General features: G+C 38.8%; 1 protein-coding gene across 1 annotated transcript; it reads right to left on the bottom strand.

The window, feature by feature from the left end:
- Nucleotides 1–28,233: 28,233 nt before the first annotated feature.
- On the bottom strand, nucleotides 28,234–64,510 carry LOC145802271 (uncharacterized). The gene is made up of 9 exons (XM_082894951.1): nucleotides 64,327–64,510; nucleotides 44,308–44,452; nucleotides 36,231–36,329; nucleotides 36,143–36,173; nucleotides 34,960–35,774; nucleotides 34,515–34,587; nucleotides 29,143–29,408; nucleotides 28,661–28,828; nucleotides 28,234–28,488 (listed from the first exon to the last, which is right to left on the bottom strand). The coding sequence occupies exons 1-5, from the start codon at nucleotides 64,508–64,510 to the stop codon at nucleotides 35,079–35,081; spliced, it is 1,155 nt and encodes a 384-aa protein (XP_082751077.1). The 3' UTR covers nucleotides 28,234–28,488; nucleotides 28,661–28,828; nucleotides 29,143–29,408; nucleotides 34,515–34,587; nucleotides 34,960–35,078.
- Between the last annotated feature and the right edge of the window lie 7,579 nt (nucleotides 64,511–72,089).

Below are 72,089 nucleotides of genomic sequence, written 5' to 3'. Positions count from 1 at the left end.
AACTCCCACATACATTCGAGTGCAAACACACAACAACAAAAGCAATTAACAATTGCCGAAACCAAATACTTAAATTCAATATATTTTTTGTTTTATAAAATGAATCTATTTCTTTCTCATGGATTAAAACCATATATATGGACCATTAAACTTGATATCAGTTTCAATGCTGTGCTGGGAAATTAGTTATGGTAGACTTCTTGCCTAACCATTGATAAGCATGAAAGAACCCAAATTACATAGATAAACTGCAATCGATAGCACAAATCCACACTTAGTGAGGGATTAGCCTTAGAATCATAGATCACTACTTGGGGTACAAAATAATATAGAACTTTAACTTGCCTAGTGATATATCTCTGTCCAAAAAAAGGGGACAAGAAGCGTGTAAGTTGAGAAAAAGAGAAGTCCAGGCAGATCCAATAGTACCAAAATTGGTACCTGGTCCAAGACACAACCAGCCAATGTCAGCAAAAAGTGTTTTAGAAAAGGTAAAAAGGTTTTAAAAAGTTTTGAAAACCATGAAAAGTGTTTTGAAAAAAGTGAAAAATGCCTTGTATTCTTCACATTTTTTTTTTTTGTTGTGTGTGTCTATTTCTTGCCTTAGATTAGATGCACTTGTTAGCAAGAAGGTATGTATGTGTAAATTCAAAACATGTAGTACACACAGAAGGTATGTATGTCTAAATCCAAAATAAACAAATTTTGGAACAACAAAAAAACTACCTTGGGATTCAAACAAAACACTTGCTTGTGAGACAAAAATTCATAAAGTAAAGGAAAACTAAGAGATAGAAACTGCCTTTATGCAAAAAGCAGAACACCTTAGGTGAATAACTAGTGAAGCAAGTCCAAATAAACATTCTCCAGATTTGTGCTTCACTGCATGTGAATAACTAGTGAACAAGTCCTTAAATATACCACAACAAACATATATTAACGCAATTGAAGCCAATTCAATTAAGAATCATTCCACCATTTTCTTTTTTCTTTTTCTTTTTTTGTGAAATTGTTGAAGTTCCAGCACCCTAAAATCTCCACTTCACCTGTTCTTCTTGATTTCCGAGCCATTACGTAATTTTTTGCATTGAAAAGACTACTAGTAATAGACTAATATAGTGCAGAAATAATTATTTGAAAGTGAAGGAACTCCAAAAGAAACCATCACTTTGCTCAAGAATCCAGCATTCGAAAAGCTCTAATTCAACGAACATAGCAGTTCAATTAATCCAGTTAAAATTATAGTAGCTTGTAACACTGATTAATAATGTTTGTTATCATCAATTCAAAAAGTTCAAATAAAACCTTCCTTGCTTCAAAACTTTAATCTCCTAACCCCTAGAATGTAAAACAGTCACTCATTAAGACTAACTACCAATATGTCGTTAGTAGCTTGTCACATTCTTGTTTATAAGGACAATACATGTATGTTTTTATTTTATTTGTTTTGTATTTAGATGGGTAGTTCAGGTATTATAACTTTTTTATAAAGAGTAATTTTGGAGTTATTCTATTTCTACACACTATTTATTCCTTGTGCACACAATTTTAATGAATTAAATTTTTATTATAATTTTACCATTAAACAAAATGATCACTATAGACATCAATGCATACCAACTCTTAAAACTAAGCTTTCTCTACACACATCATTTAGAAAAAAAATTCTCAATACATATCTTAAAAATAAAAAAATAAAAAATAAATAAAAACTTAGAATACATCACGCTACGACCCGAGTGATTTTTGTATGCATATAGGGTATATGCCATGTGGTACCTTCTACTATTGTGATTGGTTTTGACAGTAAGGTCCACTACATTTATGTTGGATGTTTGGGAAATAATAGGGGACATATACATTTGTGATTAGTGGAAGTACTCTATTGGCATACAAAAATTTCTCCTAAGACCTACATTGTTCTTGGCATTGTTTTTCACTCCCCCCATTGTTGTACTCTATTACTCCTTCTGTCATTCTTAATTTATGTGATGAAAGATTTACAAAATAATGAAAGTTCAGATTTGAAGAAGAATATATGTGTTTACAAACAATGCATCAATGAAAATGTGCTTTTTTATGTGTAAAAGTTGCTATTTTTTTATTTTTTTATTTTTTTACGATCCTCATTTGGCAAACCAGTGCTGGATAGGTGCAACCTTTTCAAAAATCAACAACCAAAATTATTTCATTCATTCGAAAGTTAACTTCTAAAATATAAAACTTTATTTGATTTTTACCTTTCAGATATATAGAATTGAATGGGTTCAAATTGTTTGGTAGTTGTGTGTCGAACGAATTATTTGGTTCGAATGTTGATCATCATTAATTACTCACTGTTAGGGAAAATATGTGATTCCCCACAAGTAAATCAATCAATGGGAATAAAAACTAATGCGGAAAAATTAAATAAAAAACAACACAAGAATTTTTACGTGTTCCCTCAATGTGAGGTACGTCCACAGGATCGAAATCCGATTCCACTATCAACCAAATAAGTTCCAAACGATTACAAACGAGACACTAATGGTCTCACAAAATAATCACAAATAAATAAGAGGAAAGACCTCACCAAATAGATAAACAAAAATCTTCAGAACCAAAGTTGAAGAAGATCCAAAATAATTAACCCAAATCACCTTCTTCAATGCGGAAGTTGTTAACAAAAACTTCAAACAATGCTCCAGGAACAAAAGCCCACCGAACCAACACAGCAACAAGGCATTGAATTTGACCAAGTCAACTTGCACAATCAACACCAATTGACAAACCCACCAAATTTGTTTTCAATGTTGTTCTGTATCTACGGCACAGCACACTAAAACAATATATATATTGTTAATCTAGGGTTTTGTAATCAAGTCCTAATTGTACCCGAATTGAATTGGGCCTCCATAAATATAATATATAAAAATATATTATACCTAAACCAAGCCAAATTAAAATTCTTTAACAAACCAATTGGGTCCCACACTCCAATAAGGAGGTATACCCAACAATTCTCCCCCTACCGACTTAGGTGGAGATATCAACCATACCCGCCAAAGTTCGACACTTCAAATGTTTGTCCCTAGACAAAGTCTTTGTCAACATATCCGAAATATTATCATCCGTGTGAACCTTTTCGAGTTGCAACAATTTCGAATCTAACACATCATGAATCCAATGTTATCTCACATCAATGTGTTTCGATCTCGAATGAAAAATAGAATTTTTGCTCAAGTGAAAAGCACTTTGACTATCACAATAAAGCACATACTTTTCTTGCTTCAAACCCAACTCTTGCAAAAATTTCTTCAACCATAACTCTTCTTTGCAAGCTTCTGTAATGGCAATAAATTCAGCTTCGGTAGTTGAGAGAGCAACACATTTTTGTAATTTAGATTGCCATGCCACAACTCCCCCTGCAAAAGTCATCAAATACCCCGAAGTAGATTTCCTAAAATCAACATCATCGGCCATGTCAGAATCAGTGAACCCATCAAGCATCGGCTTACCATCTCCAAAACACAAACACACATTCGAAGTCCCTCGAAGATACCTTAGAATCCATTTTACCGCTGCCCAATGTTCTTTACCCGGATTAGAGAGAAAACGACTCACCACACCAACGGCGTGAGCAATATCCGGCCTTGTACAAACCATGGCGTACATCAAAGAACCAACTGCTGAAGCATAAGGAACTTTCAGCATCTCTTCCTTGTCTTTCTCACTTGTAGGACATTGATTCGAACTAAGTTTGAAGTGACCTGCAAGTGGACAACCAACGGGCTTTGCTTTATTCATGTTGAACCTCTCAAGAACTTTCTCAATGTAGCTTTCTTGAGACAACCAAATCAACCCCTTTTTGCGATCACGAACAATTTTCATACCAAGTATTTGCTTTGCCTGTCCCAAATCTTTCATAGCAAAAGATTTACTCAACTCTAACTTCAACTTGTTAATCATGGTAGAATCTTGACCCACAATTAACATGTCATCAACATAGAGCAAAAGAATAATAAATTTACCATCCGAAAAATTTTTCACAAACACACAATGGTCCGAAGTGGTTTTAAAAAAACCATTATTCATCATGAAAGAGTCAAATTTTTTGTACCATTGCCGCGGGGCTTGCTTGAGACCATACAAACTTTTCTTCAATTTGCAAACAAATTTCTCTTTCCCTTTCTCTACAAAACCTTCTGGTTGCTCCATGTAGATTTCTTCTTCAAGATCACCGTGAAGAAATGCGGTCTTCACATCAAGTTGTTCAACTTCAAGGTTTATACTTGCAGCCATGCCAAGTACAACCCGAATAGAAGACATCTTCACAACTGGCGAGAAAATTTCATCAAAATCAATACCTTTCTTTTGCCCAAAGCCTTTTACAACAAGACGTGCTTTGTACCTTAGATTCTTTCCATCATTCTTCAATTTGAAAACCCACTTATTTTTCAGAATTTTCCTCCCTTTAGGCAACTTCACTAAATCATAAGTCTGGTTTTCAAGCAAGGAATTCATCTCCTCGTCCATGGCCTTTTTCCAATCACCTTTCTTTGCATGCTCAATTGCTTCTTGGTAGCTCTCAGGCTCCCCTTGATCAGAAATCACACACAAATTCATTGGGAGGATACTTTCTTGAAGGTTGTCGGTCCCTTGTAGATTTCCTCAACTCAAGTTGTAGTGGTGGTTCTTGAGTTGGATGCTCTTCCTCAATTTCGGGCTCAACTTCATTTTGAATAGCATCATCCTCCACTTCTTCAATAGGTGGTTGCACATCTCCCCCATTTTCATCATCAACTGAAGATGAAGGAGATGGATCCATGTCAATGAGATCACTAGTGTTTGGCTCCGGTTGGTCACCTTTGCCAAAGTCTTCAATTGTTTGGTCTTCAAGAAACACAACATCACGGCTTCGAATGACTTTCTTGTCGACCGGATCCCACAATCTATACCCAAATTCATCACGCCCATAGCCAAGAAAAATACATTGTCTTGACTTACTATCAAGCTTGGACCTCTCATCTTTTGGAATGTGAACAAAAGCTCGGCAACCAAACACTTTCAAGTGCTCATAAGACACATCTTTGCCTGTCCAAACTCTTTCTGGAACATCACCATTCAATGGATAGGAAGGAGACAAATTGATCACGTCAACCGCTGTCTTCAATACCTCACCCCAAAAGGATCTTGGCAATTTAGCTTGTGAAAGCAAACACCTTGTTCTTTCCACAATGGTGCGGTTCATCCTCTCGGCAACTCCATTTTGTTGAGGAGTCTTCTTAACTGTCTTTTGGTGCCGAATACCTTGGCTTCGACAATACTCATCAAATGGCCCAATGTATTCACCACCATTGTCTGATCGGATGCACTTCAATTTCTGCCCTGTTTCTCTTTCAACCATGGCCTGAAAAAGCTTAAATACTTCTAGAACTTGATATTTAGTTTTTAGTAGAAAGGCCCAAACTTTCCTTGAATAATCATCAATGAAAGTAACAAAATAAAGTGCACCACTATGTGTTCTAACTTTTAAAGGACCATAAACATCCGAATGAATCAACTCCAAAACATTTTCTTTTCTAGAGGCAACATTTTTATGAAAAAAAACTCTATGTTGTTTACCCGCCAAACAATGAACACAAGTTTTGAGATGTGTACCTTTCAAACCGGGTAGAAGGTCTTTCTTGAACAAAACTTGCAGCCCCTTTTCACTCATGTGGCTAAGCCGCTTGTGCCACAATTCGGTAGAAGTATCATCTTCAAGTGCATTGACAACACCTTTACAAATTTTTCCTTGCATCGAATAAAGTGTATGAGTCTTCTTGCACTTAGCCACCACTAAAGAACCCTTTGTGAGCTTCCATATTCCATCACCAAATTTGTTGTTGAAGCCTTCATCATCTAGCTTCCCAATAGAGATCAAATTGAGGCGAATGTCGGGAACATGCCTCACATCTTTAAGCAACAACTTGCAGCCCAAATTTGTTTCCAAGCAAACATCACCCATACCAATAATCTTGGACAAACCTTCATTACCCATTCGAACAAAACCATAATCTCCTTCAGTGTAGGTAGTGAAGAAATCAACTCGAGAAGTCAAATGAAAAGAAGCACCGGAATCAATCACCCAATTGCTCTCTTGGCCCACAAAATTGATACAATCATCTTCACAAACGACCATGAGATCACCATTGGTAGTAACTGCTGTTGTGTCTTCTTGCTTCTTATCCACACTTTTGTCACGCCTTTTCTCCTTGTTCTTGAGCTTTCGACATTCTCGCTTCATGTGCCCTTTCTCATGGCAATAATAGCACTCAATGTCTTTCTTTGAAAAAGAACCATCTTTTGATTTGTCATGGCTTTGATCACGACCATGAGGAGTCTTACTCCTCCCCCTTGTTTTGCTTCGGCCTCTCACAACAAATGCTTCTGAATGAGAGGAACTCGCTGATTTTCTTCTAGTTTCTTCATTCAACAAGCTACTAGTGACTTGGCCCATTGTGACAACTCCATCAGGTGCCGAATTACTAACCGTCACAACCAAAGTCTCCCAACTTTCGGGTAAAGAACTAAGTAGCATCAAAGCCTGCAACTCATCATCAAAAACAATTTTCATAGAAGCAAGTTGGTTAACAATACTCTTTATTTCATTCAGATGTTCCGGAATAGGGCTGCCCTCTTTATATTTTAAATTAACCAACTTACGAAATAGAAAAGCTTTATTTGTGGCTGATTTCCTATCATAAAGGCTCTCTAATTTTTTCCATAAATCATGTGCTGAAGTTTCAGTAGCAACATGATGAAACACACTGTCATCAATCCATTGACGGATAACACCAACGGCTTTTCGATTAAGCCTATTCCATTCATCATCTTTCATACCCTCGGGTTTACCAGAATCACCCTCAATGGGTCCATACAAATCTTTACAAAATAATAGGTCCTCCATTTTAGTTTTCCAAGTTACCCAATTACTTCCATTGAAGCTAGACGTACGATCCATATTCCCCTCCATTGATTTACACAAATAAATAGACCCAAATAAACCGTAAACTCTGATACCAGTTGTTAGGGAAAATATGTGATTCCCCACAAGTAAATCAATCAATGGGAATAAAAACTAATGCGAAAAAATTAAATCAAAAGCAACACAAGAATTTTTACGTGGTTCCCTCAATGTGAGGTACGTCCACAGGATCGAAATCCGATTCCACTATCAACCAAATAAGTTCCAAATGATTACAAACGAGACACTAATGGTCTCACAAAATAATCACAAATAAACAAGAGGAAAGACCTCACCAAATAGATAAACAAAAATCTTCAAAACCAAAGTTGAAGAAGATTCAAAATAATTAACCCAAATCACCTTCTTCAATGCGGAAGTTGTTAACAAAAACTTCAAACAATGCTCCATGAACAAAAGCCCACCGAACCAACACAGCAACAAGGCATTGAATTTGACCAAGTCAACTTGCACAATCAACACCAATTGACAAACCCACCAAATTTGTTTTCAATGTTGTTCTGTATCTACGGCACAGCACACTAAAACAATATATATATATATTGTTAATCTAGGGTTTTGTAATCAAGCCCTAATTGTACCCAAATTGAATTGGGCCTCCACAAATATAATATATAAAAATATATTATACCTAAACTAAGCCAAATTAAAATTCTTTAACAAACCAATTGAGTCTCACACTCCAATAAGGAGGTATACCCAACACTCACCTCATTAATATAAAATTTTTATTCGATTTGTTTTTGTTTCTCACCATTACTCACCTCATTAATCATCTAAATAAGTAATGAGAAACATTATTATCTCAATTTCGTTTCTTTTCTTTTCTCACTAAACCCTTCAATCCAAACAGAATTCCTTCTACTATAACCCGTTTTCGAGTTACCCTAATGTTTTAAACTTCAAACTAAACTCCAAAATTTATGAATTTTAAATGTTACTAACACCTGGTTAATGGAGAATACCAATTTACTTTTTGGACCTAGTTCCTCTCAAGTAATTGAAAGGGGCTTTTCGACGCTAGTGGGCCCTGATTTGGGTTAATATCGATAATGCATACCGTTCAATATGTAGAACCCATTAAGTATATCATCCCTGTAAAAAATTACGTTGAACAGATCATGTTTTCAAAATAAATTTCAAAATAAATTGTGACAAAAATGTGATTTGATTAAGTGATTATTGATATCTGATCAATGTGATTTTTTGCAAGAATAATATAGTTGACAAGTTCTTTGAATAATCATCGACGTGGGCCCAAATTAAGGCCCACTAGTGCAGAGCAACTCCCTCCAGTTACTGGAGAAGAACTGGGTTCTTACTTTTAATCCTTTAATCATAACTTACCATTATCTCGTAAACCCATCAATTCTCTGTTTAGCAGGGGCCCAAAAAATAATAATAATAAATAATTGAATAAACCCACCACCTGCCAACTCCAACTCCACTCCCCTTTTGCCCTCCCCATCCGCATTACCATAGGTTTACTATATTTATCATGTAGCGATTTTGAAAGATGAAAGCTGGCCAAGAATGATGGTTAAAAATGTAGAATTTGCTTGAAGTTTTATAAAAACTTCTTTTATGCCTTAATTTTTTATTTTACATATAATTTGGCAAGTTTAATCATTGAATGTATAAAATTCAAATATATAACACGGAAGTTGATTTTGAAAGATTGTGTAACTAAATATTTTTGGGTTAATTATACAACCTCTCGTCAAGTATTTGACAAATACACTATTCTTATCTGTGCTTTTTTGAAATTATACTGTCATCCCGCCAGATTTGTCAAGCAACATGGTTCACAAAAGATTTGATTTTGCTTATTTACCTTTCTACTCTTACCATTTTCTAAAGCCAAACAATATTTCAAAAAATCACATCCCACTTCTTAATATCTGTAACCAAACATGCCGATCGATTTTCTGTTTGCTCTTCCCTTCTGTCTGTAAAACCTACCAAAGACATCATCTTGCAGCGTACCCGATACACCAACACCACCATCAAGCTTCTTTAGGGCTGACGACCCACATTCAAACAGGCTTAATTATTAGGCTACTTTAGGCTGTCGTTTAAGACTCATGAGAAAATTTTGAAAATTTCTTATTGTTCAAGGCCTAAATTTTCAACCCTTAGTTATATATGGCTTTATTTTCATATTTAGTCTAAGATTTTCAAAACTCTTAAGTATGTTTGGTACGATAGAATGAAATGAAGTAGAAATGGAATGAGAGTAAGAATGGAATACAAGGTTGAATAGAATGGAATGTCGATTCTCATTCCATTGTCTGGTTGTCAACATGGAATGACATAGAAATATGATGATAATTCTCATTCTCATATTTGGTTATCCTTATTAAACTTATGGAATGGAATAAATTTTTATTATTATTTTTTTTTTTGACAAGCTAGTAACAAATAAATTAAAACTTATATAGGTCATTATAATATTAATAATTCTGAAAGTGATGGTGTGAGTCATAATAGTGGTGATGATGGTGGTGGCGGCGGCGGTGGCATCGATGGTGGTGATAGCAATGATAGTAGGATGATGGTAGTAGATTGTTGTGGCCTTAGTGGTGGTGGTAAGGTGGTGTTGTGGTTGCAATAGTGGTGGCGGCGATGGTTGTGGCAGTAGTGGTGGTGGTAGTAGTGGCGACATCGATAGTATGGTGGTGTGGTGGTTGTGGTGGCAATAGGGTGGAGGTGGCGGTACGGTGGTAGGAGAACAGAATGGTGATAGTAGTTAAATAATAATATATATTTTTTAGTCAACAAAAATAATAATAATAAAATTTTATGGTAATTATGATGGAATGTGACATGGGTAAACCCATAAAACCTATAACCCACTATGAACAACCCAAGCCCCCACTTAGGGCCTAATACATAATTCAACTAATGAAGCACAGCGTTACTGGAGCTCAACATGGCATCAAAGAACCAATGACACCTAGACACGTGGCAGGTGAAGGACAGGCCACATAAGCAGACAAAGATCCTGCAAAGTTATTGCACTGCACATCGGCCATTAATGAAGGCCCTTACAACATTTATTGCGACAAGCCCTCCCCGTCGAAACGGAACGGCCTCACCATGAACAAGGCAAGCTAGAGCATAGACTTTCGGCCACGGCGACAGGTCGGAAGAGACACCGAAATGAGGATATAAGTAGACGTCGAAGACAAGAAGAAGGTTAAGCTTTCTATCTCTAATCTATCTCTACATTCCACCTCTCTTCCTAACTTGCTCGTCGGAGGGTTCGCTGGGGGACTCCCCGTTCCCCGTTGAACTCTTGTGCAGGTTCCACTATGGGCTTGGTCATTCAGACACAGGTTTGAGGAGTGTGGATTAGTCCGACCCGTTCCACCTGGAACGAATTGTATCATCAGTTGGCGTCATCTGTGGGAAATCTCTTACTCTGCGCGCCAGTTGTGCTCATTGTCACCAGAGGCCCTTTCCCAATAACCCCTTTCCCAATAACCCCTTCCTACCACCTGCGAAGGTAGATGGTCACAACTAGATCCATGGCTTCCCACCCCAATGTTCCCGACCACCAAGCCGACCCTCCCAATCCAAACAACCCACCGCAGTATTTTACCGAGCTCACCAACAGCATTAACCGCCTGGCCGAGCAAAACCAAGCATTGATTAATGCTCTACTCCAAAGAAACCTTCCCATGCCTCCTCCACCACCTCCAAATATTCCCCCCAACCAAGAACGAGCCCTGAGCCATACTATCCAGCAGCCCCATCTACCCAACTTTGAAGGCTTGCGACCCCCTCCCCCAGATGTAAACCCTCCACCTCGGGCCCTACATCCATCGGTCCCGACACCAACCCCCGAAGGAGAGGCTAGTAGCGTCCAACCTCCGCTGCCTTCCGGTGGTGACAACATACCTCTCTGGGATGCAAAACTCCGAGCCATGAAGCTCCAGCTCCAAGGAGTCATGCAGAACATACCGAATAAACCATCCACCAGAGACAACTCACCATTCGTTGCCTCCATCCGGGACAAACCTCTACCACCTAAGTTTAAAATGCCCACCATCGACTCTTTTGACAGTACAACGGACCCCGTCGATCACTTGGAGACCTATAAAACCCTCATGATCCTCCATGCATTTCCTGATAAAATCATGTGTCGGGCTTTCCCCGTAACACTCAAGGGGTCGGCTCGACTCTGGCTTAGTCAACTGCCAGCAGTCTCTATTTTCACTTTCCAGCACCTCAATGACTCCTTTCTCAGCCATTTTATTGGGGCCCAGCACCAGTGCCAGCGACGTCCGACAACCTAACTCCTAAACATCCGTCAGACCGAGGCGGAGTCGCTGCGCAGCTTTGTCACCCGCTTCAACACCGAAGCCCTGCAGGCAGTGAAAAACGATGACAAGGTCATCCTCACGGCGTTCATGGCCGGCCTACGATCATCTGATTTCCTTTTCTCCCTCTCCAAAAACCCCCCAACCTCTATGGAAACCCTACTCTCCAAAGCTCAAAAATACATGAACGCCTAGGATTCCCTAGCCGCTCGCCAAGAGCCTACAGCCAAAAACTCGACCCCCAGAGAGAAGAGAAAGGACTCAGAAACCAGAAACATACAGTACAATAACCAAACGCCTCAGTATACCGACCGACCACCCCGAGCCGACCGGTCGGCACCAACCCGACTGCCTGGCCTGTTCGAACGATACACACCCCTCAACTCCCCCATGGAACAAGTCTTGAACCAGATTCAGCGAGATTATCCCCTAAAATGGCCCCAACCATCACGGTCTCCTTCCAACCGGTGAAACCAGTCCAAGTACTGCCGCTTTCATCAGGACCATGGCCACAATACTGAGGAGTGTGTTAACCTCAAAGATCAGGTCGAGGGCTTGATACGTCAAGGATGCCTCAGTCGGTTCATGGAAACTTGCCCTCAGCAGAGGTAAAGGGCTAAACCCATCAGAAACAACCGCCGGGGCACCCCTCCCCGGCAACCAGCACAACCTAACCCAGGTCATGATCGCCCTCCACAGCAACCCCGGGCACAAGGTAACCCCGCCCCACCTGTTGGAGAAATCCGAGTTATTGCTGGCGGGCTTGCTTGTAGAGGACCATCCCGCTCAGCTTAGCGGGCAAAACTTAGGAAAATAAAGCAAGGCTCAAACAAAGAGGTTGCCACATTGGACCGACCCTCCAAACAGCCCAAGCAATGGGCGATGCCTATCACCTTTACGGACACCAACTGCACAGGCATCTGTTCCCCCCATGACGACCCTCTCGTCATTTCTGCCCTCCTCTCCAATTACAAGGTCAGATGGGTTCTCGTCGACAACGGCAGTTCTTTAGACATCATTTTCCTAAATGCCTTCCGCCAACTCAAGATCGGGGAAGAAAGTATGTCCCCTCTCCAAACCCCATTAGTCGGTTTTACTGGAAACCGGGTGACCTCCATCGGCTCCATCGATCTTTCCATCACAATCGGGGAATACCCCCGGTAGACCACAAAGTTACTCACCTTTCTCGTCGTCGACTGTCTCTCTACTTACAACATCATCCTCGGCCGCACCGCCCTAAATGCTTTCCAAGCTATCACATCCACTTTCCATCTTGCCGTCAAGTTCCCCACCGACCTGGGAGCCGGCACAGTAAGAGGAGAGCAGACCGTGGCCAGGGAATGTTACGTCGCCTCACTTAAAGAGGTCAAGCTAAAGGAGGCTATGATCATTAAAGGGCTGGTCAGAGGGGAACCAGTGGAAGAGCTTGTTAAGGTCCCCATCGACCCCACAAACCCAACAAAAACTGACAAAATCGGCAGCCAACTATCCCCCCAAGCAAAGGCCGACCTTACTGCCCTCCTGATTGAGCACAACGACGTATTTGCCTGGACCCACTCCAACATGTCAGGTATTGACCCCTCCTTCATAACCCATCGTCTCAGCATTGAGCCCCACTTCCGACCCTTCTGCCAGAAGCAACGCATCTTTCACCCGGGGCGCAACACTCTTATCGCCTCCGAAGTAGATAAGCTCCTTGAGGCGCAGTTTATCAAAAATGTGGACTACCCCAGATGGCTGTCAAAGGTGGTCTTGGTTTGTAAAAACAATGGTAAATGGTGACTCTGTGTCGACTACTCCGACCTTAACCGAGCTTGCCCCAAAGACAGTTATCCCCTTCCTCGCATAGATCTGCTCATTGACGCCACAGTCGGCCATCAAATGCTCAGCTTCATGGACGCCTTCTCTGGATACAACCAAATTCTGATGCACCCGTCTGACCGGGAGCACACCTCCTTCATCACCGACCAGGGAACCTACCATTATCGTGTCATACCATTTGGGTTGAAAAATGTTGGGTCACTTACCAACGGTTGGTCAACGCTGTCTTTCATCACCAGATAGGCCAGAACGTGGAAGTATATGTCGACGACATGCTAGTCAAGAGCAAGCTCTCCACTGATCATCTGACCAATCTACGAGAGACCTTCGGCACCCTCCATAAGTATCAAATGAAACTCAATCCGGAGAAATGCGCCTTCGACATAGGATCTGGGAAATTCTTGGGTTTTATGGTCAGTCAGCGAGGCATCGAAGCTAACCCCGAAAAGATCAAGGCCTTGATAGAAATGCAGTCGCCCAGAACGGTTAAGGAGGTTCAGAGGCTTACTGGCAGAGTCGCTGCCCTCAACCACTTCATTTTCTGCGCAACGGACAAGTGCCTCCCCTTCTTCAAAGTTCTTCGGCAAACTTTTGAGTGGACGACAGAATCCGAAGAGGCCTTTCAGCAATTGAAGCAGTGCATGACCAACCTCCCCAACTCTCTCAGGCAATCACGGGTGAACCTCTTTTCCTCTACTTAGTCGTGTCAAACACTGCAGTCAGTGCAACACTCATTAGGGAAGACAACTCTGTCCAACGACCGGTCTACTACATCAGTCGGGCTCTCAAGGGAGCAGAACATAACTACCCATTGCTTGAAAAAATGTCTTTAGCCTTAGTCATAGCCTCAAGACGCCTCTAGGCGCCTCCGACCTTACTTCCAAGCCCAACCCATTGTTGTCCTCATTGACCAACCGTTGAAAAAAATAATGCAACAACTAGAGTTGTTCGGCCGACTTATGCAATGGTCAGTCGAGCTCAGCCAATTTGACATCTCCTACCGACCTCGAATGGCGATCAAGGGGCAAGCTGTCGCTGACTTCATCCTGGAGTTCACTAACCCCACTCCAATCACGACTCCCTCGCCCCCGCCATACCATACTGAGGCAGAAGACCCCACTCTTGGACCCTCGACGTCGACGGATCATCCCGCAAAGAAAGCAGTGGGGCTGGTCTCATCCTCACCGCTCCTGAGGGTGGTTATTTCAAGTGTGCTCTCTGTTTCTTGTTCGACGCAAGCAATAATGAGGTTGAATATGAGGCACTCATCGCAGGTCTCCGCCTCGCCAGAGACATTAGTGTCAACCATATCGAAGTGTTCAGTGATTCCCAACTCATTGTCGGACAAATCACGGGAGAATTCGATACCAAGGAAGACACAATGCGGGCATACAGGGATATTGCACTCCCCCTTACTCGCATCTTCAATAATTTCCACATCAAGCACATTCCTCGGACGGAAAATGCCAAGGTAGATGAAATGGCTAGTTAGCTTCTGCCGACCAGTCAGACCTCAGCCATGGTGTCCGCCTCGAATATCTAGCTCACCTTGTCATTTTCCCGAACCAACAGCAAGTCCACTTCCTCCAAAACGAATCTATTCCATGGGCTACTGACATGGGTAAACCCATAAAGGCTATAACCCACTATGAACAACCCAAGCCCACCACTTAGGGCCCAATACATAATTCAATTAATGAAGCCCAGCGTTACTGGAGCTCAACATGGTATCAAAGAACCAATGACACCTAGACACGTGGCAGGTGAAGGATAGGCCACATAAGTAGACAAAGATCCTGCAAAGTTATTGCACTGTACATCATCCATTAATGAAGGTCCTTATAGCATTTATTGCGACAAGCCCTCCCCGTCGAGACGGAACAGCCTCACCATGAACAAGGCAAGCTAGAGCATAGACTTTCGGCCATGGCGACAGGTCGGAAGGGACACCGAAATGATTATCAGAGGATATAAGCAGATGTCAAAGACAAGAAGAAGGTTAAGCTTTCTATGTCTAATCTATCTCTACATTCCACCTCTCTTCCTAACTTGCTCGTCGGAGGGTTCGCTGGGGGACTCCCCGTTCACCGTTGAACTCTTGTGCAGGTTTCATTGTGGGCTTGGTCATTCGGACACAAGTTTGAGGAGCGTGAATCAGTCCAACCCGTTCCACCTAGAACGAACTGTATCATTAGAATGGAATGGCCATTCCTTCGATTGGAAGAAGGAATGGGCATTCTCATATTTTGTTGGAATAGTCTTTCCACACTTAAATAAGACGTAGCAAACAAGAGAAAAGGAATGCAAAGCTAGAATAGACATTCCATTCCAGCCCATTTCACCCTACCAAACTCTTAAGCCGCTACTGCACTCAATGAGATTTATAGCTTAAATTTGAAGGGAGCTAATCACATACTTGTTTGTGCAGTTAGCAATTGTAGCAGCTATCTCTTCTTGATCACATTTTCTTTTAGTGTGTTAAATTTTCATAAACATTTACTTGAACACTTCTTTTGTCTCGGCACATGAAACTCATATGTTTGTAAATACAATACCTCTAGAGCTCTTACTCTTTGACTACATATGTATACACGCACATATACACACCAATCCCATAGGTTGATTACCATCACAAATTATATAAGTTTTGGTACGTAAGTGAGGGGGTTTTGTAGCATGACCTCAAGATTTGATTGACCCGCATCAATCTAAGTTGAGAAGTGGTGGTGGAGACTCAACCTAAATAGAGAAGTGCTCTAGCTCCCGAGCACCGTTCCAATGGATAGCGAAAAAGGATTAGAGAGAAAGGAGAAAAACACATCCATTACCAGAATTTCACTAAAAATTCAAAAAAATAAAATAAACATATCCATTATAATTCGATTCCATGTATCACAGTCGAATTTCACTATCACACACAACAGCAAAAAAATAAACTATTCAAATACATTTAACAGATAAACTTCTCTATTCACATATACCCACTGATTGGCACCCAATTTTTCCATATATATATAGAGAGATTTTTCAAAATGTAGTGGCAGTAATTGACACGTACAATGTATGTGGTGAGAAGGTAATTTGTGAATAAATTGGGCCGAGCTAGGACGAGTCTTCTTTGGAAGTTGGACCATGCAATGGGCCAAGGAGATATTTTATATTTCGGCTTTGGGCCGAGGTAGGTACCAGGACGGTTGGATGTGTTGTTGGAATTAGGATCTATCTACTTTTTGACCGAGATGATAGCAGGGCAATGGGCCGAGCTGGGTGTAGCTCGGCAGGATGCCAACCTATGGCAGGGTCATCACGGCTCGCCCATGTTGAGCACAGAGCCGAAGTAACTTGGTTGACCGCAATGTCAGCCGAGGTAAATGTGTCAGCCGAGGTAAAGGTGTTAGCCGAGGTAAAGGGTTCAACCATCTCACTTGGCTTGCAGTGATGAAGGTGTTATAGAATATGCATTATCCTTGGGAATGTAATTCCTTGGAGGACTCTGCTAAGGAGAATAGAGTCCTACTAGGATTGTGCAAACCATCTCACTTGGTTGGTAGTAAGTAGGGTGTGTGATTCCTAGGAGGATTCTTATAAGGAGAGTTGGAATCCTACTAGGATTATGCCAGGCAGAATCTATAAAAGCTCATAGCAAAACCTATGTACAGGTATCACAATTCTTACTTTAGAATATACAGAGCTTTTATCTATTGGCTATTGCTGACTTAGGCATCAGAGAGGTTTCCGGCACACACCCGCCGGCTAGCTCACGTTTGTGTTTTCAGGTAGTGAAGCGACGACGTTTGGAGGAGTGTAAACTTGATCAACAGGATTATACGAGAAGATTATTTCGTGCCCGTACAATTGGTGTCGGCTGTGGGTAACGCAATCACAAAGAACGAACCTCTTGATTAAGTTTTTTTCAATTGATTTCAATGGCGCACAATGAAGACTTGCCACACTTTGCCATTGATGGGCAAACCCCAGAGGGGGACGGAAGGCGCGATGGCTTACCTTTTATCCCGCCCATGGCAGAGTTAGATCCCCAGCGACGGAACCCGCGGAGGGATACCGTAAAAGACGGGGCTCCATTCCTTGTCGCTCCTAAAGCCCTGAAAGGCAGAGGCGAAGGTTGGATCCTCAGGTTATAGAAGAATGGGTAAGAGAGCAAGACGAATTGATACAGAGAGTGACGACAGACATGAAGACGATGAAGTGCCAGATAAAAGGCAAAGGGGTGGCAACAAAAGAGGAGCGCAAAGGCAACACACGCTCTTGCCACTCAGAAGATCGTGACAGACAAGTCACACCATCACAAGCTGAAAGTAGAAGCCTCAGGTCGGGTGATACACAATCAAGGACTTCTAGGACGTGCTACTCTAGGTCTGAGAGAACGAGGACTGAAAGGTCTTACAAGGAGGGAAGCAGTTATCGGCTCTCACATTCGCACCAAATGACATCTAGGCACACGAAATTGCCTAGGTCGGTGGACTTGCAGACAGTGCATAAGGAAAGGGCTCGAAGGAGAGAAGACACTCAGGCTCGCGACCCCCGCAGAGTCTCCACACTACAATGATTGGTTCCTAGAACACATGGGAGTGTCAAGGTAGGAATGCCAAAGCCGCGCCTTGCCTATGAACCAGCGGACAAAGTGTTAGCAAGGTTGTAGAGCTCGCCGTTCATTTCGGCAATTGAGAACGCACCATTACCCTTAGGCTTCCATCAGCCTAAATTCACAACTTACGAGGGGAAGTCGGACCCCTACATACACTTGAGCCACTTCTGCCAGGTCATGGCAGTGTATCGGTGAAACAAGGCTCTAATGTGTATCTTATTCCCTTCCAGCCTTGGTGACCTAGGTCTAATATGGTTTGAAAGGTTGCTAGAAGGTAACATAGCTTCATAGGCTCAACTAGCAGAAGCATTTGTAACTAGATTCAGAACAAACACCAAGACACCGGTGGAGATTGACCAGCTACTCTCCATAGATATGGGCAAGAAGGAAACATTGAAGTCTTACAACAATTGGTATTGGGAGACTTTTAATCAGGTTGGAGATTGTCCCATAAACCTAGCTATCGCACAGTACAAACAAGGTTTGCCAGTAAGCAGTAGGTTGAGGGGTTCAATGACAATGACGCCACCCCTTACTATGGAAGCCCTGATGGAGAGAGTGCACCAACATATCTGGGTAGAGGAAGATGGGGCGCACACCAAGGCAAAGCCTGGCACAAGAGCGATACCAGACAAAAAGCTTTTGGCGAGAGTTAACACGGTTGACAAGTAGGACCGACCGCGCAAAAGTCTTTGCTCAACTGGGGGCAAAGTGGATTGGCAGGTTTGACCAACTCTTTCTAACAAATCTTTGCCCGACCAGCTAGGGGCAATAGAAGAAGGTTGGCAGGAATAACCAACATTTAGCTCTTCTTCAACCGAGATAAGGATCTAGGCTGAAGAAAGGTTGGCAGGAATAACCAACATTTAGCTCTTCTTCAGCCGAGATAAGGATCTAGGCTGAAGAAAGTTGGCAGGAATAACCAACATTGAGCTCTTCTTCAGCCGAGATAAGGATCTAGGCTGAAGAAAGGTTAGCAGGAATAACCAACATTATGTTCTCTTCAGCCGAGATAAGGATCTAGGCAGAAGAAAGATCGGTAGGAATAACCAACATTTAGCTCTTCTTCAGCCGAGATAAGGATCTAGGTTGAAGAAAGTTGGCGGGAATAACCAACATTGAGTTCTCTTCAGCCGAGATAAGGATCTAGGCTGAAGAAAGTTGGCAGAAATAACCAACATTGAGTTCTCTCCAGCTGTGATAAGGATCTAGGCTGAAGAAGGTTGGCAGGAATAACCAACATTTAACTCTTTTTCAGCCGAGATAAGGATCTAGGTTAAAGAAAGTTGACAGGTATGACCAACATTTAGTTCTCTTCAGCCGAGATAAGGATCTAGGCTGAAGAAGGTTGGCAGGTATGACCAATATTTAGCTCTTCTTCAGCCGAGATAAGGATTTAGACTGAAAAACGTTGGCAAGTATGACCAACATTTAGCTCTCTTTGACCGGGATGATAGTTACATCGACCAAAGAAGGTTGGCAGGTTTAACCAACAAATTTTTGAACGATTTGATCGGGATGATAGTTAGCTCGGCCAAAGTTGGTTGGCAGGTTTGATTAACAAAATTTTTTGAACTCTTAGAACTAAGATGCTTATCTTGGCCAATGAAGGTTGGCAGGTTTGACCAGTTTTTTGGATTCTTCAGCCAAGATACGTATCTTGACCAAAGAAGGTTCGCAGGATCAGGTAAGGCCAAGCTAATTAGTTCGGCTAAACATGCAGTCAAAATGATGTAAAACATTGAAAAAGAAACACAGTAACCGAGCAAAGAGATCGAAATTTTTCAAAACACATAACGGTTATAATAGGAGAACGAGGATAATGGGGGCATGCCACATATCCTAGGAATGATGTCGTGGAAGGATATGTTGGACCGCGCAATGGGCCAAGGAGATATTTTGTATTTCGGCTTTGGCCCGAGGTAGGTACCAGGACGGTTAGATGTGTTGCTGGAATTGGGACCTATCTACCTTTTGACCGAGATGATAGTAGGGCAATGGGCCGAGCTGGGTGTAGCTCAGCAGGATGCCAACCTATAGCAAGGTCATCACGACTCGCCCATGTTGAGCACAGAGCCGAAGTAACTTGGTTGACCGCAATGTCAGCCGAGGTAAAGGTGTCAGCCGAGGTAAAGGGTTCAACCATCTCACTTGGCTTGCAGTGATGAAGGTATTATAGAATATGCATTATCCTTGGGAATGTAATTCCTTGGAGGACTCTACTAAGGAGAATAGAGTCCTACTAGGATTGTGCAAACCATCTCACTTGGTTGGTAGTGAGTACGGTGTGCGATTCTTAGGAGGATTCTTATAAGGAGAGTTGGAATCCTACTAGGATTACGTCAGGAAGAATCTATAAAAGCTTATAGCAGGACCTATGTACAAGTATCACAATTCTTACTTTAGAATACACAGAGCTTTTATCTATTGGCTATTGCTGACTTAGGCATCGGAGAGGTTTCCGGCACACACCCGCCGTCTAGCTCACGTTTTGTGTTTTCAGGTAGTAAAGTGACGATGTTTGGAGGAGTGCAAACTTGATCAACAAGATTATACGAGAAGATTATTTCGTGCTCGTACATGTGGTATGACCTATATGTACAACTGTCGTATCTTCCAAACATGCCATAGCTTTCTACTAACCTCAATTTTTTATCAGCTCACTAACCTTGGCTATTAGGCTTTTTTTTTTTTTAAAATAAAATAAAATAAAATAAAATAAAATAAAAATAAATAAATTTGGGGAGTTGGGGGAAAAAATCAAGAAAACAAAACAAGGGTTATGGAGATGTTCAAGCTATCATAGTACACAATGAAACCATAAGTGAAACAAAACAAAATCTGAGTATTATTTGGAAAAGAAAAAAAAAATCATTGGAAATGGTAATTTTAAACAATAACATAAACAAGAACAAAAAGATATACTTTTCTTATTATTCATATTAACCCAAATCGAAAAAGTTAGAAAGTATGTACCATACGAGTCAAACAATCTAAAACAGTTCATCAGAACATATTATTATTTTATCCATATTGGATCCAAGTGAATCCACAATGACATGTAGGTTAAAGCTGGCACCTTTGTAAGGGTTGACGGACTTTTTTATGCATTCAACAACACCCATTGCTAATCTACCCGCAATATAAATCTCAATGTTTTCAATACCAACAGGATCAAACATGCTTCCTCTACTAGGGCAATTGTGTAAACCACCCCGGTACATTATCAATCCTTTCCACTATCTAATGATCCTTACCATCTCCAATAAAAAAACAACCATAGATCATCCATTCTATTATTCTGCAAAATAAGGTATAGTTGAATACCATATTGAACCAATGACACCGTATCGAAATCATCATCACCTAACAACCCATGTAAGTGGAATGATCTCAACCCTCCAATACAGCCGGTGAAATAGTGGCTTAATACAGCTCAAATTCATTGCTCCCACATTCAGCTACACTCTGTATGACATCCAACCAGATGACCTCTTGTGCTCCATCATTATCGCACCATCGTTGTCCAACTCTAAAATATGGTTCTATTACCCTGCACAACCAGAGTATCTCAAAATGTTGATAGGGCGACTTCATCCAAACCCCAAAGTAGATCTGGTAAATAAACACGATCTCTGTACACGACATTCAAATAAAATGTAACCTTAGTGTTCTGAAGAAGGACCCAACCGGCCTCGATCGAAAAATCAGTCAATGGAGGACTTCCAAATTCATACACAGTTATTCTCTTGCGTGATTTAGTTGAAAAACTAAATATAAGGAGGCAAAGTATAATTATGAATTGTTTGCATTTAATTAGGCACTTTGTTTCTTTGCTCAAACTCACCCCCAAAAACTGAAAAAATCATAAATTTATACTCTCTAATATTCCTAAATCATCTTTGGATAATTGTTTACATCATCAATTGCTCAAACTTTTGATATATTTTTTGGTTCATTTGTGCAGGAGCTATGGACACAAATTTTAATTTTTGTGGTTTAACAATGGCGTGTCAGGGACTTTGGTTTTTCCAAGCCAACCGTGCTACCTTAGAAACTTGTCACTTGCTTGGTTTGCACCTAAGTAAGCTTTATTAGAAGAGAGGTAGGAGAGATTGACACACTCACAAGGATTTTTAGATAGATAAATACTTTTTAGCGAGAGAAGCTCTTGCAGAATGCTTTGTTTTCTATTCACTTGGATGGTTTGGGCAAATGAGGCCCTCCCCTTTTATAGGCTACAAGGAACATTATAAAGATGTAAGGATGGAGAGGATTCTAGATCCTTCCTACATTTTCTCAAGTGTCCTTTTCTAGAATATACAAGAAGAGTATACAAGCTTCTAGAATTATGTACAATATTCTGCTATTCTCTCTAGTGTTTAGGGAATTCTAGATTCTTCTATTAGTCTCAAATTTTGTAGCATTTCCCTAGGAACTTTTGGCAGGACGTCACAACCGGCTGAAAAACCCTTAGTTAATCTGAAACGGTTCATTGAAAGGAAGACTCCCGAGCACATAGCTAGAATGTTTTATAAAGGTACCCCTTGTTTTGGGAAAAGAAACAACGACCCTTTAAAAGACAGGACTTAGCTCTTGTAGTAATTAAACATATGGTTATTAACTCTCACATGACTTTTGATTGTCGTAGTAATTGAACATCTAGTTATTAACTCTCATATGACTTTTGATTGTCGTTTGTGCAGGAGCTGAAGTCTCGTGTTGAAATAGACAAAAAATAAAAAGCTTTGTGAGGCTGCTGGAAGCTTCCAATAGAAGCCCTTCTTGGTTGATTTGAACACCAACAACAATATAGTAGCATGGTTTATTGAACCCGTTGATCTGAACACCAACAGCGATGTAGTAGCACGGTTTATTGAACCCTATGCAGATTCATGATACAGTGCACTAGTAGCACGGTCTATTTCAACGATACACTTGAGGCAAGAAGCAAGTTCTTCTTGAACACCAGGTTTCCCCATCTGCAATTGGAAATTTTGCAAGGACAGCGACATTTTCTATCAGTCTTTCCAATTCTAGGAATAATGCATTCAACACAACCATTACAAATTTTGAGGGTAGAGAAATCCCCAACTGCTTGTTTGACAGTTGAAGGCCAAACCTCTATTCTGTGTTGTTAGACATTGACTTGGAAGTTGAAACAACTTGGTTTCTGAACAAAAGCAGTGGATGAACGCCCAATAGCAAATCTCCAATCACAAAAAGCCAATTCAGATGCACATAATAAATATTTGATGGTCCAGTCCAATGAGCTAAGTTCAAGAGACAATTGACTTCAATGTTTTTCTTTGGCAGAAAGTTTTCAATATTATTAGTTTTTCTACTTTCCACTTTTTTGGGTCCCAAAAAGTGTTATATGACATTCGTTAATATTTATAGAATTCACATAACCTATGGCCCAACACAAGAATTTTAACAGATAAAGTTTTTTTTTTTTGGATCGGCCAAAAAAAAAGTAGCTTTTGATGAATAATGAAACACGGCAGACATCAATAAAAAGGTTGGATGCACAAGCATCAAAGCAAAACAAAATGATCACACTGCTGGAAAATGGATTTTTAGCGGCGTTTTAAAAACGCCGCTATAGGTAGTGAAAGCGTCGCTAATTCTTTTTGTGACGTTTAGTACCAAACGCCGAGGACGCGGCCGTCGCTATAGCTTTATGGCGTTTGAAAAACGTCGTTATATTAGTATAGGCGGCGTTTTTACAAAACGCCGCCAAATGTCCTGCCCTAATTATGCTGTGACGTCACTATGACATTTAACGACGTTTTGAAAACGCCGTTAAAAGCATTTATACATTTTAAAAATCTATCCGTTGGGGTAGGGATATAGTGACGTTCAAAAACGCCGCCACAGCCTTTATTTTTTTTTAATTATAAAAATTGTGCTAATTTTATATGGTTGAAAAAAATACCTGTCATAAACAATTATTAAGAACTAATAATTGATATTTATTAAAATAATAAATAAACTAAGTTTGAAAACAAAATTAAAAATAAAAAACAATGCAATAAGATGTGATACATCTACAATTACAGAATATATCTAGACACAAAATATATTAGAAATCTGTGAGGATTTATTTACAAAGTCAGGCTTGAGAACTCGTGCAGAAAGCAGAGAAGACAACCATACTCCTAATGACACAATACTGATAGTAGCAAAAGCTTGGCCCAGTTCATAAACAAAAATTTCTTTCTGAACGAGGCAAACTTTGCCAATCTGTCCTCCTGCAAAAAGTCACAGCCAGGACCAAATTAGAAAGGTTAATATCAGTACAATAGATTGACACATTAGATTAGAATGGAAAACATTTGATTAAATTAACTTAATGCATACAAGTGCATACCCCAAATCAACAATGATGATGCTGACATTATCTTGTGAACGTCGGTCCTGTAATATAGATAAATTCAATTAATCAAATCTATATAAATGAGCCAAAAAGCCAAGAAGCCACAACCAAGTTAAAAGAGTGAAAAGTTTAGTGGCAGTACCATATTCTCATTGAAGCTCAATATTGAAGCTACATTACCACAGCGATAACAATAATTTGGAGCAGACCATACCTGATAAGCCAAGAAGCACACAGTAAAATTAATTAAAATATCACCAAATCTGAAGTGATGCTATATACACTAGTCATGTTACATAGACTCAAGTCCCCCTATCAAGTGTGGATATTATACATCTAAACTCCCAAATTTCTTGGCATGTTTCTTTTATTTCTCAAGGTAGAATACTGAGCTCTAATTGAGCTCTAGTGAGGTGGAAAATAAAAAAAAATAAAATTACTACAGCAGTGATTCATCCCCTTAAATTTAGAGCTCTAATTGAGCTCTAGTGAGGTGGAAAATAAAAAAAATAAAATAAAAACAAAAAACCAAAACAACACATCAGATGAGCCCCACACACACATTAGAGCAATTAAAGCACCAAAATATTTTTGATGAACACCATGGTTCTTATTTTTGACATACAAAAACACCGCTCCTTATTGAGCACTCAAGTTTCGCACAAGTTGCATAATCCATTGCTTGTTGCTTTCGAGTTGGAGCCCAGCTCCACTCCAAATTCACCATCGTTTGAAATTCACATTTTCCATCATATGGTATTGATTCTATTTTTCATATTTCTTTATTTTCTTCAATCTTTGTCATAACAGACCTCAACAGATGGGTTTAACCAGAAGATCCAATAGCTGGTTCATTCATTCATTTTATCTAAAGTAGGTATGACCTTTTGATGAATGACTGTCAAACAAACAAACAAACAAACAAGAGAGAGAGAGAGAGAGAGAGAGAGAGAGAGAGAGAGAGAGAGAAAAGTTAACTAAAAGAATTCATTCTAAAGTTATTGATTTTATTTCTCAACTTATCACTTAAAGAGAAAACTCAGGTGTGGATCATTCACCTGGTTTTGATTGGAACCAGCTAGTCGCAATCATATTGATCCATTTTGTGGGATTTGAGACATTTTCCTTCCACACATTCTGAAAATCAATCTTCATGGAAAAACCACTGCATGTCATGTTTTGATCGTTACCCCAATTTCATAGTTGGACGGAAATGGTTCATGAAGACTTATATCATGCACTTGCACCAATGGACTTGATTTCACAAGCTTTCAATATTAACAGATGAAGGTCATCATCATTCAAGTTATTCACTAAGCACATGGGACGGAACAAACAAGTTTTAGAACCTAAGAAAAAGATAATTTATCAAACAATTAACAACAGAAAAAAAAAAAGAGAGGAAATTATTGAAAACACAAATAACAATATTTTATTATGTTAAACAAAGTCTGACAAGTGATTTTCTTAGTTTATATTTTTTCTTGGTGGTTATTAAATGGCTAATGAAATTTGGATTATGCCGAATGACAGCCTAATGAGTTGTCAAGTCAAAAAAGAAAATGAAAAATAGAGGGATCTTTCCAATAAATACTGTCATGATACAATATCCAGGTGCAGCTCGTTAACAGTGGCTTGGCTATAGTCATTATGACCAAAAAAAAAAAAATGTTTTGATAGATGTACAAACCTCTCCACCTGGAAGACGAAGGTGTTCAGACCATAGCATAACGTGAAGACTCGAATAAAATTTTCCTGGCTTCCAAGGCTTTCCTCTCATACATGAATCCACAAATTCTTTGTCTTCAATAAGTACACCAATCTGAGTCAACAGCATTTTTGTTAACAACTAAGAGAACTACTACAAAAAAGTGGAGGAGATTTGTACATTAAAATGGAAGGGCAGATCATAATAGATGTGTAGTTTGACAAGAAGAAGTTGGAGTTGCCAGTAATATGATTGGTTGTGACTAAACGGAGAAACAATTCAAGAAGTCAGCAATAACAACAAAATTCCGTGTGTTAAGAACAACAATCTGAAAGTAAAGAGTTGTATCTACTACTTTAGTTATTAATTTGTACATTTTAAAGGGGTAAAAAAATTTTGAATTGTTCAACAACTTGTATTATTGAGAAATTGTGACTTATCAATCCATCTGTGAAAGTTGTTCTCGCTTGAACCAAAAAAAGGTAATACTCATATAATGTAGACGCAACAAAAGAACTCAAAAATAAGAAAGTTATCACAAAAATCTATCTAATCTTATAATCTGTAGATCAGATTATTCCACCACTCTTGTGATTGCAAAGAGCATCAATGGCTCACTTCACAATTTTTTTTTTTTGGAAAAAAAATGAACAAAAAGAATCCATAGATGCAAAATTTTCAAACTTCCATTATGCAATCAACTACGAGATAAATCATACTGTATCCGGTTCTGCAATTTAAAACAGCCAGTCAAAGAATAGAAAACATTAATTCAAAAGGATCCAAAAGTTTAAGTTGATACCTCAGAATCTCTTAATCCAAGTAAACTCCTGTTGTTTATATTAGCTAATCCTATCAAGGATATGCAGTGAAAAAGACCACTCTATCAAATTGATTGAACAATCAAAATCAAAGGAGCAGTTTTCCTTCAATATTTGTTGATTATGTAGTAATAGTAGTATATTGAACTCAATTTTGCTTACTTTGAAACATAACAGAATTTCAACCTTTGTAAACACAAAAGGTAAATATAACAGAAAGGTAATATTAGCAACATACTCAAGCAAAACATTCAATTGCTTCTATTAGCAGTTTTCCTTCATAGATTCAATTGTGTAATCTAACTCTGTGGGTGAGCTGTCAGGGTTAATGTAATAATATTATTATTTTCTCTGTAAACTTGCACTGAAAAAAGTTATGCCAAAGCAGAATTCAAATGTGAGAATCTGAAAAAAGTTCCATAAGCAAATCTCACCTTCAGCTATGTCCTCTCACCTCACCCAACATTCTGTCAGGTGCTCGAGCACTGTTCATGTGAATGGTTGAAATCCAATTCTCCACATGCTTGCCATTATGGCAATTCAGATGTGAAGTTTTTATATCTCTGTCAATCTACTTCTTTGGAGAAGGAGATAAGAGCTGGGTCCACAATCTAGCTAACAAAGGGATGATTCCTCAACCACAAGGTTGGTGAACACCTTATAATCCTTCTATTGGCCATCTTTATACCCTGTTGAACTAGTTTGCCATTGTCTTTGCACCCTATTGAGTTTAAATTTGCCTCTGATAAGGATTGCCTTCCCTCATTTCTCTCCCCCCCTCTTTTTCAATCATCTTGCAAAGCATGCCTCATTCTTAAAAGGGGACATTGACTATCTAGGGCATTCTTTAATGAGAACAAAACTCATTGAAAGACATAAGATGAAGAGGATATCAAGAAATATTTTATTTTATTAAAGGCAACAACTCATAGGGCCTACTTAAAGAAACAGAAGCAACTCTCTTTTTAAACTATAGACTTCATGATCTTCCTATTCTATGGATATCGACAAAGTGGACAAAATGAAATGATGGTTATTATGAGAAAGAAGATGACAGTATGATGATGATATGATGAAAACTAAGCATAACAAAAAGGTGAAAACCTTTGTCCAATTGTCTGAGGCACTAAAGGCTATGGCACTAAGAGCCAAGCAAAGATGTTAAAAATGAAGGCAGAACTTTTCTGTCTGATAGCATGAGCCTCTTTTGTTGAACCATCAATCTCAGAAGTTCCTCAAGAAAATTACTCCAGATTGTGCTATTCCCTGTCAATTTTACGGATTTCGACAAAAGTGTTGCTTATAACCAAAGAAACAAAACAAAACAAATGCGACAAAACAAATAATTGAAGAGGATGCCATGATCAAAACCTTTTTCAGTGAAAAGCTTCAACAAAAATCGGACAGGAGAGATCTTGCATTTGGTAACTATGAAGTGAAGATGCTTCTGGAAAACATTATTTGACTGACATGCAGCAAAGAAAACAAATAGATCCTGAAGTGTGCATACCCACTTCCTATTATCATCCTGGAAGAAAACAATAAAAAAATTAAAAAAAAACTAATTTAGTTATCTACCTATATGACAGGGTGATAGATTCAGAAATCAATCAAATCAGATACATATGTGACAGAGTTACAAATTCAGAAAACAGAGTTTAGATTCCAGTGAAAGAACAATCAGGAACTTAATTCACCCAAAAACAATCAAGAACTTGGAATGAGTACTAGAGCTTTCACAGAGAATCGAAATGATTACCATTTATTATTCGAGGCATAAACTCTGCTAGCCAACAATGGGATGCAATCATGAATAAACCTGTAACATGAAAAGAGCAATATTTAGATATGGAAACACCATCCTGTCGCTCACTACAACCATATGATGATATATTACCAGCAAACTGACATTATCTTGTTCTTTTTATGTAAGTAACAGTCTATATATATTATATCAAAAAGGCACAAAAAAGAGGGACCCACAGACTTACACTATCTTCAAGTTTTGTTTGGATATCTACAGTCACCACATAATCCTCCACAGTCACTCAGAGGAGAGTCCTGTAGAGGAATATGAACAAGGTGATGAGGCAATCCATTAGCTTCAGGCATAAGATGACACATAAACTGTAAGCCCACTAATGATGAAAATGCATTTTCTGCAACACAGTCCAAGAAAATTAAAATTTATGAACAGACATACAGAGTCACAAAGAATAAACAACAGAATGAATGTGAATACAGTTTTCAACAAGCATACAGCATAAACATCTGGAGAGAATGAAAACAAGAAAAAAAAATAATAATAATAGGAGATAATTGGAAAACTTACAAGAAAGTTAAACAATTAGTAAACCACTTTCTCACAGGCAAAAGGTAAACCATTTTCTTACAGGAAAAAATAAATTAACAAAGAAATAACAATTTCAACGTTCTCAATCTAAAAATATAAACTTCAGCAGCTCATCATTACCTTCATCATCAAAGGCACGAACATGGAGAGTACCAAGCCCATCTAAGTCAAGTTTGATGGAGTTATGAAATATCTGGATCCTGGAGAAGTTGTCAATGTAAACTTTGCACCGAATTACCATCCTAGTATGTACATCAGTGGCATAAACAACAGTCTCCTTTCGACCACTGTATGAAGCAATTGACCTCAACCGGGCACTAGTTGAGCAGTGACCACTTGAATTGAATTCAGGCAGAACAGATAAAATGTCATGATGATCCCATGACCTGCCAAGAAAAATAAGTACTAAGTACCTGATAACAAAGAACATCTATTTCATATATCATTGAATAATCATTGAGTACAATATATATAACCTAAATGAAATAAACCCTAGTAATCTAATAGACTAAACTACCCTAAATAACTAATAGAAAATACAATAATCTTCACACCCCCCCTCAAACTGAGGATGCGAGCGCAGAAAGCATCGAAAGTTTGCTAAGAAGAAAACGAAAACGAGCAACAGTATGAGTCTTTGTAAAAAAATCGGCTAACTGAAGAGAGGACGGAACAAAAGGAAGAGAAATAGTGCCAGCCTGAAGGTGCTGTCGGATAAAGTGACAATCGATTTCAACATGCTTGGTCCGCTCATGGAAGACTGAATTATGAGCAATCTGAACAGCACTCTGATTATCACAATACAACGGAGTCGGATCAGAAAGAGAGATGCCCATATCAGAGAGAAGCCAGCGAAGCCAGACTATCTCGGAAGTAGCATGAGCCATGGCGCGATACTCATCCTCAGCAGTGGAACGAGCAACAACAAACTGTTTCTTACTTTTCCAAGATATGAGAGAATCACCAAGGAAAACACAAAGACCAGAAGTGGATTTGCGATCAGAGATGTCACCGGCCCAATCAGCGTCAGCATAGGCACGGAGAGTCAAGTCCGAAGAGGCGGATAACAGCAGACATTGCAACAAAGTGCCCTGAAGGTAGCGCAGAGTATGGAGTAAGGCAGCCCAGTGTGTGGAGCGAGGAGCAGAAACAAACTGACTGAGAATGTGCACAGCATAGGAGATATCCGGACGAGTAACGGTGAGATAAACAAGGCACCCAACCAACTCACGATACAAAGTGGGATCCTCAAGAGGAACTCCATCAGAAGCAGAAAACTTAGCATGCAACTCAAGAGGAGTGTCGACAATCTTATCATCAGTGAGATTGGCACGAGAAAGAATATCACGGGCATATTTAGTCTGAGAAAGAAGATACCCAGTAGGAGAAGTAGCAACCTCAATACCAAGAAAATACCGAAGAGACCCCAAATCTTTCATCTCGAACTCCTGAAACAACTGATGCTTAACCTCCTCAATAGTATTACAATCAGAGCCTGTGATGATCATATCATCCACATATAAGAGAAGAAGAACAAGGCCAATAGAAGTACGCCGAACAAATAGAGCACAATCATGATGACTAGGGCAAAACCCAAGCTGAAGTGCAACAGAGTGAAATCGCTCATACCAAGCACGAGGAGACTGCTTAAGACCATAGAGAGCACGGCAAAGACGACAAACCATACCAGGAGGGTGTGAGAGACCCGGTGGAGGGCGCATATATACTTCCTCTGCAAGATGCCCATTCAGAAAGGCATTTTTGACATCAAGTTGAAACAAAGGCCAGTGATGGGCAGCAACAACAGAGATAAGAGTGCGAACAGTAGTCATCTTGGCAACGGGGGCAAAAGTCTCATTGTAATCAATCCCATACTCCTGAGAAAAGCCCTGGGCAACCAAACGAGCCTTGTATCGTTCCAAAGAACCATCAGAAAGGGTTTTGACCTTATAAACCCATTTAGAGCCTACAATATTCTTGCCAGTAGGTAATGGAACCAAATCCCAAGTCTGAGTATTAGCTAAAGCAGTTAACTCGTCATTCATGGCAGCAATCCAATTGGGATCATGACAAGCTTCCTTGTAGGACCTAGGCTCAAAATAAGTATGAAGACAAGAAAGAAAAGACTGATATGAAAGGGAAAAACATGTATTACCAAAACCATACCAGTTCGGAGCACGACGATCACGCATGGGAAAACGACGGGCAGGAGGAGCGGGATCCAAAGAAACAGCTGGAGGGACAGTAGAGCTAGAGACAGGCGAACTCGGAAGTGCTTTGCGACGCTGATAAACAAGAAGAGGAGCAGGGGAAGTGGGAGCTGGAGAGGGAGGAGCTGCTGAGATATTAGAGGTACTAGGAGGAGGCAAGGTAGAGATCTCAAGATCAGAAACAAACTCATTAGAAGAAACATCAGAAGGAAATGGGTCAATGTGAACCAATTCCTCCTTGGTAATAGGGATAGGGGTGGAAGGTATAGTGTAGTAGGGTAGTTTTTCCAAAAAAGTGACATGCCTAGACACATAAAGCTTTTTGGTGGCAGGATCATAGCACCGATAACCTTTCTGATTAATGCCATACCCTAAAAAGACACATAGGACACAACGAGGACTAAGCTTAGAGCGCGCCCGTTTAGGAAGGAGCACAAAGCATGTAGAACCGAAAACACGAAGAAGAGAATAATTGGGAGTAACACCAAGAAGACGCTCATACGGAGAGGAGCCGAAGAGAAGAGGAGTAGGCATCCGATTGAGAAGATATGCAGCAGTGAGCACAGCTTCGCCCCAAAAGACAGAAGGGACAAAGGATGAGAGTAGCAAAGAACGAGCTGTATCAAGAAGATGGCGATGTTTGCGCTCAGCGCGACCATTTTGGGCAGGAGTGTCTGAACAAGAAGACTGATGAATAGTACCATGAGTAGCTAAAAACTCCTCAAACTCAGACAAGTAATACTCACCCCCCAAATCAGAACGAAGAACTTTAATGGTGGTGGAAAATTGAGTGCAAATCATGGAGTGAAAATTGGAATATATTTTGTAAAAATCAGATTTTCGTGTCATCAAATAAACCCATGTAAACTGACTGTAATCATCCACAAAAGATACATAATATTGCGAACCGCCCTTAGTAACTATAGGGGAAGAACCCCAAACATCAGTATGAACCAATTGAAAAGGAGAAGATGAAATAGAACTACTTTTATTAAAGGGAAGAGCAGACATTTTAGCCAGTTTACAACCACGACACTCTGAAATATCAGCAATGGGAAAATGGCCTAAATGTCCAGACTGAACTAACATCCTCAAACGATCACTCGACAAATGACCTAACCTAGAATGCCAAATATAAAATAAAGAGGACTTATTGTTTAAACAAAAAGAAGACAATGCAGTAGAAGACACATCTAAAGGAACATGTAAGCTGTCCAAGATATATAGTTCTCCAACTCTACGCCCGATCCCAATCTGCCTCTTGGAGACCCGATCCTGCACAACACAATGAGAGGAAGAGAAAACAACATCAAAACCGGAATCAGATAATTGACTAATAGAAATAAGACTAAGTGAGAGGTGAGGTACATAAAATACAGGAGAAAGAGACAAATGGGAAGAGAAAATAGAACCAATAGAGGAGACAGGCATAGATGAACCATTAGCAGTAGCAATAGTGATAGGAGAAGGAGGGGAGACACAATTACTAAGGAGAGATGCAACAGGGGTCATATGATGTGAACAACCAGAATCAAAGATCCACGAAGTGTGGATATTACCTGAGGATGATGAACCAGACAAACCTAATTGAGTGGTAGTCATAGCGGAAGCCTGGGACGAAAGAGTTGGATTGGCCACCATGAAAGACTTGAACTGCTCAAACATAGACTGCATATTGGAAGATAGACCATTCTAAAAAACTGGTGTAGAAAAGGCGGCAGATGAGCGAGATCCCGAAGATATCGGCTTAGAGGATGGTGGACCAGGTGAATGGCCTTTGGGCTGCACCAGCTTAGGACAAGCATGTTTCCAATGACCTTTCTGATGACAGAAGCTGCACTCATCCATAGAAACCCAAGGCTTGGGCTTACCAGTAACTTGAAATAAAGAAGATGGTGGGGTTGGCAAGAGCGGAGGAGTGGCAAAAACTGATTGGGAATGAGGAGTACCATGAGCCACCTTAAAGCGAGTTTCTTCTGCAATAAGCTCACAGACAGCACCATCAACAGAAGGCAAGGGGGACCGATGAAGAATAGCGTCCTGAAGTGGCTCAAACTGATCACGAAGGGCCATAAGAAACTGAACAAGACGTTGCTTCTCCCGATACTTGGTATAACTATCAAGTAACTGCAAATCTGATGGTTCCATTAGAGCAAGCTGATCCCAATAAGTAGTCATCTCATTATAAAATTCCTGAATGGACTTATCTTTCTGACTAGCACTGTGAATGGACATCTCAAGTTCATACTGTTTGGCAAAGTTAGACTCAAGGTACATAGTTTTCAAATAGTCCCAAACTTGTTTAGAAGTAAAATACTTGGAGAAATTCATACCAATGGTGGTTTGAACTGAATTATGAAACCATGTAAGAATTTGTGCATTTTCCTTATCCCATTTAGCAACATCAGCCTCAGTTTCTTTGGATTCTAATGGTCGAGTAGTTACACCAATAACATAGTTCCACATACCTTTACCCATGATAAAATTTTTCATTACATGAGACCAATAAGAATAATTTGTGCCATCCAACTTAGTCGTGATGGCTTGCAATTTATCATCAGCCATATTGCTATAATCAAACAACCCAGTGCAAATAACAAACAGTACCAGACACAGATACACACTGAACCAGAGACCACGATGACGAAGTGCGAAGAGAAGAGAGAGAGAGTAGTACCAGTCAGAGAGATACAGTGAGCCAGAGATCACGATGAGGAAGGGCGAAGGAGAGAGTCCCAATCCCAGCGACCAGAACCACGAACGACCAGAGAGAAATCAAAGCAGAGTCAGGCAGTCTCGATTGACGAAAGAATGACGAACGACATTGACGACTTGGAGCCGAAATTACTGAGAGAACCACGAACGAAATTCATGAAGCAGAACAGAAGAGGTAGGTGCGAGACAGGGCAGTCGGGTCTCGAAGCCAAGCAGAGGCATTCGCGAGAGAACTGTTGGTTGCTAGAAGCCTTCAATCACACCAGACGATCACAGGGAAGAAGACGTCGACTCAAGGGCTTCTAGAGGTTTGACTCAGAACCTGCTCTAATACCATGATAACAAAGAACATCTATTTCATATATCATTGAATAATCACTGAGTACAATATATATAACCTAAATGAAATAAACCCTAATAATCTAATAGACTAAACTACCCTAAATAACTAATAGAAAATACAATAATCTTCACAGTACCACCCAAGATAATAATAACAGTAATAGAAGTTATCAATGATTATAAAACACTCTAGTATAATTATAAAACCTAATCTCATGTGAATACCCCTCTAACTCTCAGGACTCAAAGTAGAAGCTTCTTGTCTTTGTTCTCTCAAATACCTTAGCAGTGTTTCAGCCTGCAAAACCAAACAATTAGGCATTAAAATTCATGCTGCCCGTCAAACATCATCACAAGGAAATTATAGGTAATTTTTATACTTATAGTTAGCCAATGGATACGAACATAGATGTCCACAGTCTTTATTGTTCATCTCTGGACGACCTCCATGACATCTGCTTGGCCGTCTTATTAGACAATAGAATATAAAAAAATCTGATAAAAATTCTAATTCAACGTTGAAATAAACGATATCAAATTACCCCTGTTATTAAATTTTTACTCAAAATTAATAAATTTTTTGATTGACGTTGGAGATTCTGTTACCTCCCAAAAAAATTAATAAAATAATAAATAAAAAAAAAGTAGCGTGAAATTTCACTAAACTGACCTTGTGCTTGGCTTTTGCAGTACCAGTTTGAGCAAGCGCTGCCAATGGAGGAATCTCACCTTCCCTGACAAGCAAACCCCTATTCCTCACACTCTCACCACACAACTGCAACAGCGTCATCACCGCGAACTCCTTCCCTTTCGGGACCCATCCTCGACCACCTCCACCAACGCCGCAATCCCCCCTTCCTCCACAATCGCCTCCTTCCCTTCCGCCACCGCCGCCAAGCTACTCATCACCACCATCGCCTTCTCCGCCATCTGCTCCGCCGCCACCAGCCCCACCACCGCCTTCACTGCCCCTCCCTTCACCGCCCTCTCCTTGTTCACCTTCACCGTACACAGCTTGTACAGCGTCGTCATCGCGTCCTTCTTCCCCCTATTCAATCCATTCATCAATAGCGTTATCAATGGCAGAATCGCTCCGCAAGCTCCGATCGAAATCTTGTTCTCGTCGATCAACGACAAGTTCAGCAACGCACATGCCGCTCTGAATCTTCGAAATCGCTCTGAACAGCCGATTGATATCGATCTGAATCTTCGAAATCGCTTTGAAATCGCTTTGAACAGCCGATGAAGCTTGTGTTCTTTGAAGCTCTCTTCAAGAACAGCCGATTGATCTTTCAAGAGACGAAGCTTCTTCCTAGAGTACTCTCCTTCGTCTTCTTCGTCGCTAAGAGAGAGAGAGAGAGAGATGTGTGCATATAAGATAACAGAGATGTGTGCGTATAAGAGAGAGAAAGCGCACAGATTCAAGAATAAGGGTTTCAAAAAGGGGCGCGTGTGTGCACCGTATTCAGAGGCGTTTTTAAACGCCTTCAATTTTAAAATGGTGCCGTTTTGGTTAAAAAAATATACGGCGATTATAAAACGCCATTAAAAATTAAAAAATGTGACGTTTAATAAAATGCCGTTAATTAAACGCCGTTAAATCCCTACTTTCCTGTAGTGTCACAACTAGGTTGGCACAATAAAGTATGCCCAATCATCTACAAGCATCACATCGAGTTCATGAGCGACTAACCAAAAACAAGAAGAACAACCACAAATAAACGTAAAAAGGAACAAAACCAAAGCAGGCCCCCCAAGCTACCATTCCGGTACATTCCATTCATCAGTAAATAAACATACACACACTCTTTATCAGCAGCCCCTTCAATTCGTTAGTAGCAGCAAATACACACCTCAGCCACAGCATCAAGAGCCAATAGCAGCCTATGTTTCACCAAAATATAATCCCGTACCAGCAGAGCACTTCAAAACTTATCAAACCCTTTACGCCCAATCCAATCTTTAGCATCATCTAATGTTTCTCCGAACCAAAGTAACAATAAGGACAGCATCATCACATCAGCCCCAAACAGAACCAACCTACACAGGCATTCAGTGGCACAATGATAGCTAATCCTGACAATATAACAACTCCGACACTGATGGCATCTTAGCTCTCCCAATTTCAAATTAGCCTAGAAAATAACATGAACTTGATTAGATCGATAAGTTCCCCCCAGTTCGGTTGCGCACTATTGAACAAACATCTGTCCCCCAATTTCCACACTGACCATAACACAGCAAACGGTATTGCCTTCCACACCACTTTCTTTGCTTTCCTAAACTTCCAACTCTGCCACCAAACCAGAAGATAATTGACTAAACAAGGTACCACCCAGACCAGACCCCACCAATTCACAATCACAGACCACACTTTCCAAACATTTCTGCACCATAGAAGCACATGTTAGGGTGACTCTACTTCCTCCCCACGGAGACAACATAATCCCTGCTCTTGAGTACTTATAATCCCCTATCTTATCAACCTCTCCACCAATTTGATTATGCCACACCAAGCCAGCCACCCAAAAAATCTCACTCTGTAAGGGGCTACATTTTTCCAAACTAAATTTACTCCCTCCTCCCTTGGCCCCAACGATAACTCGTAGCACTTATACAGTGATGCAACTAAGAACATGCTACTTGAATCAGCTGCCCATTTTAAAACTTCCAAACACCCCTGCCTAATTAATGGAGCCTCCAGTTATTTCAGTAGTAATCTAGACGACTCCTCTTCCCATGAAAATAGGGTTCTCCTAAATGTCATGTTTTGGCCAGCTTCGAAGTTGTTCAAAAAATTTGCTACACTCCCTTCCTTGTTCAAACACAGCTGGTGCAACCTTGGAAAGCTACATTGAAGTGTCTCCCCCTTCCTAATCCACTCATCTTTCCAAAAGGACATCCTACAACCATCGCCCAAACTAAAATTCACATGATCAAAAAAGAGGCCAAAAACAAGTGGACTCCTAACTTGCACCAATAAAATATCTTTCTATAATCTGGAAGCAGACTGCCCAGAGATCATATTTGGAAACCAACACCTTCAATCCACCCCGTACACCTAGCAAATAAAATTCATCCATAGACTCTATTTCCATCCCAAATCTCCACCACCATTTAAGAGCAAAGTATCGTTCATAATTCTAATATTTCTAACACCCAACCCTTCCCATTCCTTACCTTTTGTCACTTTTTCCCACTTAACCAAGTGTAACTTCTGAACATCACTATCCAATTTCTTTCTCCACCCCCACAGGCATTCTGAAAATTGAGAGATAATACACTGGCAATGCGCTTAACAACGATTTCACCAAAGTCAGTCTACCCCCGAACAATAGGAACCTTCTTTTCCATGATGCCAACTTCAATTTGATTCTTTGCAATGTCGGCTTCCAAGTTTTTCTTAACCTAGGATGTGCTCCCAACGGAAGACCCAAGTACTTCATCAGGAAATTATGAACTTTGCAATCCAGAGCTGATGCGAAATCAACTAACAGGCTATCCTCAACAGATAAAGTTAATACATGAACTAAATACATCCAGGAAAGAAAATTTGTGTAGTTATGAAGAACCTTACTTTGTTCAACATAATTATTCTAGCAGTAAGCATCAACTGAGCCTCTTTGAAACATATTTCACAAGGACAATATCCGAGCATCGAGGGACAGTAACCTCTGGATTTACCCAACAATTTAAATACAAGCGGTGGATTCCAAGAATAACCGTGATAATATTAGATTTATGATTCCATTTTAATAACAAAATAATATAGCTATTTCAAAACCCTACTCTTTTACCTTCTTACAGTTGTGTCTACAATTCCACTTTAAAACAAGAAGCACGTGTTACCCATGGGGGGGAAAATGAAAAATAAGTAACAAATGTAGCGTCACAACCAGAATAACTTAATTTGAAAGCTCAAAATCTTTGGATTGATATTCATGGAGAAGCAAAATGTAGGTCAAGTGTGGGGAACTCTCCTAGGACAGTGTAGTAGGAGAGATTTTAAGGCTGATTTAGTTATATTTTAGAGCTAACTAGTTGGTTAAAAAATAGGATTTCAGTATTTATTGTAAGGTCAGAAAATGGTAGGGTTTTAGGAATGGAAAGGCAAGTAGTATCCAATGGCTCTTTTGATTACTATCAACAGTAGCACAGGCTGGTTAGATTACTCTTTTGTTGTGGTTGATTGGTTAACGACTTAATGCTAAGTAGGCTAGGCTAGCAAAGCAGGGTTAAGAATTGGTAAAGGATCTGAGTAAGATTTTGCTTTGGAGTTGTAATGCATTAAAGTGTGGAGAATAAAATATATGAAGAAGAAAGAAGAAAAAACATCTAGGCATCATACTTGGATTTCCATAGATATATAGTTTCTTGGTTCTTTTTACAAACTTGTTATTGATAAATCTGTCTCGGGTTAGAATTGTGGCAACATCAGATAATCCATAAAGAGCTTCAAAGTTTTCATCAAATTCTCCCCGATTGTTCTGTGGAAAACTATAAACAAAGGATGTCGGTATTTACAAGTTTTAGCTTTGAAGAATAGAAACGGGATGCATCGACTTGACATGTATCTAAAAATTAGGAAACGGAGATATCTGGTACACTTTTAATTATGTATTTATAAAATAAAACAACATTATTTCACTCCAATTAGGGATAAAAAAATAAATAAATAAAAAATAAAAAAACATACACACACTATTTCACTAATTAATCTTTTTTTCTCGAGTAATCAATTTTCAATTTTAGATTTAGTCAAATTGTTCGCAATTTTATACTATACAGATGCATTAAGTCTTGTCACATTTTTTTGGTTTTCAACAATGTCCCTAAATTTGATAACTGCTAATACAAACAACTATAACCAATTGATGATCTTTTTTCAAATTTAACACATCTTCTTCATTGGTGTGCATCCCTTTAGGGGTGCATAACTCAACAAAATATGCCTAAAGGGGTGCACATCATAGAGTTTTCCGCAATTCATTTGTACCCACTGCTAATATACATCTATTATACTATCTATTTATCTATCTATGTCTATCTATTTATACTATTTATAAAGCAAAGACTAGACTTGATTTCTTGAATTGCTTTTCTTTATTGCCACACCTGTGTGGATATGTATTTCCTCTAGTTCTTAAACTATAAGTAGACTTGGTATGAGCCCTTTTGGGAGCTTCTATTTGCATACACCCAATCCACTCTGTGCACACATTTAATGATAATTATTTTTATTACAATTTTATTCTCAAGTGAAATTACTATTATGGACATCACACATAATTTAAATAAATACATTCGGAAGTTGAATGTCGAAAGAAATGATAATTTTTAGAATTCTACTTCCGAACAAGTTGTTTATTTTTGGAATTCTACTTCCGAACAAGTTATTTATTTTCAGAATACTACTTTCAAACAAATTATTTTTTAAAAATGATATGTATAGAGTGTAATGGGTGTGTGCAAATACAAGCTCCCGAGCCCTTTTCTATCACAGCCTTTTATATTCCTAACTTACCCTTATGTAATTGTAAATTCAACCACACCATAAATCCTGTGTAACTGTCAATTTCAAGCACACCCCGTGCACACCTTTCTACGTAATATAATGTGAGCACCCAAATTGGTGATATGCTTTTTTGACTACCAATTATGACCCACAAATAACAGATTCGGTTTCAAAATCTTGGGGGCCAGCATGAAAAGGCTGTGTTTAGTTATGTTCTGTAAATATAATTTCATCCCTCTATTTGCATTTTATGTTTGGATGGAGTTCTTAAAATGTGATTCCACCACACATTTCAAAATGTTATTCTCCTTTACGTTTGGCAACTCTCTCTCTCTCTTCGTGTTCTCCATTCTAAAAACTAGAGGATTTTTGAATTTTGGATCTACCCAGTCATCCTCCCAGACGTCCCCGAACGTTCGGTCAGTTGTCCAGCCGGTTGATCGGGACAGTGTAATTTTTTTTTTTTTTTTTTTTTTTTGCAATTGCCAATCGCCAATCACAACCTGTTAATTGGATATATATATATATATATATATATTTGATATTTTTTAATTATAAAAATTATTTTTTTAGACCAAAATAACATTTTTTTTTATTTGAATGTTAAAAAGAGTTTGGTTATGAGTTTTGAATAGAATTTTCAATAGAGTTTTGAGTTGTGTGTTTGGTTATTTTTGAATTACGTTTTGAAAATTATCACCAAACGAATTTTCTTATTTCACATGTCACATCAAACATTCAAAACTCAATTCAACACTCAACTCAAAACTCAATTCAACACTCTTTTCAATACTCATGACCAAACAAATTTTCTACACTCAAATTATAATTTCAGAATTCACAAACTCAAGATGCAACTCTACTCTCAAATTATATTTCTAAAACTCTACCAAACACTATCTAAAGGCTGTGTTTGGTTATGTTCTGTAAATATAATTCCACCTTTCCATTTGCATTACATGCTTGGATGGAGTTTTCAAAATGTGATTCAACCACACATTTCAAAATGTAATTCTTCTTCACGTTTGGCAACTCTCTCTCTCTTTTGTGTTCTCCATTCTGAAAAGCAGAGAATTTTTGAATTTTGGATTTACCTAGTCATCCTTCCGGACGTCTCTCGAACGTTCGGCCGGTTGACCGGAACAGTGTAATTTATTTTTTATTTTTTGCAATTGCTAATCGCCAATCGCCACCTATTATTTGGGTCAAAAAATTATATTTGTTTTTGATATTTTTTAAATATAAAAATTATTATTTTTAGACCAAAATGACATTTTTTTTTTTATTTGAATGTTAAAAAGAGTTTGATTATGAGTTTTGAATAGAATTTTCAATAGAGTTTTGAGTTATGTATTTGGTTATAAGTTATAACTTTTTTATTTAAGTTTTGAAAACTCTTTTCAAAACTCATAACCAAATAAATTTTTTTTATTTCACATGTCACATCAAACATTCTAAACTCAATTCAACACTTAACTCAAAACTCAATTCAAAACTTTTTTCAAAACTCATAACTAAACAAATTTCTTACACTCAAATCATAATTTCAAAACTCACAAACTCAAAATACAACTCCACTCTCAAATCATATTTCTAAAATTTTACCAAACACTACCAAAATTTTGCAACTGTTTCAGTTTTCATATTCAAAAATTCTTTCAATTTTTGCTATTAATATTTTAAATTCAATTGGGCTCTTCACGATCCTATGCACCACTTTTAGTATATACATACATATACAAACAAGTCTTGTCAATGGTTTTGTATTAAAAAAAATACACAAATAGGCGATTACCTGCGACTGTCACGGCGACGATAGGGAGCTATAGATCGAAAACCTAGCTAGCGACGCAGAACTGTAGATCTGGGCTGATACGAAACTTTGGGGGGCCAATTGGAATAAATATTTTAAATTAATCCATTAATATGCCAATGGACTATAATACAAATTTTTTAAAATTATACTTCTTCCAAAAACTGATATGAAAAGATTTTTAAAATTGTAGAAAGTACGTTTTGTCACAAAAATGATTAATAATTAATTATTATTTTTTATTAAAACATACTTATCGGATTTGTCCGATTTAATTTTTGAAAAAATATTTTTTGTTTTTAATATTTTTTTTCATATTGTAGTTAAATGCATCTAAAGAATAAGATATTTATGATTTTTTTTTAAAATTACTAAAGATAAAATATATATATATATATGTATACACAAATAGGCCATTACTTGCTACTGCCACGGCAGCGATAGGGAGCTATCGATCGATAACCGAACTAGCAACGGCAGAACAATAAATCTGGGCTGATACAAAATACAAAGTTTTTAAATTATACTTCTTCCGAAAACTAATATGAAAAGATTTTTAAAATTGTAGAAAGCACGTTATGTCTCAAAAATGATTAATAATTAATTATTATTTTTTATTAAAATATACTTATCGGATTTGTTCAGTTTAATTTTTGAAAAAATATTTTTTGTTTTTAATATTTTTTTTTTATATTTTAGTTAAATGCATCTAAAGAATAAGATATTTATGGTTTTTTTTTAAATTACTAAAGATAATATATATATATATATACACACACACAAATAGGCCATTACTTGCTACTACCACGACGGCAATAGGGAGCTACAGATCGAAAACCTAGCTAGCGACGGCAAAACTGTACATCTGGGCTGATATGAAACTTTGGGGGGCCGACTGGAATAAATAATTTTAAATTAATCCATTAATATGTCAATGGACTATAATACAAATGTTTTTAAATTATACTTCTTCCAAAAAATAATGAAAAATTTACCGATAAGTCCTAGTTTTTGAAACGTTGAACCATTTAGTCCTAAAAGTTTTCTTATGCTCCATTTAGTCCCATTTTTACATCAACATGATGTGAATGATGTAAATGATCTGATGTTTCATTCTATAATTTCAAAATTTATTGAAATCTGATGAACATTAGATGTTTTTCATCCTATATTTTCAAACATTATTGAAATTTAATGAACATTAGATGTTTGAAATCCAATGTTTGTAACATGACTCTGATGTTATTAACATTGTATCTGATGTTATTAACATTGTAATGGGACCTTTCAGTCTATAAGAAAACTTTTAGGACTAAACAGTGCATAAGTTATTAATTTGGGATTTATTGGTGCATCCCCCAAAAATAATATGAAAAGATTTTTAAAATTGTAGAAAGCACGTTATGTCACAAAAATGATTAATAATTAATTATTATTTTTTATTAAAGTATACTTATCGAATTTGTTTGGTTTAATTTTTTAAAAAATATTTTTTTGTTTTTAATAATCTTTTTTTTAATATTTTAGTTAAATGCATCTACAGAATAAGATATTTATGATTTTTTTTTAAAAAAAATTTACTAAAGACAAAAAAATATAAAACGTGTCATTTTTTATTATTTTTACTTTTTCATTTTAATGATCTTTTTTCAAATTTCTTCACATATTTTATATTTAGATGCAATTAGATTACGTGTATGTAAAAAAAAAAAATTATAAATTTAATAAAATTTGAAATTTTTTTTAATAAGTATAAAAAATATGAAAAAGAAAACAAAAAACTAAAAAAATTGTATTTGAGTTTCAAAATCAAGCAAAGTAATTCTAATTAAAATATACTTCTTAATGAACTTAGTTATAGTTTTCAAATACCATAAATCACACCTTTATAAAATAAATAAATAAATCACATTATCCTAACATTAATTTTTTAAGTGCAAATATTACAAAACTATTATTTTGATTCATTTTAGTTTTGTTTAATCAATTTTTTTTTTTTAAGTTTTGTGCTTTTGAACTGAATAATACTTCTTAAAATAATTTATTTCTAACATTCTGCATATTTACATTTTTTTTCTTCAAAACATTTATAACAAAATAAACAATAAGAAAATATATATATCCATGTATATGTGTGTTTTAGGGTTTAAACTCAGACATTTGTCAAAAGGTCAAAAGTCATTTATAGTTAAATTTTGTTAATGGTCCGAATTGAAATTGATGGGTATGGCCCAGAAGGACCCGACCCGTAGTCTGCACGGGTCGCCCAAATGACCATTCGATTAATTATCATCATAAAGCCCAATAGTTGGCTGAATTAGAGAGCCCATGGTAGTTAGACCCAACTACCGATTAGGTACATGTCAAGCAGGAAATCGGCCATGTGGCAAACAAAAAACCTTACAAGCCACTAGGCCCCACGTGCCAAGCATTAAATGAGACTGTCAAGCATGAAATGTGATAAGGCCGTCTCCCTCTGCGGCATGGTGAAACTGCCAAGGCCGGCGCCGAGTAGGACATAGACTTTCAGCCAATAGAACAGTGTGAACAGACATGGGAATGATTGGTAAGAGATATAAGGAAGCTGAAGGCCATATGGTAATGGATTACTTGCTCACTTTTTGATACTACTCTCTCAGTTCTCTCATTTCACTCTAAGCCTCTTTCTTCTTGTCAGATACTTCACTAACTTGATCGTTGAAGGGTCCTCAGGAAGGAACCACCCCCACTTTGGAACTTTCCTGCTAGACTTGTCGCAGGTGCTACTGGAAAGACGAAGGCCAATCGACTTGTGGAGCATTTGGATCTTATCCGACCCATCTCCTATCGGCCGAACTGCATCATCAGAAATTATTATTAAAAAGTATAATTCATTTAAAATCACTTCGAGACACCGCCAAAAAAATATACAAAAAACAATTCATAATAATCAATACATATTGAGTTAATTGAGCGAGCTTAAAATTTAGAATTTTTGTAAGGTTAAACTTAGGATGAATATTGTAACGCCCCAAAATAAATACATTGAACCTGATTCATATGTGGAAGGATAATAAAAATAATATACTTTCATTAATCTAAATTGATATACAAAAGTGACACATGTGATATACATTGATACACAGTTCATCTTGAATCTACAGCATGTGTTACAAGTAGTAAAGAGAAATGAAAGCTAAATAGGTATTTATATACCCTAAGGGCTTACATCTTTCCAAGTCATTGCTTGGTTACAACAAAATGAGACTAGCTCAATACAAATAAAGCCCTTGGCTATACAAAAGAAAATGCAACAAAAGGAAGCTCTTGCTCTAAAGTCCCTCCAAGCTAGTGCCTTGGTAGAGGCATACCATCAACACCTGAAAATGGTTTTTTCCAAATAGGGTGAGCCAAAACCCAGTAGAAATAAATTATCACAATATATGAATCTTAACAAAGATATAAGTATAATGTGAATATACAATGCCTGAGACCAAAACATTCCTATTCTATATGATCATAAAGTACCAAACTTAAGAACGTAATCAATTTTCCATTAGTTCATCTCAAGTTAATTCATTTCATTTCAGCTCATGAGTCAATTTCATGGGCTTGTTTGGTTTGTGTTTGTAGAGTAGTTTTTGAGATAAAAAGTGCGAAAACTTGTTTGGTTTGCCTTTTTTCAGAAATGATTTTGAAAAATTATTTTGGGGAGAGAGTTTTAAAAAAAGTGATTGATTTGATGTGTATGAGAGAGAGTGTGATTTTGGAAAGTATGCAACCAAACAAAATTTTGAAATTTTTTTTGGAAAAATTTGTTTGGTTTGATTACTTTTGAAATTTTGATTGTAGAGAATTTTTCCCAAAATTTTTTTTGAAAAACAAACCAAACAAGTTATCTTTCAGACAACCCAACTGAGGCTACAACTTAGTAGTTCTCAAATCAACACAATTATCACACAAATACTTTAATTTTGCCATTTTACGAAAATTTCCTCCTCGGGATCGGCACCCATGTATACGTGCGGTTTCAGGACTTTCACACTGGACACATAGGCCAACTTAATTTCAATGGAGTCCATCTCCTATCCGCTCGAGCACAAGAAGTGACGCTCGAGTGTCAGACACAATAAGTTGTTCTGCTCGAGCGCCAAGGCACAATGAAGAAGACCATCACCACTCTGCAATAAAGTGATGCTCAAGTGTAGAAAACACACATCCAGTAGTTTGCAGACAACAGACCAATGCTCGAGCACAAGAAATGGCCGCTCGAGCTGAGCTCGCTCGAGCACGGAAAGGACTGCTCAAGCGTAGAACACACTCTCCTAGTAGTTTTACAGACCTACAAAAGTAATGAGAGTTTGCAAAGCCCGCTCGAGAGTAAGAAACAAAAATTTGGGCAACAAGGGTTTAGAAACCACAACAACCCAAATGCAACCACAACAACCCAACAACCCAATAGACAAATTTAAAGGAAAAACAAGGGGAAATAGGAGATGAACAACAACACTAAACCATGAAACCCGAGCCCAGGATACAACAAAGGTCGGGTCAAAACTGAAATCGCTATAATCTCCCTCCTTTAAGGAATTTCATCGCCGAAATTACAATACAAGTTCAAAATCATATTGAAACTGTTTACAACCACGATAATCTATCAAATTCAACAACATGACCTATCCACCGGTCATCCAGTCTCATCAACTCGATACACAAGTTCCCATATTGAATATACAATTCATATTTTCCCAAAACATATACAATGTTACATAGAATCTGTGTTTCCAAAACATCCACAACATATACGATGCTTTTACATTTCCTTAATCTAACAGGTTCAATACATGCTCAAACATCGACAAACAAGTCCGGATATTTCTCTTAGACTTCTAATTCACGCTCCCAAGTTGCTTTCTCAACCCCATGATGTTTCCACAATACCTTCACCAAGGGAATTGTCTTGCCTCACAAGACTTGGTCCCTGGTATCCAAGACTCTCACCGGTCTCTCCTCATACAAGGCATCCTCATCTACCACTAAGTCGGTCCAATCTAACATGTGCGATGGATCCAGCTCATACTTCCAAAGCATGCTAATATGAAATATATCATGGACCCCGAAAAGCTATAGTGGTACCGCCAAATGGTAAGCTACTTCTCCGATCCTCTTAAGGATCTCAAAAGGCCCAATAAATCAAGGGGATAACTTTCCACTCTTCCCAAACCGCATGAAACCTCGCTTAGATAATATTTTCAAGAAGATATGATCTCCCGCCTCAAAAGACAAAGGTCTCCTTCTACGGTGGGCATAACTCTTCTGGCGACTCTGGGTCGTAACCAACCTCTTACGGATAAGTGTAACTTTCTCCATCATTTCCCGCACCAACTCTGGACCCAACAAAGGTGCATCACCCACATCGGCCCAACACACAGTAGACCTATACGGTCGGCCATACAAGGTCTCAAATGGTGCCATGCCAATACTCGATTGGAAACTATTGTTATAGGCAAACTCTACTAAGGGCAAATGCCTCTCCCACGACCCCTTGAAGTCAAGGACACAACCTCGAAGCATATCCTCAAGGATCTGAATGGTACGCTCGGACTGCCCGTCAGTGTGAGGATGATACGTAGTTCTAAAGGTTAATCTCGTGCCCAAGGCACTCTGTAAGCTCTGCCACAACCGAGCTATAAAATGCGGACCTCTATCCGAGACAATCGTCACAAGACCCTGTGCAACCTCACTATGTCCCTAATGTAAAGGTTGGCAAGATAATCTACCAAATCACTCACATGCATAAGTATAAAGTTCATCGACTTGGTCAATCGGTCAACTACCACCCAAATGGCATCACTGCCCGTTGAGGTCTAGGGAGACCCTTTCATTGTGACATGCTCCCAATTCCACTAGGCTATAGGCAAGGGTTGCAATAAATCTGCTGGCCTCTGATGCTCAGCCTTCACTTGTTGACAATTAAGGCACTTCGAGACAAACACTGCCACATTATTCTTCATACCTCTCTACTAAAAATGGCAACTAAGATCGTGATACATCTTTGTACCTCCCGGGTGCACCGCAAGGCATGAATAGTGAAACTCTTGGAGCACTTCCTCTCGGCAAGACTCCGACATGAACAAACGGTCACGATATCTCACACTCTGGTCGGGATACACATTCAAGCCCCTCTCTACCTCCCAACTGGAGATCTTCTCCCGGAGGGATTCCACCTCAAGGTCACCCTTTTGTGCTTTTATCACTCGGTTCACAAGTGTAGGTTGTGCAACTACCGAAAACAAGGCTACAGACTCAACAAACTTGCCAAACTGGAAGTCAAACTCCCCAATAGCACCTAACATCTCCCATTCCCGGATGACAATACAAGTTATACTGCTAATGGACTTCTTACTCAAGGCATCGGCTACAACATTAGCCTTCTACGGATGATAATGTAGCTCGAAATCATAGTCCTCTATAAACTCCATCCACCTTCTCTGCCTTAGATTCAAGTCTTTCTGAGTAAACAGATAATTTAGGCTCTTGTGATCCAAAAACACCTCAAATTTCTCACCATACAGGTAATGCCTCCAAATCTTCAAGGCAAAGACTACTGCCGCTAACTCTAAGTCGTGAGTAAGGTAGTTCCTCTCATGAGTTTTCAACTGTCGTGAGCCATAGGCTATTACATTCCCCTTCTACATCAGGACGTAACCCAAACCTTCCCGTGAGGCATCACAATTTACCAAATAGCCCAAACCCCTCTCCGAAATAATCAATACTGGAACAGTGGTAAGTCTAACTTTAAGCTCTTGGAATGACTTCTCACAAGTCTCACTCCACACAAACTTGACCCATTTCTTCCTCAATTTAGTCAATGGTGAGGCTAGCTTAGAAAAATCCTTCACAAACTGACGGTAATACCAAGCTAACCCCAAGAAACTACAGATCTCAAAAGCATTCTTAGGTTGTCCCCAATCTTGCACTGCCTCGATCTTAGATGAATCTACAGTCACCCCTTCCCCGGATACCACGTCGCCTAAGAACTTCACTTTTCTCAGCCAGAATTCACACTTTCCAAACTTAGCATACAGTTTGTGGGTTCTAAGCAACTCAAATGCCACTCGTAGGTGCTTCTCGTGTTCCTCCTTAGAGGGTGAGTAAATCAAGATGTCATCCACAAAGACGACCACAAAACGGTCTAAGAACTCACGGAAGATCCGGTTCATCAAATCCATAAACACGGCGGGTGCATTTGTTAGCCCAAAAGGCATCACTAGGAACTTATAATGGTCATACCATGTACGGAATGCCATCTTCTAAATATCCTCATCTCTTACCCTCAACTGGTGGTAACTCGATCTTAGGTCTATCTTAGAGAAGTAACAAGACCCCTTCAATTGGTCAAACAGATCATCTATACGAGGTATTGGGTACTTGTTCTTAATAGTTACGCAGTTTAACTTCCGGTAATCGATTCAAAGTCGCAATGCTCCATCTTTCTTTTTAGCAAAGAGTATCGGTGCTCTCCAAAGTGAAGTACTAGGGCGGATAAAATCTTTATCTAACAATTCTTGGAGTTGAATCTTCAACTCATTCAACTTAGATGGTGCAAACCGATATAGTGCCATAGAAATCGGTGTTGTGCTAGGCACTAAATCAATAGAGAACTCGATCTCTTGGTGGAATGGCAAACTAGTAAGATCCTCAGGAAAGACGTCCAGGTATTCACAAATTACCCTTGGCAACTCAACCCAGACTTCATCACACTCAGTGGTTAGGAAGTTACCAAGAAGGCAACTAAGCTCACTCTGCCCATGCGGATCATATACCGGTGATAAGACTCTATCCACCTGGTCCCCCAAGAAGTAAAAACAATCCCCACTCAAGGTACATACAGTAACCCTTTGACGGTAGCAATCAATGACAACCCGATATGAAGACAACCAATCCATATCCAAAATAACATCAAAGCTAGACATGTCAATCAAAACAAATGCAAATGGAAGTCAATGACCGGCAACCTCTATGTCACAACCCCGACACCCTTGCTTCAAAATAACCTCGCCACCAATAGGTCTACATAGATAGGAGATGCTAATTAAGCCAATTCTAACCCCAAAACTGATGCAAATGTAGACGAGATAAATAAATAGGATGCACTCATATCAATTAATACATTAGCAATTGAATTGCAAAATAAGAAGGTACCTCTCACTACTGAAGGTGCTGGTACAATATTTGGTACGGTAACAGCATACACACGCCTTATAGGCCTCTGATCTACCTACTCAACCCTCAGAGCATAGGCTTGATGCACTAACTGAGCCGAAGAGGCTCCCTGATTGGCCCTCAAGGCCTGTACTGACTGTGCAAGCTGGTGACTTTGTGTTTGTCTCGAACCAGATACACCAGGTGTGCCACTTAACTGAGGGCAAAATCTCTTCATGTGCCCCGCCTGCCCACACTGAAAACAAGTGAGTGGTTGCCCTCTCCCTTGACTTTGGCTCTGAGAACGAGCCGAAGATGATGTTGTCCACTACCCTCCTCTTCCGTACGGGCACGCTGGAGACTTGTGGCCCAACTGACCACATTTGTAACAAGTAATGTCTCCCTGACCACCCCTCCCAGAACCCGAACTCGGTACTGGAAAGGTGGACCTCGACTGAGCTTCTTGGGACAAATGGGGGTTAGAACTCTTCTGCCTCTTACTGTCCCCTTGACTGTCCTAACTCCTTCTGGAGCTCCTCATTCTCTCCTCCTCCATCTGCATAATAGTCTCAAGGTGGGCCGTCTCCTCCACATGGCGCCTATAATCTCTAATCATGGACCCGGCCACTCAGAACATAAGCCTGGTCCTTAATCGCTTCTCAAACTCTAGACAACGACGCTACTCGGTCGCAACGAGTTCTGGTGCAAACCTTGACAAACTCGTGAATGTGTCCTCAAACTCAACCACTGGTGTGTTCAACTGCACTAACTTAGAGAACTGGTCTCTCAACTTCTCATTAACTGTAGGATGCAAAAACTTGTCCTGGAAGGCATTGACGAATGCCTCCCAAGTCACCCCAATGCGCCTGCGTGCATACTTCCACCACTAACTCGCATCCCCTTCAATTGGAAAAATGCCAAGGTCACCCTCAACTAATCGTCCTCGATGCCAAGCATCTCGAACATTTTCACTATCTTCTCTAGTCATTCATCTGCCTTCAGTGGCTCTTTGGGATCACCCAAAAACTTATCCGGATTTGACTGAAAAAACTCTCTCTTCAGAAAAGATGGCCCTGCTTTAGTGACTTGGGCCTGGACTTGATTCTTAACCCTGAGAATGTCCATGGATTCCCGAAATGCTCTAGCCATTTCACGGGCTAAGGTGCCCATGGCCTGCTGACCAACTGGGTCGGCCACATTGGCCTGACCAACCCCTTCTTCTTGCACCAGAATCTTATCCGGTAAAGACATTCCATGCCTCTTAGGCCTACCACGCCTACCACCACGTCCACGTCCTGACATCCTAATGAAGGTAACAAAAGAGATTGGCACATTTACAAATGTGCCGAAGCTAACTCACTCGCGTCCTAATGCGGTGGACAACAATAATTCACTCCACATAAGCACGTATTCACGTAAAGACATACAAATTTCATTCTTGGATAATGACTGTCCCGTAGCGTTGCCAGAGTTCCAATTAGAAACAGCAATGATCAAGTGCTTTTCTAATAGAACTCCTAGGAACCCATAGACTCAATCAACATCCTTGGAATTAAATCCCATACCCATATAACCACATAAGCATTCAACACATACTAATGTCTGTGCTAAGCGAGACAAACCCATTATGGTAATAACCACTTCCCACGTACGCAAGGTATTCAAACCCGGTACGCTCTGATATCAAGTTGTAACGCCCCAAAATAAATAAATTAAACCAGATTCATAGGTGGAAGGATAATAAAAATAATATACTTTCATTAATCTGAATTGACATACAAAAGTGACACATGCGATATACATTCATACGCAATTCATCCTGAATCTAAAGCATGTGTTACAAGTAGTAAAGAGAAATGAAAGCTAAACAAGTATTTATATGCCCTAAGGGCTTACATCTTTCCAAATCATTGCTTGGTTACAACAAAATGAGACTAGCTCAATACAAATAAAGCCCTTGGCTACACAAAAGAAAATGCAACAAAAGGAAGCTCTTGCTCCAAAGTCCCTCCAAATTGTGCCTTGGCGGAGGCATATCTTCAACACTTGAAAATGGTTTTTCCCAAACAGGGTGAGCCAAAGCCCAGTAGAAACAATCTATCACAATATATGAATCTTAACAAAAATATAAGTACAATGTGCATATATAATGCCTAAGACCAAAACATTCATATTCTATATGATCATAAAGTACCAAACTTCAGAACGTAATCAATTTTCCTTCAGTTCATCTCAAGTTAATTCATTTCATTTCAACTCATGAGTCAATTTCATTATCTTTCAGACAACCCAACTGAGGCTACAACTCAATGGTTCTCAAATCAACACAATTATCAAACACTTCAATTTTTCCATTTTATGGAAACTTCATCCGCAGGATCGACACCCATGTGTACACGCGGTTTCGGGACTTTTACCCTGGACACACGGGCCAACTTAATTTTAATGGAGTCCATCCCCTATCTCTTCCCAAACATGAAGTACATCCTCTTTCTCCTCCCTAACAATCATACATATACAATGTATTTAAAACATAGTCATATTCAATGACAACCAAGAAGACATTAGTTATAATTTACCTAATCCTTATGCAATTTCTACAACAATGATAGCTATCCTCCACCGATAGCCCAATACAGATATTTCTAAACAGATATTTAATCTCGAGATAGATAGTTTATGCAAATTCTCATAGGTGTGAGGTAATACATGCCCAACTCCACCATTTATGTCAACACCCATCCAATTTCACATTTACAATAACAATTTCATTTATGTGCATAAATAAATATTTGAAACATTTTAGAGCAAACGCCCATTTTTTCCAACTATCAACCCAAATGTCAAATCAACTATTTTGTCACAATACAACCTCATTTTCAAAACCCTATAACCATTTATATGGCATTCACTTAGAAAGCCTTCTTTTTATTTTGAACCCAAACCCTAGGTTTGCTCAAAGTACTCCTAAATCCCACCATTGTTACATAACAACCAATAATTAAGTTAAAAACCATATCAAAGTGTAGAAAATCCCTACCTCAAGCTTACAAGATCAAAGGAGCAAAGAGGAAAACTTCGAGAACGCCGAAACCAAGCTTTGTTCAGATCACAATGGAGCTCTTGAGATGCTAAACCTTTTTTCAAAGACACTAGGGTAAAGAGCTCAATGGATCTAGGTGAAAATGTAGAGAGAAAGAGTGAGTTTTAGAGAGAGAGAGAGAGGTTCTAGATCTAGGGTTTTGGAAAAGTTGAGAGAGAAAGAGATATGAAAAAGTGATGTAAAATGTCACTTTTACGGACCAAAATAAGCACAGTCCGCTCGAGCGCAAGAAGTGACGCTCGAGCGTCAGACACAATAAGTTGTTCCGTTGGAGCGCAAGAAGTGACACTCGAGCACCAAGGCACAATGAAGAAGACCATCACCGCTCAAGCACAAGAAGTGATGCTCGAGCATAGAAAACACACATCCAATAGTTTTGCAGACAACAGACCAACGCTCAAGCGCAAGAAATGGCCGCTCGAGCTGTGCCCGCTCGAGCGCGAAATGGACAGCTCGAGCGTAGAACACGTTCTCCCAGTAGTTTTGTAGACTTGCAAAAGTACTGAGAGTTTGCAAAGCCCGCTAGAGCGCAAGAAGTGCCGCTCGAGCGGAGGAACAAAAATCTGGGCAACAAGGGTTTAGTAACCAAGCAACCAACCTGTCCTAAATGCAACCACAACAACCCAATAGACAAATTTAAGGGAAAAACAAGGGGAAATAGGAAATGAACAACAACACTAAACCATGAAACCTAAGCCCGGGATACAACAAAGGTCATGTCAAAACTGTAATCGCTATAAATATATTAGTCTGAATGTTGTGTTAAAGTTGAGTTGACACATCATATTTCTTTGTAGTTCAAGCTAAATATGACCCTAACTCAGTTGAAACCTCTGTACCAAATATACTTAGCAGATAATTCACCTAATCAATACAGAACGTTGATAACAAAATATCCCTTAATGAAATTTGGCATTCTTTTAACAATTAAATTTTAATAGTTAATTTAAGATTATTCAACTATTTTTGAATTAATAGAAATTTCTTTATATAGTTCAAATAAATACAATAAATTATTTTCATTTTACAATATTTTGTATTAAAAAGATACGAAACTTTCATTTCGTGCATAGCACGAGTTTGTTACTAGTACTATGTATAAAGTAAAAGGATCTTTCTAACAATTAGGGCTCTACTCTAGGAATTCCAAAACTTCAACCCACTTAATAATTGGCATTTATGTTGATTTTTTTTTATTATTTTAAATATACATTAGCTACTAAAAATTAAATTTGTAGACAACAAAACATTAACAGAATGGTCATGTATAATTTTGGGATTCAAATTGTAAAAGTTTACTTGACAAATTACACCTATGCTTCGGGGAATTATTTCCCATAATAAAGCTTACCTAAATCTCTTCCTAAAATAAAGCTTACGTTCTAAATCTCTCACTGTTTTCATATAAGTTTTTCTCTCACACGTCTCCATTACTTCCTCTCTATAAGAAAAATATTCTTCACAACTCTCTTTCTCTTTCTCTCTCAAAATAGTGATTTTTAAAATTTCATTTGCTGTTTTGCAGTTATTTTTGTACCTTTCATTCAGGCTTAGTCTCTGGCCCTCATTCCTGTTAGTCTTATTAGGTAATTGATAAATCGTTAATTTTTGCATGTTTGTTATTTCTAGGATATGTGTTTGTAAAAATTTAGTTTATGCCTAATCAACGGTGATTAACTTAAATTAATTTTCACACAAACACAAAAAAGATCAGACTTGTGATTGAGTTTTATACTTAAACAAATTAAGGACTTCCTTGGAGGTAAATAAAAAAAGAACAAACAAAACAGAATATGTATTATTCAAATGAATTGTCACTTGATAATTTCCTCAACAAGCCCATAATTTCCTTGATATGCTATGATTTCCTCAACATTATCCATATATTATATTTGATAGGAACCACTTTGTAGATTTTGTGTTTGACTTGATCTTGACTCCTTGATCTAAGCAACTAACTTTCACATGGCCGCAATGGCTAACTCTTCTGACCCTCCATTTGAAATATCATAATGCCACCTCATTGTAACACTCATCATGCCACGTCAGCATTCCTAAAAAATTATCTGTGGTACGCATGCCTGATTACCACTTTATACTTCTACTTTTTTGCACAATAAAACAATAATAATAAGATTAATTGTGGCTGGCTGATAGGCGATCAATTCTTCCTTGTTGATAGGACGAATTTGGGGTTACTGTTGTAATCCTTCACTAAAGTGCCTCTACTATACTTTGAAATTACTCTGTTTCATTTTATTTATTTAGTTATTTATTTTTTAGAGTAGTAAGATATGTTACTCGCTCGTGCATCCTTCCAAATTAAACCGAAAGTTGTAGTACTTTTGATTTTCTTGGTGCTACAAACTAGGTGATCTTCTTTCTTTATAGTTTTCTCGAAGTTGTTAGCTTTTAGGTGTTCATAAGTACCCTTCATCTTAGAGCTTTTTAAATCTACATGGTTTTAACTGTCAAATCTCCAATAGATTGTGCCGAGACCACTTTGAAAAACTTTTGTCTTCATTGCATTATCTTAGAGAATCATCAAAATTTTCATTAAATTTGAGTAAAAATTTGATTTGATACGACGCATTCCAATCGTTTCATTAAATCTGATTGGCCATCCGGCCAGTCGTTCGGGTTAGAGTAAATTTTCATCAAATTTTTCCCAATCCAGTCGTCCACCCGATTGTCCGGAAGGTCGCCCACCCAGTTGATTGGCCAATCCTCCACCCAATCGTCCACCAACTGTCACCTAAGAAATTTGGTAAAAATTTAAACGCTCCCTTGATTTGATGAAAGTTTTGGTTTTGTCTTCATTTGATATGAGTTTGATGATACGATTGGAACCTAAAAAGTAAATGTTTTTCATCAAATTCAAATTTGATGAAATATCTTACCATCTCCAACCCTTACTTAGATATTTCATCAAATTTGAATTTGATGAAAAATGCCTAGTTTTTGGTTCCAACCGTGTCATCAAACTTATATTAAATGAAGGAAAAATCAAAACTTTCATCAAATCAAGGGAGTGTTTAACTTTCATCGAATTTCACAGGTGATGATTGGTGGACAACCAGATTGGGAAAGATTTGATGAAAATTTATTGTAGGCCGAATGACCTGCCAGATTTGACGAAACAATTGGAACATATCATTTCAAATTAAATTTTTACTCAAATTTAATGAAAAATTTGATGAAACGTTATGCTCTTACTAACCTCATTTTGGCACTAAGAGTGTCATATGTAGTAGTATTAATCCAAAAATATGTTTCAATTTATTTATTTAAAGATCAATATAATTTAAATTCACATATCAATGTTTGTTAGAGTAATGCTACATCTACGTAAATTCTATGCAATACACTTGACTTTTCAGTAAACTTAGGCCATGATATAGTTTGTTTCAGTCAAAATGTTGTTTCTATATTTTCTTATATTTGGTTGCAAATTTAAAAAGTGGTGGAGGTGGTGTGGGTAGCGTGATAATCTTGGCATGATTTTTGTCAAAAAAATCAACAGAAAATGTTTTCCATCTCTTAAAAGGAAAAAATGTTTGCCACCTAAATTAGTTAACTGAAAACGTTTTTCTTTTTGACTTTATTTTTCTGTTAGACCAAATGCTTTCTGGTTTTTGGCGGGTAGCACAAATCTTACTAACGTTGTGTTTGGTTAGAGGATTTAGGAAGAGATTTGAAAAAGAAATGGGAAAATGTAGGTGAAATGTGAATAAAATATATCTACATTTCATCTAGTTTCACATACCTCTTCCCTTTCCATTTCTAAATTCCTTCCCAAATCCCTCAACCATTAATGATAGAGACCCCCACAAAACACAACCCCGCACAACCCCCAAAATGATCTGAACCATTCATGTCACTGTCAGACAGAACTCCCAAAAAAAATTTAAACACATCAATGGCCAATACATCCGTGGGGGTCCTCTTTTGTGGGGGTCCCAAACATTTTCCATCCCCCCAACCAAACACAACATAACGAAATATTAACGCATTTCTTGCAACATTAACAAATTTCAATTGTAAAATAAATATGAACTTTTAAGAATATTTTAGGGTAAATTATTTATAAGTCCTATTTAGAAGACTTATACAAGATATGGTCCTATTAAAAAAATTTATAATCCAATAGGTCCTGTGGTTTTCTTGTGGACATATTTACCCCCAATCTTAATTAAATAATAACCTAATTAATGATAATACCATATATGAAAAATCCAATGTTACCAGAGATTGCGATAATATCTATATGGTTAGAAATTTGAAATTCAAAATAACCTAATTAATGGCAATACAATATATGGAAAATCTAATGTTACCATAAATTATGATCATATATATATATATAATTAGAAATTTGAAATTCAAAATAACCTAATTAATGGCAATACCATATATGGGAAATCCAATGTTACCATAGATTGTGATAATATCTATATGGTTGGAAATTTGAAATTCAAAACATAAATGTAACATGTAACATCTCAAACGCAATGTGACATTCCCAAACCCAACATGACATTTTCATATGCTTCTGAAATTCAAAATAACTTGATTGATGGCAATACCATATATGGGAAATCCAATGTTACCATATATTGTGATCATATCTATATGGTTGGAAATTTAAAATTCAAAACATAAATGTAACATGCAACATCCCAAACCCAGTGTGACATTCTCATATGCTTCTCATCCCAAACTCAACGTAAATGTAACATGTAACATCCCAACCCACGGTGATATTCCCATATGCTTCTCATCCTGAACCCAACGTGACATTCCAATACTCCACCGTTGAATTATGAATAATGTAACCTTCTAAATGTAACATGTAACATCCAAACCCAACCCATGTATTGAACCACCATCACCCCAACCCAGTGTAACTTCAACATCGAGCAATGGGATTCAATCTACATTCAATTACAAACCCAAATCCCCAATAATTTTGTGCAATGTATTGTGACATGTATGTGAACACTGATTACAACAAAGACACGATACAGATTCAAACACATATACAATCGAACAAGCACTACAACATATAAGAGTTTTAAAGACCAAATGTTTTGGTTTCTACACGTGAAAATTTTGTTGTAAAAGACATTTATGGACCAATTTCTATTGTCATAAGGATAGTCACTAAAAAGTCATCCCGATAAGTCAAAAACAATGCTTTTAGCGACAAAATTTTGAAAATGTCACTAATAAATGGACTTTTAGGGACAAAATAATTTGGTCTCAAAATGGTTTATTTTTTGAGACAAAAAATTTGGTCCCAAAAGGATAATAATTCACCACTAATGTCTAATTTTCGTTGCTAAAAATATAATAACGATACTTTTCGTAACAAAAATATTTGATCCTTAAAAAATAATTTTGTCCCTAAATTTTGGTCTCTAAAACCTTAATTTTTTGTAGTGAAACCCACAAATGTCATCTACTACATGGTGTATATAGATTAACGTTACACACTAAATGTAACATGTATTGTAACATGATTATCCAGGTCCCAATATACAATTGACATCCTACAACGTAGTTCACATTCGACATCCAATTAACAACCAAAACCAAATACCCCCAACCCAACCCTTAAACCCATACACACCACCCCACACATCGAACATATCAAAACACATCAACCATCACAATGTCAAATACACACATTCAATCAGAACATTGGCCAAAGTGTGCCTATCAATGAGTGCAATAGATTGTCAATGCCCTATTAAAAATGAACAATTCACACTTTAACAAACAACAACACTTCAAAAAAAAAAAAAAAACCCTATTCCCTTCAATCGATTTGAGTCAAAATCTATCGAAGGAATCAACACACAATCCACAAACTTCATCATATCATCAACCATATCCATATCCATTTAAGAAACATTTTGAAAATGCACTGGAATCTCGCGATGAAGGCGAAAAAAACTTGCACGATCGTTGCCTGTAGACTTGTCTTTTGTTAAAAGCCTTCCCAAGCGTGATATGATGAATGAGAAAAAAAAGGTAAAATATAGAAACAAATTTGGGGTATAATAGTACACTAATATCATTTATTACAACTCATAGGTGTAACATGTCCGCGAGGGACCCCGCTACAGTTCGGACTCGATTTGTGTCACGGTCCTTAATCTTGAACCAAAGAGTCCAAATCCGGCAAATCGTTTTGAGAAATAGATTTTGAAAAGAAGTGCCACACATGGACTGCTTTGCCAGATACAGAGTCGCCACCTAAATATTTTTTATGGGGGAATTTAGGAAACCCTGACTCGGTGCCGAAGGCCACATGTCCGTCATCACCGGAGTTGTCTCGGCTCGGGAGCTAGGGTACGATTGGGGAAGGTCAGCTATGAGCACCCCCTCTCGCCCGATCCGAAGATCGGCCTCTACTAACCGTGAGATCCGTTTTTGAAAACATTATGTGTTCTTAAACCGTTTATTAGCCTAGAATTACTATGTTATGCGCACAGCAAACAAGTATAGACTAGATTGCCTAATTTGGAAATAAGCATTGCATATCCGTTTGTTTTGGAAAAATGTTTGAAATTTGCTACTCGCAAGTAGGCTAAAATACGGATTTCAACGAGTTTTTCCAACTCAAACAATCCAACATTCACCCACAGGCATTCAAACAGTTTATCACATAAGCATCTGGCCACATGGTAAGCATACTGTCATGATAGCATTTACACGCATGCGAGATGCTAAAGCATAAATACTTACATTGTACTCCAAGCCAAAACAATAAACTAGTTAGCAAACATGCGTGATCCTAGTTCATGTCAAGTTGGCTAATGCAACACATGCAAGATGCAATTAGAGTAGGCTCGGCTAACCTAAACATGGCATGTGAAATGCAACCAATTAATGCACGTATTCAATTTGGAATTGAAATACAAATGCAGTTAGCATGATGCGCCGAGCCCGGTGCATGCAAGACAAATGTATGGATGCACGCATGCATAACATAAGGTATGCTAATTTAAACATGCCCTAATCTACCATCATAAGCAGGTAAATAAAAGGGAAGAAAGAAGTGGGGGTTGGAAGACATTCACACACTCACCCACATTTATTACAAATTTACCCTCACTCGGAGGGACCAAAAGAATAATACAGATAATTAACCTACAAGCTAATTAATTATTACAAATTGCCTAATTAGCTGACAAACTAACTAAGCTAGAAAAAACAATAAACCGCCTCGGGAGGAGAGCTCGATGCAATGCGTGCTCGGGTCTTGCTCGGAAGTGCACCGCCATGCATAGGCTACCTCTGTTTTCCATGTTATGCTCCTCTGAAGACTGCCAAAGTCTCAGGATTGCTTCCCTGGACATTGGGAGACACCACCGGCTGAGTAGAATGCCCACCGGCAGTGGCCTGTGATCACCGGCTGTGAATGCATCCATCGGCCATGGAAAGATTGCCGGTCGGCATTGGACACTGCCGGTCGGCAGAAGGTTCCTGCAGAATCTGCATTTGACAGCAACAGAGGGCAAGGCAGAGCATGGCAATACAATTCAAGGCATATATGCACCAATTATGTCCCTTATCATGTTAGTGACTCAAAGGGACATGCTCCTTGGTTCTCGGACCACCAATCGCGCATTTCAATGCGTGATGGCCCAAGAGACCAAGTTATGCATTTCCATGTCAAATGCAATGCAAACAATCAAACCAATGGGGACTTAACCTCTATCATGGATAGTCAAGAGGTCAAGCATGCATGCCAATGCAATGCAACCTACGCATGTTAACTAGGCATGCAATACGACAATGCAAATGAGCAAGCAATGAACAAGCATGCAAGCTAGTGGACATGCAAGACATGGTGCAATCAAATCATGCAAAGTGTAAGACATGTAACAACATGTAAAGATTGGACTTAAACATGATTTGGGCAGCTCTAATTAGGCCTAAAACAGTGGCCATAAGTTTAAGAAAATGGAACCAAACACACATGCACACATGCACATGTTAAAGGCCTAAATACTTAAGCATCAAAGGACTACTTTTAAGCACACTTAAAAGGGGGTAATCATGGACATATGACATGTATTATAAGCCTTGAAATCATGTAGGAAATGATGCCAAATTAACCTACCAATGCAAGCTATGCATGCAACCAAACCCAAGAACCTAAAGCATGGCCATATGACTCATGAAGCAAATGACCAAATTGAATCAAAACAGCCCCAAATCATGCAAAAGTAAGCCTCAAGAACCACTTAGATGGCATCTAAATGACCTAATCCTAGAAGCATACACAATGGCATAAACATGAAACATGAAACATCAACTCTTGAAGCATCAAAAGGACCATGAAATGCAAGCGTATAAGCATGCTAAATGGACTAAAATGACACTATGAATGATGCCAAACCATTAAATCAAGGCAAGTAATGCATGCTATACATTCACATACTTAAGGCCAACAAGCCGGAATGCAAAGGGGCTATACTAAGCATGCCAAAGCCGACTCAAACAACCTAGGACAGACCTTAAACACACTAAAACATGCATAAAAGCTTCACAAAGCTAAGCCAAAACAAGTAAGCATAGTGGTCTAAATGCTAGATACATGTTAAGGTAATTTCATGGCATTACTAGACAAGTATGCAAAGCAAGCATGGTGTGTCTAAACCAATTAAAAACAGTGCTATATCATAGCAAAATAAGCACAAATAACACTTAAGACATGGCCAACATGAACTCAAAAATGGTGCTCACACATGAGGCTAAAATGGCATTTTTTGAAGACAACAAGGAGAGGGGATGGCCCTCTCCTTCTTAGGACCTTAAACCACCATCCTCACCACTGAAATCCCTCAAGATTTCAGTGGTGAGGAGGCCCAAACAAGGTGGTCCTGAAACTCACCAAAAATAGCACAAAATGGGGCCAAACAAGGCCTAAGAGAGGGTAAACGACCCCAAACACAAAAGTGGTCTTAATGAAGTATCTTAAACACAAAAAAATAGAACTTTTTTATGTTATACACAAATCCCAAATCCGAAAGAAAGACAGGCTAAAAGGGTGTGCAAAAACGGGGAATAAAGAGGGTAAGAAGTTACCTTTGAAGACCAGCAAGAACCAGCAGCCTTTAGGTCTCAAAAACCAGTCCTCAACCTCTGAAAACAAGCTCCAAGAACCTCCAAGTGATGATGGAAGTGTGTGGCTATAAAGTGGTGTGCAATAGGCCAAGAACAAGGGCCTTTTGGACCCTCTAACCCACCCAAATGTAGAGAGAGAGGGAGATATAGAGAGGGAGTGATATATATGTGATATATATCAGATTTTCTAACCCCTCTAATGGAAGGAGAGGCTCTCCTTATATAGAGAAACCAATGGGGCAAAGCTTCTCTTAGAAGCTTTGACCAAAAAGGCCAAGCTTCTCTTAGAAGCTTGGAGCAAAAGGGCCAAGCTTCTTGGAGAAGCTAGGCAAAGGGTCAAGAGGTTCAAGCTTCTCTTGGAAGCTTAGAAGGGTTCAAGCTTCTTGGAGAAGCTAAAAAGGGTCAAGCTTCTTGGAGAAGCTAAAAAGGTTCAAGCTTCCTTAAGAAGCTAAAAAAGGGCTCAAAAGGGTCAAGCTCCCTCAAGAAAAGGTCTCGACCAGAAAAAGTGGCCGATTGATCAGAAACAGTGGCCGGCCGACCAAACACAATGCCAACCGACAATAAATAGTGCCGATCGGCAATATACATTGCCGATGGCAGCAAAAACCAGCCGGTGGCCTCTGGCCATGGCCGGTGGTGTGTGGGGATGGCCTACAAGCTACTTCCCACCCTCAAAAGCAAAACAAGTGTTTGGTGCAAAACCAGACACAAAACAGTCGAGTCGAGAGATCCTGAGACAGGGCGCGTAGCCGAGACCTCCGGGAACTCAAGACGAACACGAACAAGGATGATCACCGAGTGTTCAAACGATGACGTCCAAGTCTTGAGGTCGGTCAAAAATGGGGAGTCTACAATAGGACTTTATGGAACACATTCCTATTTAAATAGGATTTCAAACTCTAAAAGAATATTCATAGGACTTCACATTAAATAAGTCTTCCAAATAGGACTTATAAATAATTTTTTCAATATTTTAATTTAAGCAATAAGACAAAGTGTATGGATATATACTTTTCTTTATCTTATATTATTTTTCTAGTTTATTTTGTAGCTAAGTAAAGTAAATATAAAAATTAATATTTTATAAAGGGTGTCCGGTCTATAAATCTAATTTTGAACTTTTTAAGTCTAAAAGTCCACACACTAAATTACTATGTCTATAAAGATATGTTTCAATGAAATGACCAAAATACCTATAGACATATTTGTGTACACCTCGCTTCTCTCTGGTCCCATTTGTTTTCAAAAGTAGAATGAAGGGGATTGATAGTGAGGAGATTAGTAAAATTGTATTTGGCCCGTTTATTTTCAGAGGTAAAATGGAGAGGATTAATAGTGAGGAGATTAATAGTGAGGGGGTTAGTAAAATTATGTTTGTTTTGATGATAGTTATTAGTGTGTGGATTGTTAAATTATTTTTATATAAAATAAATATGAAATAATAAAACAAATAAAATTATTACTTTTACTTAACAAAAAATATAAAATCATTAAACATTAAAGTTCAAAAAAAATGCCGAACATGTAAAAAAAATAAAAAATAAAATAAAATAAAATTGCATTGACTAGCCGGACGTTCGGTTACTCAGTAAGCCAACGGACTATTTTCCTAATGCCACATCTTCGCCCAAACTAACAATTCGCTCGCCCAAGGTCTATCTTAATCCGAACGGACTATCAATCCAGAGGGCCACAAACAAAACAAACGTGAGTTAAGCTCACTGTTCATCCATCACAGTCCACTCCGGACTGTGATGGCGAAAAACAAACTGGGCCTTTGTTTTGATGATAGTAGTTAGTGTGGGGATTGTTAAATTATTTTTATATAAAATAATAAAACAAATAAAATTATTACTTAACCAAAAAATATAAAATCATTAAACATTAATGTTCAAAAAAAATTCCCAACATGTAAAAAAAATAAATAAATAAAATAAAAAATAAAAAATTACATTGACCGATTGACCTGCCGGACGTCTCGGCAGACTACCAGTTGCTCAGGAAGCCGATAGACTATTTTCCTAATACCACCTCTTCGCCCAAACTAACAATCCGCTCGCCCAAGGCCTATCTTAATCTGAACGGACTATTAATCTGGAGCGCCACAAACAAAACAAACGTGAGCTAAGCTTACTGTTCTCTTCTCTAGGTTTTTCTTTTATTTTGATTGACTCTCTAGGTTTATCCTTTTCTATGGCCCAAATCTCTCTCTCTCTGAGCTCCAACACAAACGAAAATCTAGGGTTTCATTTTATCTCTCTCTCTCTCTCCTCATTCAAACCATCACCCAGCGCTTTACAGTCGACACTTTCACCGACACAGCTACCAAGTATAGATCCAAGGCCAACAACAACAACCACAAGTTCCCGAAGATCAACCTCAACATCCCCTTCAGATTTTGCGAATCCCACTTTCCATTCATGATCCGACACCGTCTCTTGCCACCGCCCATGGTTCGAGTTCATTACCGCCAGGGTGTTTGACCGCCCCGACTCTCTCTTCACTACCAGCCTCCACCTCCAGAAGTACTTCAACATCAACTATGCAATTCTCATTTCAATTTGCGCTGCCTACGATATTCTCTCTTTCTCAATCTATGCCAGTTGGATTGAAGATGTAGGGGAGCTATTTGATAAAATGTATTAGAGTGGAACTGATAAGAAAGAGAATGTGGGTAGCGGTAGACCATCACTTCCATCAATCTTTTCTGCCTCTATATTTTCTCTTTCTTTTGCTTATGAGTGGTAGTGAGGGTGAGAAGTAGCGATGGAGGTTAAAAGTAGTGGAAAAGTGGCTATATGGTAGGGGGCGGCTGAGGGGCCTGAAAGTCTTAGTGGGTGTAGAAGGCCGATGGTTGGCAAAGATGTATAGCGGTGGCTATGTGGTAGGGAAAAAGAAGTGGGTTAGGGTGAGGGTGAGGGTGAGGGTGAGGGTGAGGGTCAAGGTTATGGTTTGGGTTTCAACAAATATGTTAGTGATTCTTTATGTTCAATAGGTAAAGAGAGAAGTTTCAAAGAGAGAGAAAGACAGAGGGGTTTCAATGTATAGGGGTGTGTTCTTGGATGCCCCGTTTCGTTGACTAGAAAAATTTGGACAAATTAGATTTGGATAGATAAAATTTAGAATTAAAAAATATTAAACAAATAAGAGAAAAAAAAAAAAAGAAGCTTGGTGAGTTTTAACAGATAAGAAAAATTGGTGAGTTTTAACAGATAAATGCGTGAATTTTAACAGATAGGAAAAAAATCCAACAGATAAAATTTTTAACATATAGGTAAAGTGTGCTAAAAAAAAATAAAAAATAAAAAAAATCTGACCTAATGCATTACGCCCTCTTTAAATTGCACTTTCACCAATTAACCTTTTTATAAATGGGTGGTTCGGGCTGGGTTGGACTAAAACTCTATCCCAAGCTTAACCAAAAAATTAAATGAGCTGGAAATTTTAGTCCAGTCTGACCCTATGAACAAAATATTTTTTTTCAAACTCTAAAAATATCAAGCTAGACTAGGGGTTGAGCGGGTCACCATGACCATCCTAATGTCTATAATGACATTTAAAAAAGAAAAGAAAAGATCACATTAAATCATATTATTCTATATAGTAATTATGTATAATTTTTGTGTGTGTAAACAAGCACTCACAAACAGTTATATTACAACCTCTACTCCTATTCAAATTTTGAATCTAAGCTACCGTCTGACATGTGATTTTTTTTGTTAATTTTTTTTTTTAATCTTTTTAGCTATTTTAGCTTCGGCTAAAAAGTTCATTTGGGTCAACTTTTTTTTTTTTTTTTTTTTTTTGTGAAAGAAAAAATAAAATAATTATGGTTTGAATGTGACATTTTGTCTTAGTGATTTTTTAGCATATTTTGTTTTGTTTTGTTTTGTTTTGTTTTGTTTATTTTTTATTTATTTATTTATTTTTTTTTTGTTTTGGCTAATTTAGCCCAAACAGCCAATGCCAAACAAAGCCTAAACAAGTCATGGAATAATACTCCAAGAATTTCTTCACAAATTGTTAAATAACAGAAAAGCACTCGCAAACAGTTATATTACATACATGCAGACTTAATACACAATTTCTAGCACAATAATGCTCAATCAAACTCTCAATCTCTATGCCCAATTTCTAGTACATTCTCTCTTATAGTACCTTTGAAAACACTTGAATAATCTAGAAATTCCCTAGATGTTGATTTGTGATTATGTATTAATTTTAAGCAGTATATAACAATCCCAATCAAACAATCAAGACAAATCGACACAACGATTTACGTGGAAAAATCACAATTGGACACCTCCAATTGTGATAAAAAAAACCACAGGCAAAAGCCACAAAACAATCTACTAAAAAGACATAGAGGAATTACACAGGTATACTCTCAATTACCTAGCGAATCCATGCCCGAATTGAACCAACCCCTATGTGCTTTTTCCAGCCCCATCTTCACCTCGGAATTGTCCCATGAGCCACTCTAGAATCCACCAAAGCTTCAGGCTCGAATTCTTCAGAATCCACCGAAGAACAACTCTCTCTTTTGTATAGAATAAACAAACAATCCTTTGATGTATCCTTCTTAAACCATGAGTTGAATACTCAATGAAACATCAAAGAAAACTGGCAAAATAGCCCCAGATATAAACCCTAGAACCCAAGAAGAAAATCTGGAGGCGTAACCCTAGATTTGGAGCAACTTGCGAATTTATAGAATCTGAAATCGTGAGGTCCACTCGAGCGTGGGAATTGACGCTCGAGCGGGGACTCTATATGACGTGTTCCAAATCAGGATGTACGCTCGAGCGGGGAAATAGACGCTCAAGCGTGAAAACACGGATCATAGTATATTTGCAGACTCACCAAACTTCTGGAACTCAGTATTCTCCGCTCGAGCGGGAGAATGTCCGCTCGAGCGGACAGGCAACTTTGAATGCATTTTTGTATTTTGCTTCGGGGGCGCTGCCCCTGGACCCCGCCTGGGTGCTGCCTCAGACCCGCCAAGGGGCGCTGCCCCCTGGACCCCCGCAAGCTGACCGAGCAGCTCGATCCCCGTCATAATCAGTGAAGTGGCAATCTTGAAAGAATTAACATCACAAAACTTCTTTGCAAGGCACAATTCGAGTTGGATAAGCATCTAAAAACTCATAATCACACTAAAATAAAAAGTGCGAAAACAAATACAAATTAAAAGAGTTTTGTCAAACGGGGTTGCCAAGAATGAAAACCTAACAACACTATTTCTATTTGATTCAGAACAGGGGAGGGAAGCCAAAGCATGATAATCTTCATACTGAAACATATTATCAAAGTGGTTTACATTTTCAGCCAAAGGACAATGTTATGTAAATTTAAGTACTACCAAAACAGTTGAGAAAAATAAAATTAAACTTGAAGTTGCATTCCTAATTAATCTTCCCATGTTAAATCTAAATAATAAAAAGAAGAAAAAAAAAATAAGAATATGATGAAAAAAAATAAAAGCAGCACAAAAGAAATAATATTATTAGATGTTTCAAGACTTATTTGATTGGACGAATTCTAACATAGGATTAGAATTATTAATCTATGGAACTCACATTCTATTGTTTGGTTGTAAATTTTATTATTTGGATTAGATTCCAATGGCCATTTATCTAACAAAATAGACAGATTTTATAATCTTACAACTGATAACACAAAAATACATATAATTGAAATTATATATTTTCATATATATTGCAAAACAAACGTGAGCTAGAGGGAATTATGTATCTCATTAATCCAATTGGATAACCAATCCTATACTAATTTTTTTAGATTGTTATCCCCCTCACCATTAATCCTACTAGTCAAACATACCCCCAATGTACTAGCTCATACACGTTAGTCTTGAGTTTTCCACTTTGCTAGATCAAGATTTTTTGTCAGTTGTTTCGGATGCATAATACTTAATCAGGATTGATGAGACATGAAAATAGGAATGAACAAAATAGGAATATAAATCACATGTGCACACAAGAACACAAGATTGAAGGTGGTTCATCCCAAAACTAAGCATATGTCCACAATCATTACGGTTTTGCAATGATTAGAAAAAATTACAACCAAGATACAAAGATAGTCGCCCCCCAATTACAATTACTTCGTTGGATCTGCAATTGAGTGTTTAATATTCAATACTTATCAGGATCATCAGCACTTCCCAACAAAGATTAGTGTGGGGACATATTTTGTGAATGACAACACGTGGCCATGGTGACGCCGAAGTGTCAGTCAAGGTGCCACGTGTCTTGGTCATGACGCCGAGGTGATCTCGGCTAGGCCAAGGTTATCTGCAGAGATACCAGAATCTAAGATGAGCGGATAAGGGACAAGAGTCCTAGAACTGGAGAGGACCTTAGCATGGATAAAGATAAAGCTCTTAGGGAGTTTATCTCTATCTGGCTGGGAGTCCAAGATGAGCATTGAGCCAGAGTCCATTGAAGCTAGGCTTCTACAGGGATCGGGTTAGTGCTAGCTATAAAAGTAAGGCACCCTCGTGGGTCTGAAGGTACGCTTTTTGTATTCTGTCTAGTGAGTTAAGCACTATTGGCTATCTTTGAGAGATAATTACTGACTTAATCGTCGAAGTGCCTCCGCGTAGATGAACCACCGCCGAATTCTTCTCTTTCTGTAGCAGGTTGTTCGGGCTTAATCTATTCTGCAGGTGCTCTCTTGCTGAGTTCCCCTATTTGGTTGTGTGGTCGGAAATCAACACCCACAATTTGGCACCGTCTGTGTGAACATAAGGAGAATAGATGGCCAACGATGGGCAGAAAGAGAAGATTGGGGACGACATCCCTAGTGGGAGTGGCAAACACACTAATCCTAATGTAGGGGAAGAGACCTGTAATGAAGAACCCCGGGAGCAGAATCCTAAGGAAAAGGACATTGGCCAAGAGAGAGATGTTCCAAAGAAGGCAGGCCGAGGCAAGTATTACAATGAAAGTGACCACTAGGTATAGAAAGATAGATGCTTGAGGAGGGACGAGGAGATGAAGGGGATGGCAAGATGAAGGGGATGGCAAACAAATTAGCAGACCTGCAATCGATTGTCAATTTCATGATGCAGAACAACGTCATGCAGCCACCGTTCTCATTGGAGGGCACGCCGATTCCAGTGGCCAAGAACGATGCCTAGCAAGAGAGGCATGAAGTAATCTCTGCAGTCCCTCAGCATGATAGGGCAAATGAGCATTCTCATCAGCCTTCAAGGGATGTCGGGCAAGGAGAATCGATGAGAGGAGAGTCTCAGAAGACACCTCGTGCCAAGGAAACTTATGCCAAGGAACACCGGCATGTTCAGTGGAAGGAGCTTTGTTTTGACACGACTAATGGAGAGAGGTCCAAGAGGACTCATAACGACACCGAGAATAGCGCACCAAAAAGCCTGAAATCCTTTGACAGCCGAGCTCCTGGACGGACTAAGAAGGACTTAAGGGACTACCTCCAGAGGAAGTGACAAGATGCCTAAGTCACATCTTCGGTCAAGCTGATAACGCCGTTCTCAGTAGAGCTGGATAAGTTTGAGGCCCGAAAAAGGTTCCACATGCCGAGATTCTAGATATACGACAGTAAGTCTGATCCTAACTTTCACGTCGGTTTATATTTGAACTCAATGGCACTATATACCAGGAACGAACCGTTGCTCTGTAAGGTGTTCCCCTTATTCTTTAGAGAAATCGCATCAGATTGGTTTCACAAGTTGCCGAAAGAAACTGTGAAATGTTAGGAAGGCCTGGCTGAGATGTTTGTGGCCAGGTTTGTTACAAACAAAATGCAGCCATTGAGGGTAGACTCCCTGATGGCTCTTAGAATTGGCAAGGACGAAAACCTCAGGGCTTATGCCAAAAGGTATTATGAGGTTTTTAACCAAATACCAAGGTGCAACCAAGAGTTGGCGGTCGTATCTTTTAAGAACGGCCTAAATGATGACTGCCTGCTTCGAAAGTCACTGGCAAAGACGTTGCCAAAAAGTATGGAGGAACACATGGCCAGGATTGAGAAATATGCGAGAGTCGAAGAAGAAACACCAAGGACAAAGGCGTCGAAACAGGAGAAGATAAATGGCTCGCTGAAGTGAGGTCGAGGTAATACTGGATATAACAGACAAAAAACATGACTGAGGGCTGCACAGGCAGTCACCACAGTGTTCTAGATCCCGGTTTACAAAGTCCTGGAAAGGATCGGGAATCAGCCTTACTATAGAGCACTAGAGAAGATCCCTGACGAATTTATGAGAAGAAGCCTTGGGAAGCATTGTGCCTACCACAATGAGGATGGGCATCTGACTCAGGAGTGCAGAGGCCTAAAGACATATCTAAAAGATTTGGTAAGACAAGGTCACTTAAGGGACCTGGTAGATAAGGCCAGGATAAGGGAAGAACAAGCAAGGATGCCCCAGGCACTAGCAGCACCACCTCTACCAGCACCACAACTGCAAGCAGACGGACCTCGAGTGATCAATGTGATTCACTCGAAGGTTAATAAGAACGAGGTACGTGGGGAGACTTAGAGGGTGAAACACTTACAACATGTGTATCAGGTCCAGTAAAAGAGGCCTAGAGCAGACGAGTACTAAGGACCAATGGTGTCCTTTATTGAAGCCAGCCTAGACATGGTGCATCATCCACACAACGATGCTCTAGTGATATCCCTCAAGATTGGAGAATGCCAGGTAAGGCGCATTTTGATTGACTAAGGCAGCTCTTGTGACATCATGTATGTCAGATGTTACAAGGAGCTCGACCTTCACCGAGATGATCTGAAGCAGTCCAACAGTCTAATGGTCAGCTTCAACAGAATGCTAACATGGCCCTTGAGAGCAATAAGTTTGGAGGTGCAGGCAGGCACCAAGAAGGTAAGTACAGAGTTCACAGTAATTGACACCCCCTCCCCTTACAATGTTATCTTGAGGAGGCCATGGTTGCACGCAATGAGGGCTGTTCCCTCAACACTACACCTGCTGTTGCAGTTCCCAACAGAACATGGAATTGAGGAGGTTAGAGGGGATCAGGTGCAGGCAAAGAATTGCTCCATGGCAGCAATGAAATCCACCTGCAACATACAAGAAACTGAAATAGTAGAGATTGAGGACAAGGACATGGAGGTCCTAGATTACGTCAACAAAGAGCTGACCGACAAAAGTGATGAAGCCTTGAAGAAAATTCTGGTCCGGCAAGGAGATGAAGAGTGCTTCTTCCTCCTTGGCTTAGGCTTAACCGAGAAGGAGGAAAGGGAGTTAGAAGCATTCTTGCGAGCAAATATAGAGGTGTTTTCCTAGACGCCATACGAGATGCTTGGCATTGACCCCCAGGTTACATGTCACAGACTGAACGTAGACAGGTCGGCTAAACCCGTCATTCAGTGAGCGAGGAGGCTGGCGTTGGTCCATGTGGAGGCAGTCGAAGAAGAAGTGAACAAATTGTTAGAGGCCAGAGCCATTCGCGAAGTAAACTACCCTACTTGGCTGTCCAACACTATGGTTGTGAAAAAGAAGAATGGGAAGTGGAGGGTCTGCGTGGACTTTACTAGCCTGAATAAGGCTTGTCCCAATGACAGTTTCCCACTCCCTAAGATTGATCAATTAGTGGATGCCACTTCAGGGCAGGAAGGATGAGCTTCCTAGACGCTTACAAGGGGTACCATCAAATAGCAATGTACCCCCTGATGAGGAGAATACTGCATTTATCACCCTAAAAGGGCTGTATTGCTACAAAGTGATGCCTTTTGGATTGAAAAATGTAAGAGCAACGTACCAGAGGTTAGTGACCAAGATATTCAGACATCAGATTGGCAAAATAGTAGAAGTATACATTGACGACATGGTCATGAAGACCAAATAACCTGAGGATCATCTGGTCGACTTGAAGGCAGTTTTCGACATCCTTAGAACATATAGGCTCCAGCTCAATGCTTCAAAATATGCATTTGGAGTTGGGTCTGGTAAGTTCTTGGGGTACTTGGTTACCAGATGGGGAATTGAGGCAAGCCCAGGTTAAATCAAGGCCATCTTGGATTTGA

Source organism: Camellia sinensis, chromosome 11 (genome assembly GCF_055761805.1).
Source record: "Camellia sinensis isolate YWXY chromosome 11, ASM5576180v1, whole genome shotgun sequence".
In the NCBI taxonomy this organism is placed as follows: Eukaryota; Viridiplantae; Streptophyta; class Magnoliopsida; order Ericales; family Theaceae; genus Camellia; species Camellia sinensis.
Note: the sequence above shows the minus strand (reverse complement) of the source record. Positions and strands in the feature narration are given on the sequence as shown.

Excerpts from the sequence above, each read along its gene's own strand:
- LOC145802271 (XM_082894951.1), bottom strand. The coding sequence starts at position 64,510 with ATGAACTCGAACCATGGGCGGTGGCAAGAGACGGTGTCGGATCATGAA. Across the intron at positions 36,330-44,307 it reads GAGGACCCTTCAACGATCAA|GTTGGTTCTGTTTGGGGCTG; the intron begins GTTAGTGAAGTA and ends ATGCCTGTGTAG. Across the intron at positions 35,775-36,142 it reads CTCTTGATGCTGTGGCTGAG|GCGTTTAAAAACGCCTCTGA; the intron begins GTGTGTATTTGC and ends TTAAAATTGAAG.